This window comes from Chelon labrosus (assembly GCF_963514085.1).
Source record: "Chelon labrosus genome assembly, chromosome: 5".
In the NCBI taxonomy this organism is placed as follows: domain Eukaryota; kingdom Metazoa; phylum Chordata; class Actinopteri; order Mugiliformes; family Mugilidae; genus Chelon; species Chelon labrosus.
Window position 1 is genome coordinate 10,402,229 of NC_140341.1, and position 72,089 is coordinate 10,474,317.

The following is a 72,089-nucleotide window of genomic DNA, read 5'->3' on the forward strand; positions in this document are numbered from 1 at the left end:
CAACGTCTATTCCTCCGTTTGACTCACCTGTGCATTTATACTAAGTCCCAAACAAATCAACTTCACTTTGGCAGGTGTCTTCTCACAACTTTCGGCGCAGTTGTTGAACGAGCCTGAGACGTGTCAAAAAGCGGGGTCACACGCCAGATATGTGGGTCACATGTGATCTTCCTCATCCAGATGGTTTGCCAGATGCAGAGCTGCCAGTTGTCTGACAGAGCAACGCACCCCGCCTGCATACGAAAACAAACGCATTCAAAACGCAGAGCGGCATTCATCAAAAATTACCACTGAATAGTGCTGTAATAGAAACTATTTAACTGTGAACAAAGCAATCTGGGATGTTCAAGAGTTCAAACTCTTTGCACACAGTTGGCCAAGGGTTTTTTACTTAATGTTAAGTAATGGAGTTATATTGTATATGTGAGTTTTGGGACTGCACTGAGGTAATGGTCTTGCAGCGCCCTGAAGTGCCCTGAGTCCATCTAATAATGTAAAACAACACTAATTTGAGAGAGCTGCTTCATCTCTGCATGTTAATCAATAAACTCATTACCTCCGGTGCTTAGTGAAGGATTCCCTGATGCCTGCTCACTGATGTAGGCAGAAAAAAAAAAAAAGAAAGCGAGAGGAAGGGAGATGGAGATGAGGGAGAGAGGTGGAGAGAGAGGTTGATTATAATTACAGATTTTAGCAGCCTGTGCCTGAGCATAACCTGCTCATTACAGTGAGTGAGCGAGAGTATGTCTGCGTGTGCCGGCCTCACACTTTTAACACAGCCCTATGGCCACGGTGCTCCCCAGCTTCTCCTCCTGCAGAGAGCCAAGAACAGCCGACGCAAGTGGCCCATTTAGAATATAAACACACAAAAAACCTGTTATTTCAATTGACCTTCGTCACATCAAGCTGTCAATGATCTCAGCTCTGTACTCTCCGTCGTTTTCTCCTTCTTTTTCTCCGAGGCAGACTGCATGGTAATGAACATTTGGTTCGGAATAGGCGAGAGTGAGAAGGAGGGAAATGATATGCCAGGGCATTTAGCCTAGCAGTGTTTCTGGTGTAGGTGAGACAGCCAGCAGCGTTTATGGAAATGGACAGAGCTGAGGGAGGCACAGTGGCTGCTGCTATGTTTTCCCCCCCAAACTCCCAACAGAAGGGATTTGGAGAGTACTCTGACAGATTTGGTATTCCTTTGTTAAAGGTTTCAGCAAACTTTCATTTTACACCTGATTTGGGGTTCCTTTTGTCGTTAAATGCGGAAAATCTCCTCTATTTGCTTACTTCTAAAATCCGACGCGGGCACAGCTGCCGAGTTCTGTCACGTTTGTTGGATCTGAGATTGTGCGCTCTGGATGTGCGCGTGTTTGTTGCGGGTTCTCAGCGGTTGTTGATCATTATATTTGTCAGCGTTGTGCTGTGGTGTATCTAGCAGGCATCCCTGGCCTGCTTCTGGCTTGTGATTATGAGATGAGAGGTGTTTATGATTGACTGAGCCATCCGCTGTCACTGTACACATCCATTAGCATAACTCTCCAAGCCGTCACTGTTTATTCACACACTGTCGAGGCGCCATGTGTTATGTGGAAGACTGAAACCGATAATTATGAATAGAAAAACTCCTCTTCCTGCATTCTATCAGAACTTATGTCATTTATGCCGTAGCAGACTTGAGCTCCGGTGTCCAGCTTCATTTGGTGACGACACGTGTAACGCTGAGTCGTTTGGACGTGTGCCTTCACTCTAAATGATTTCCTCAGCCCAGGTATCGTCATTGAAGTGTTGCCAGCGGAGGTGGTCTTTGGCGAGATTAGGTGATTAGAAAATGTAACGTCACAATCAGTTTTTGCCGTGAGAAACGATGTTTTGCGTAGCTCGCGCGAGGAAGACGAGTCGTTCGTTTTAAACGCTTTGCTTTTTGTTTACCGCTGTCAGCGAACTGAATAAAAGGCGAGGTAAATGGAGGTAATGGAATTTATATCTGCGCGCTTTGAGGTTTAAACGGTGCTCGGTAGTCTTCATTCCCAATCCATTAAAATTCTGTTTAATACGGCTAAATGCCGCTAACTGTTCTTAACACTAGGAGACAGTCTCTGGGCTGTGTCTGTTTGTGCTGCCAGCGCATCCGCAACATCAAGTCGATGGATAGGGAGGCCATAAATGACTGTGACAGCCAGTTTACAGTCAGTTTGGATGCCTCTGCAGACGTAATGTAAGTTTATGGAAAAGCAAACGGCAGAATCCAGATTCATTCAGGCTAACAGCCGTGTTGAGTTTAGCCCAGTCTGGGGATGTCAATTAAGATTTCACAAACAAAAAATAAATAAGATTTGCCCAAAACTACACAAAACTAATGAAGCACCACCTCGATCAGTTAATATATCAATAATGAAGTATTCAAGAAGTGGCTATTCTTTATTGTGAACACTTTGATTGACTTTTCATGCGAACAGTGGCTCAGATGACCATGTGTAACGTAACAGAGATGGCTCATTGCGGTGGACCTACTGAGAATGATCATCCAACTTTCCATTTCTTTTCCAGAAGTGAAGAGCAAAAGGTGGCACAGTAGACTTATTTAACATGTTCAGCTTTATAAAGCCTAAAAATGTCTCACAAAGGCCTTGTTGTAAAGTTCTGCCCCCAGGTGGCCAAAAAAATGGATTAATGATCCTTTATACGCAAATTAAATTGACAGACTTTCACTCGGAATGAAGTATTTATTCATTTATTTTTCACATTTTTGCATTGTTAGTTTCAAAACTCCTCCAAAAGTCACATCATAGTTTAGTTCAGGTGAGACTCACTCCTGATTTATTACACAGCATTTACTGTCCGCCAATTTATTGGAGCGTCTGAATTTTGAGTGAGTAAATGTGTCCATTAAATATAAGAAATGAGTTGAAATGGTGCTAAGGAGCGAGTGTTGGAAATCTAAACTTGCTGCTTGTTACTGTCATTTACAGAGTAAACTGTTTAGTTTCTATTACATACAGAATAATGAATGAATGAATGACCAGCCGGCTTGTTTTGGACACAGCAGTTTCCAAAATAAGCCCACCATTGTCTTCTAGTCAATCCCGTTTTGATTATATACTTAATCAAATTATCAATATTACTTGTAAATTCATATTTTTCTGCTACCTAATCTAATTTACTATGAATTCACCATGGCAGACTTTTTAAATCCCCCAGCTCTGTTCACCTTATATCTAATATATTACAAACATTTTGACTGAAGGAATTTAACAGTTTTAAGGACGTTTTATAAAAAAAAAAGTAATTAAATTAATTAAAATAAATAGTAAGAGATTCAAACAAGGAGAAATATTCCAAAGAAAAAGCAAAGAGCACGCAGGAAAAACCTTTAAGACAGAAAGAAGAATGGAAATTAATTGATTTTATTATTTGAAGCAGTGTTGATGATTTCTTTAAAATTATTAAGCGCAGTCTCCTAGTTTTTAATTATTTTACCATCTATTGGTACCTGTGCATGTTGACCATAACAAGATTATTAAGATTTGGGAAAAATTGTAATTGCGGCTGCAAAATGCTGAAGTCTGCCCACACTGAAGTCTAATGCTGAAGCCAAAATTGCTCCAAAAAGCATGCGACTAACTCGCATGGCAGCTATACCGCCGTCTGTATGTGTGTAAAAGGGTGAATGAAAAACACTGTTGGCACTAACAACATTAAAGTAGGACACAATACAGCTGAATCGCTGGGCACCATGTTCTTCTTTTCTTTTCTCACTCCTAATATTTCAGTGTAATTTTGACTTTTCCATTCACTTCTACCCAAATTTGATCCATTGCGATTCAGTCCAAAGCGTCTGTTCCACTGTATTAAATTCCACTTTTTTTTATTTGACCCCACTTAGTCCAGCTCCCGTCGCCAGTATCCCTAGTGTCTTATGATACTGCTACTGGGAACCTTGTCACTGAAATAATTCATCTAAAACCTGCTGACCTCAACAAGCAAGGAGTTTATTAATGGGACGCTTTGCTGTGATGAAATTACAGTAAACAGGAAAACTAAAGCTGGAGTGGCAAGGAAAAAGCTTTGTCCTTGCCCGGTGTTTTATTTCCAGTCTGGGCCTTGTTCCGTGGTTTCTGGGCCGAGGATGCTGGCACTGTGGGGACATCTGGACACAAGAGGGGAGCGTCCACACAGGCAAACTACAGGGACAGCCGTGCCAGAGAAACAGGCCCCCAGATCTGACGCCAGTGTTATGTTAATTTGATTTGTTAATTCAGTGGCCCTGTTTGAGGGAAATCTGCCACCAACACCTGCCACAGTTTCCAAAGGCAAGGACGCAGATCCGCTGTGACACCGGCTTCATTAAATAAACAAACCAGGTCCCCCTTAACAGCATTTGGTGGAAGGCACCATCAATTCTTATACATTTAGATCACAGCGATTAGAGATGACACTGAGGAGCTACTTCCCACTGTTTCACAGACGCGCGGGGTGAAGCTGCATGCGAGTAAATGCATCTCTGTGTGCACGACTCTTCCTCTGTCTTCGGCTTTTGTGTGCGTGCGCCGTGTTGTTTGCGAACGAGAAAGGGTGTGTGTGCATGTGCCAAGTGTATTTTGATTCTGTCTCCCAGCTTCCCATCCAGAAAAGATGGCGACTGATGTATTTTTCAGACATAGTTCCACAATCAAAGAGGCTCTTGTGGCCTTTCTGATGCGTCATGTAAATTTTATAAAGTGTGGAGCGGAGGAGAGTCGGAGAGAGCAACTGCAGCTCTGGAAAGCCTAATGTCTGTTTGCCTTTAACTCTGACGGGCTGTCTTTGCTCCTGTCTATCTTACTTCCCCTCCACTTACTCTCTCCTCCGTGGATCAAGGCCGGTCAAGGAGCATCTCACCACAGGGCCCGATGTCAGAGAGACTGTGTGGACGTGTGTGGATGTCAAGGCTCAGCCGGCTCCCAGGAAGCGGTGGTGGTGGTGGTGGTAGTGGTGGTGGGGGATGTGGGGTGAGGTGAGTTGAGAAATCAAGAAAGGGAGCTGGCTACAACTGCCACACAACCTAACGTCGGATTTGCATAACGGAAGAATGTCATACCGCATGAGAAACGTGCGTTTTCGGGCGCGTCTGTGTTTTGCCTGTTTCATCTCGGTAACGGTCTTGGACAGGAAATCCAGGCCCCTCACATATTTTCCTCAGCTGCGGTTCTGGCAGGTCCTCGGCCTACTGTGTGCTTTTTCTAATGATTCAATTGGCTCAATGAGCATATGCTCTCCACTGCATCATAAACCTCAATTAGATGTGTAGTAATGTGATTTGAGTGTGTGTAAGGGAGCGAGAGGGAGGGAAAGGATGATGTTTAGTCACTTAACCGACAGCAGGTACTTCTGGCGAAGCAGATTTTAAAGCTAAAATCCAGATAAAACCATGAACCATGTGTGTATTTCCAGTATAGTGCTGTCTAGTGACTTTATAAAAGAACCTTAAAGGGGAACTACTGTTTTTTTTTCAATCTGGACCTTATTTCTGGCATAAAATACGGTCGTTTACTCACCCATATAACTTTTGTGTAATTCATATTCCTATGGGAGATATTTAGATCAGCGTATATCCATGTAGTGGGAGTGAATGGGGCACCGAAACGCAGCCTCTAAATAACGCATTATCTGCTGCGAAACTCGATCATTTCACCAATATTTTGTTATCGTACGCTAGTGCTATTCCCCGTTGAGCAGTAGCAAATTACAGGTAAACAAGCCAACCATTGCGGGTGCGCGCGGTGCTCAGAGACGACATAATAACAGGTAACTCCGGACTCAACGGGGAATAGCACTAGTGTATCATAACAAAATGCTGGTGAAATGAACAAGCCTCGCAGCAGATAATGTGTTATTTCGAGGCTGCGTTTCGGTGCCCCAGTCACTCCAACTATATGGATATACGCTGATCTAATAATATCCCGAAGGAATGCGAATTACACAAAAGTTATATGGGTGAGTAAATGACCGTATTTTATGGCAGAAATTAGATCCAGGTTGTTAAAAAACAGTAGTTCCCCTTTAAACTTAAAAGTAAACACAACTGTTGCACATGTTAATTACTTATTTTCAATGATCTGTAAAAAAAAAAAAAAAAAAAAAAGGAGTAAGGCGTCACATCTGGTGGTGGGGCTGTCGGCTTCAGAGGCTCTTTACTTCCCAGTTTAACCAGTTAAACCGAAAAACCAGCCGCTCGCAGCTTCTTCACCACCTCGCGCTCTCAGCTGTCACGTCTCCCCGCCTTGCCTGGCATGTTTACTGCTAAATATTGATAGACATCTGGAGGAGCCATCCATCCACCATCAAACTCCAGCGTCCCAGTGAAGTAGGCCCGGCCCAGACAGACGCGTGCGCGTAAAGAGCGGGCACCTGGAGCGACATCTTTGGCATCAGCGCAATGAGTAAATTGGCAGCACACAACCGTCAACGTGACTGGATGAATGTGCCTTTGTTTGACAGCTGTATTAATGCCGAGTCTACAAAATCACAAAATCTTCGTAAGCATATGTGGTAATAAACACTGTGTGGCTCCATGCGTAACTAGGCCAGGTCTGAGCTTCACAAATAACGTTCTGGGAACCAGCAATTCATTTTGGACTTCTGTCTCTTTGCTAGTTCCAACAAAACAAACTCAACGTCTGAGTCCTGCGCCATTGAAGTGGCGTTGTTTGTGTTTGTCATCCAGAGCAGTGGTAGAGGAGAAGACCTGACGTTGGCGGGAAAGGCAAATTTCGGCATAAACTGTCGGAACGCATCAGGAGGATTGACAAGAGTTTCAGCCGTTCTGTTTTCACTCCGAGCCTCTTCACGTTAGAGAGAGATACTTGTACAGGGTCAGATTGGAAACATGTGTTGTGTGAGCACCACGGAGAGAATGATCCTCCATCTTATTAGCGGAGAACTCAGAGTACACTACACTGGGGTTTACTAGACACACAAAAGAAGGAGATACAGGAGGAAAAAAAACAAGGCTCTTTTGTCTTTTCTTAATTATTCATGCCCGGGAGGGATGCTCTCTCTCCTTTGTTTCTGTCAGCTGACACATGTACAGGTACGATGGTGCAGGCAGTGTGTGTGTGTGTGTGTTTATATATCTGTGTTAGTCTCAGTTTGTGTTTTTGTATTTGTGCAGATGTGCCAGATGAATGTGCGGCTCTCTCTTTGTCTGCTTGTGTGTTGTTATCACACACAACGTGTCCGTCAGTGTGCACACGGGCGACACAGAGCCAGTCCAGCCGCGTTGGAAGCAGCAGCAGCAGCTTCTCTTTTTTTTTTTCCTCCACAGTCCAAATCAAAGTGAGGAAGGAAGCGCAATGATGAGCCCAGCAGTTTGAGCTGATGGGCTCTTTAAATCCACCACAGACAACAGCAGCTCGGCGACGACCCTGCCCCGCGCTCTAATCGCTTCAAATGAAGTCATGAAGGAAGCGCAGCACAGCCAGCCTGAGCTCTCCTGTTCCGCAAGGTGCAGCAGCACTTGTTTGTGCAGAATGTCTGGCAATTAAAAATAATTGGGAAGCAGGTTTGCTCGTGAATCTTCCAAGAGTGCCAGTTATGATCTAATGAAGCTTCATTAGGCATGCTGAAAGCTGAGAGCGCCGTATGACAACGGCAATTAGCCAGGATCATAGGCAAAAAATAATCATTAAAAAATACCTCGGCCAAGATTAGCTTTTCTCTTAATGACCAATTCATTAGCTAATTGATTTCTTATTAGTTACAGGCAGAGACGACTGTTTGGCGTACTGGTGCTGGTAATTAACAGCGTTTACGCCATTAGTCAATTGCCCAATTTTCCAGGAAAACAACTTTGGAGGGGAGCATAGCTGGAGGCTTGTGGCCATTTGCTTTTTTTGCTCCTCTCCCGTGTTATCTCTTTAATATGGAGAGGGGAATCATCTTTCAGCTTAGGGGGCTGTTAACACGCACTAATACCTTCTGATTTCTCAGTCATGTCATGTGACCGCGTGTTTTGGTGCCTGGATCCATCTGAGATGAGATGGATGGATGAGGGGATAGGAAGGAGGGATGCGAGGGGGTGATGTAATTAGACGGAGAAAAAAAAAATAAAAAGATCAGAAATTGCGCCGCAAATTTGTTAGACTTTACATTTAATATGACACTTCTCAGTAACGCATCTGTGCTGCCTGCACCTATAGAGGTGTGTCAAATGAATTGGGAGGGAATTAGATTAATTATTGCTCTCAGCCGCGGTCTTTTGAGGGTCCTCTTCCTTCCGTCAGTCCTGAGTTAAAGCAGAGGAGTGTTGGGTGGATGAGGAGTGACAGGTGCTCCCTGCCTACAGCAGATCACTGAGCTTTCAACTGGCAGCTTATAATGACTTTCTAGAGAGGATATATACGCCACTGCCTGCTTCACTAACATATAGAACAACATATTAGACTTAAAATATAAAAAAATGCATCTTCACACCAGGTTTATTACAGCCTGTTGCTACTGATGCCTCAGATTTTCTTATTACGGATCAATCGGGGGTCATCGTTATCATTCGTTTACAAAGTTATAATTGCACTCTTTCAACCGATGGCTGCCTGTATTCCTTGTAGTAACACACATGACATTTTGACTGCGTCTGCTGAGAAGAAATTGCAATTTTTTACCCCCGTCTGTCTCCGTCCTCCTTGTCCACCTGCGTCTGACTGCTCTTCATTTACTTTAGACTGCTCGCCTTCTTCCAGCGCTAAAAATTCCCGCTCCCTAACTACTGCTCGTCTGTGTGTCCGGCAGGTGCCCAAAATGTCAAAGCCGAGGCACACGGTGATAAGTCAAAAATACTGCATGCCAGTCTGAGCGGCACTCAGTGTCTAAGTGTCACCTGGAGACGTCAGACAGTGTTTGAGACCTACAAAAAGCGGATTCAAGTTTGACTGTAGTCACCGGAGCTCTGGCCTCTGTCTCTTTGGAGGGGAGATGAGGGATTCAAAGGGACGAGATGATAGACGTGTCTGATAGAAGAGAGGCAGTGATTTGGCCCATCAAAGCCTGCCTTCAGCCAACAGACACAGCCTGCGGCGCATGCCGGATCAGTCTAACGCTGAACACGCTTGTGCCCCTCTCCTAAACGGGCCACTTGACGTTGTGCTGCTAGTTATAGCGTTAGATTCTGGGTGTTTAAGTGGGGATTTGGGTTTTTTCACAGGCATAAAGTGAAAGGAGTACAAACAAATGAATCTGGACCGGCTCTCTCTTTATAGTCTGCAGAAGGCCGTCCACCTTGATCACCTCTAAACACACAAAACAATCTCCTTCTTCTTCTTCATGTGTCACTGCTCTCGTCCTAATCTCTGACATCTGTTCTCCATTCGCCCTTTCTCCCCCCTGCCCTTGCTCTCTGGGCAAGACCTCGGTTTTCCTCACCTTTCTGTTTTTAAACCTCTCAATCTCCCCCTCAAATCCACTCCAGTGTCTCCCCCTCTGTCTGTGTCAGGTCTTCAGTTCTGCTAATTAATTCTAATGAAGTCATCTATCAGGGACTCTTCTTTCTTCAGCACCACAACATAAATCACTGCTATGCCTTTTTCTCCTTCTCTTTTTGCTCCCTGCACTACGAGTAGGAAAGTCTCTCTCTCTCTTTCTCTTTCTCTCTCTCTCTCCCTCCAGACCCGGCTTTAATTGTGTGATTGAGAAAGTGTAGCATCACTCCATTAAAGCCAGACTGCCTCAAATGGCTGCTCTCCGGCTGACACCAGAGGGACCCCTTATAGCCTGCTGTGGTGAGACACGCACACACACACACACCCACACACACACACACACACACACACACACACACACACACAAAGCAAGTGACTTAAAACAGACACTTATTGTAAATGGGCCTCATTGGTCTCTGAAGACGTTGTTAACATGTCTGTGGGATGCTTTCCCTGCCAAGAGGGAACTTGATCCATCTCCACATTTACAAAATTAATTTTTATTACATGCTGTGAGTGACTAACACTGCCCAAATTGGGATTTATTTGCTCCCACAGCGCACGACAGTAATTTCAAATGGACAGCACTGAAAGCTGTAACTGAAATCAGGATCAAACTGACTGCGATGTTGGCAGTTGTTTTGCGTTATATTTCTCCTTCTCCTTTTTTTTGTTCCTTTTTTCGTTCCCGGTGCACGGACACTAAAGATTAGTTGCACAAGTGGCGTTTTTCTTCTCATTGTCTCGGGTCACCGTGTCCCCTCCGACGAGCATGATGCAAACCTGATGTAACGCGACGTACACAGAGAAAGCCCAGACGCGTCTAAATAATGTATAAATGATACGTCTTGTTAGCCTTGACTCACAGGTTCAGTTGTCTTCTTGTGCACCAAATGATCAATGTCCTCCTATTATCCTCATGCACTCTCTCCAGTTCCATTCCCAGTTCTCCCCCGCCTCTCCCCGGTTCTTTCATGTTGCCCTCTGGGAGCCAAACAAAACACGGTTTTCTACTGCAAATAAGGAGCTAAAACACCATGTGATCAGTCATGAATTATTTGAACGCTATTGATTTGTATAAATTGTTGCGTTTCCCCAGAGTCTTTGACCATACGAACAACTGTATCCGTATAGGGACTGGAGGAAAAAATGCTCTCGTTTTTCTATTTTTTTTTTGAAGATGCTAGTAATTAATGATTGGATTTAAGAGCTGGAGTAATATGTGTTGGGATTACTGTGTCTTCCTTACAAATCTGCCTTGCATTTAAGGGTATAACGTCAATTTCATGCCTCTTTTTTTTTTTTTTCCTCCAAACTAGAGGCCCAAGTGCCCTGTGGGTAGACAGCAGTTAGAGAATACACAGGGAATGATAACAATCCAAAAAGGAGAACCAACATATTCCCTGAACATCCCATCTGAGTGTGAGCTAATGTTCAGCACATTGTGGTATTTTCATGTTGAATTTTTGTTTTATTTATTTAATTTTTTTACGCCCCAAAAGCCTAATTTAGATGGCAGACAAGGCTTTTGAACACAGAAACAGCCTGTAGTCTCTGTGGACCGCCGCAGCACTGCAAAAAGGACCTAAATGAAGGCACCAGACAATGTAGCAAGCAACCACCAGATCCGAGCACCCGCAGAGAAGCCAGAGGACTCTAATAAACACACACACACACACACACACACACAATCACCGCCATTAACAAATCTTCCTCGCTCGCAGAATAGGTTGGAATTTTTATTTTTTTTCCCCCCTTTCTCTCTCCGTACCGGGGGAAGAATCCAATTTTCTGTTTCTGCACAGCACCACATCTGTACAGCATCCCTGCATTGCTGAATCAAATTCGAGTAAACCACTTTATTGCATTTTTTTTTTTTTTTCCTTCACCCCCTTTGCTATTCCACTGTCCCGGTAGAACGAGATGATGATATTTGGAGATAAGCTCAAAATAAAAAAGAAATATATATATATAAAAAAAAAAGGTTCATGGAAATTATATTAGAAGCTAAAGGTGCAGTAGCTGCTTTTTAAGTTAAAATTTTTCAAAAGTGTATCCTCCTGAGGCCGAGTACAACATTTGGACAATCCCATCTGTCATATATTATGATGTAACTGAAGCAGGCCTGGTGCAAAGAGAAGAGGACGTGTCCATGTAGAGACACTTCTTTTATTATCTTTCTGGTTTTTACTCGTGATTAGTAAACCACCTAATACTTAAGTCATCTTAATAGTTTGTTGCAGATTTTTTTTCTTCTACTTCCAGGAGGTGAGACCTGCGTTTAGCCTCATCTCTCCTGTCACACATGAGGGATTAGTGTAGCAGCGGGGACAGGTTCGAATCAAAGTGGCATTTGTTTGAGCGGGTGTCCAGGCAGCGTCCCTCCAATGTAGACACCGACGAACAAGACAAACTCAAGACGTTCACACGTGCTACACAGAGCTCCAGTTCTAATATTTAAAATGCTACCCAGATGTGTAAATCTGATGCACGATCAACAGGGGTCAACACAAGTCCTATTTGGCTCGGAGCTTTGCATTGCTGCAGTCCGCCCCCCCCCCCCCCCCCCCCCCCCCTCTCTATCTATCTCCCCCTACTTCTCTACACTGTCTCTTTGCAATCTCTCCCTCCCCCCTCTCTCTTCTCCTCCTCCCCTCTCTCTCTCTTTCTCTCTCTCTCTCTCTCTCGCTCTCTTTCTCTGTCTCTGCTCTCCAGCAGCCAGCACAGACTCATTTAAGTCTGCTGATGTCTTGAGTCTGCTGATGTCTTGATAATGTTCCAAAGCCTTCACAAGCAGGTACAGGAGGAATTCCTCAGCTCCCTGATTAGCAAGAAATGGGCAATCGGGTGCATGACTATAGGTTTATGGACAGTGGACAGCACCTGTCACCTCCTGCAGCTGAGTAAGGAGTGTTTATCTGTAGCTCTTAGAGGAACGTGTGAAGGTGTGTCACCTGCTGGATTTGTGGAAATTTTAACATGTGTATTATTTATAATCAAGTGGAAAGTTGCATTATTATCAGTACTTTCTAGGTTAGCTTTTTTTTTTTTGTGGTTTTGTTTCATTTTAGAAAATTAAAAAAAAAAAAAATCCCTGTAAAAGTGACCTATATATTTATATATAATTTTGTAAGATGAAAAAGTGATCATCAAAATTGGCTGGATTAAAAAAAAGGGAAAAAAATTAAATTAATTTTTGTCTTCATCGAAGTATACACACAGTTTTATAATTTTATTTTAATAATAAATATTTAATGAATAAATAGCCGCATTATATTCAAATAATAATAATAATATGTACTTTTTTTTTAACCTAATATCTGTAGTGCTAAATATCTTTATGGGACGGTTTCGTTGACGCACTGTGTAACACCCTATGTGTCCTGTGCTGGGACACACCGGCTAAAATAACCACAACAGTACCGGTTACAAATAAGTTACTGAATAATTAAAAATATAACACGCATTTTTTTTCCCTCTCTCTCTGCCTCTCTCTCTCATGGAGCAGGAAAGGCGGGGTGTCGGAATCGCGGGGAATGAACGTCGAAGTGAAAGCATGATTGAGGCCCCTTTAAGAGTTTTTGGCCACTAAACTGTAGCGACACCAGCGCTGGTGCGTAAAGAGCATCCCTCCTGGATCTCCTCTGATATTCCTCCAGGCTGCTGCTGATTGGACAACACACAGCCTCGCGTCTGCGAGATTACAGGCAGTAATTTCTATGCAATAAATATTTGGAGAAGGTGGAGCTGAGGAATCAGACTTAGCTGTAGTGTGGTGTGGACAATAAAATGAACTCAAATTAAACGCAGGAAACCTTAAAAGAAAAAAATATATATATACGGATGCACGGTGCTGCACATTATCTTATTTTAATTGGGCTCTGTGTTCGTCATTCATATTAAACAGGCGCTGCCTATAGGCCTCCTGGTTTGTCTTTATTATTCTGGGTTTTGTTGCAGAGAATAACGCGCTGGTGTTTGTTGCAGCCTTCAAAAATACATTCTTAAAAGCAATAAATTTACGTGCATGTGTTCTGATCATTTATTTCCACTATTGTGTGAAATAACACACTGCCTTTTTTTTTTTTTAGTTGCAGTACGTGCATTTACTCTCATGACCAACAGCAATATATTTTAAATTGCGCATTAAAATAATGACCACTGACCAAATTAAAATAGCGTCTGTCTTTCAAAGTTAAATGGGGCGCGCAGAAGTCGTGCGTTAAAGTTGATTTATTTTATTATTTTCTTTAATCTGATCCCCCCCACCCCCCACCCCCCAGTTGGTGGTGGTCACAAACGCGTGCGCCTTTTGTAAACGCCACTTTATTGTGGGGCTGATATAGGCACACGACTGAGATCGCAGATTTGCGTCTTAAAGAGGATTTAGGTCTATTAACAACAAAAGGCGCAGTTCATGGCACAGGGGAGAGACCTCGACTTGTGCGTCAGCCGCAGTGATGTGAAGCGGGCTGGCTGATAAATGGAGAGACATCAAACCGAGTCATTAGAGAGCTGAGATATGAGACTTTCACAGTGGCGGGCCGCTCAGGGCGGCGGACCCAGGGGATCACACTCCTCTCCCGGCCTTTTGTGTTTGCGTGCTGGACTGATGAACGACTTAGATAACGTTAAGCCATTATGGGCTCACTTATTCCCATGAAAATCCTGTAAATAGAGGGAACATTTTTTCACTGCTGATATCTATTGATTTCTGCCCCACATTTGTAACCGGAAACCGCAGAGGATTACAAGTGAATACTCAAAAGGGACCCGAGTTCATAACAGCCAAATATTAATTACAACATTGTCCCTTAATTATGTATCTGTTGCTGTTGAGTGTTGGCTGCTTTCCGTTGTGGTTTAGATTAATGTTAAAGCTGCTAGTCTGCAAGTGGGCAAGTGAAAATCTCTTTGAAACTAGGAATTTTAATTTCCCTGCACTGTGAGTAAAAAAATAAGATTGGAATCTGATTATTATTTTTTTCTGATATTAACTAGAGGTCTCCATTGTGACTTGATTGGATTTTACGCATATGTTAGGTTAATTATAACATATTTATTTGGAATTAAGTCCATATATTTTTAATTCATGAAAAACTTTCAAATACAGATTTGACATTGCTGATTCTCTCCACGTTTTGCCCTCAGTGTTGTGCTTTAACCCTGTTTTAGAGAAGTCCAATCAGCTGATACACTAGAGGCGATAGGTGGCTTATGGATACAGTCTTGCATATATATATATATATATATATATATATATATATAAGCTTTCTGATGCATTTGTCAACTCAACAAACAACAACAGCAAAAAAAAAAAAAAAAAAAAAAGCAAGGATAAATTCCCCCAAAACCCAGCATTTGTATCTCCTAATCGCGTTAATTAAATTTTCACCGAATTAATTAGACATAACAGCCATATACAGCCTCCTCGCTGGAGTGAGCCACCGTAGGCATTTTAATGATCCCGTAATTAAATTAACCGCCTCCATCAGCTCCATCATTGATTTGTGGAAGAGAAAGAAAAAAAAAAAAAAAAAAAAAGCTGCTGAAAGTTGAATTCTGCAAAGTCGAGCCGGCCTGTAATTGCTCAAGACACAGAGATCGGAGGGAAGAGAGGGTGGGGGGCTGGGCTGAGGTGGCCGTGTATAAATAGTGAGCTCTCAAATACACAGTCACAACAGCAGGAGTGATCTCACCTCCTCTCCACCCCTTCTATCTATCGCTGCTGCTGCCAGCCTCCAAAAAACAGCGTATCCGTGAGCAGTGCTGGTGTGCAGAGACGGTAAGGTATATTACTGACGATTCGCGGTGGATTTCCCTGACCAGGACCACTACTGAGCGACAGAGCCGACCATGGAAGAACTTACGGCATTCGTGTCGAAATCTTTCGATCAGAAGAGCAAGGAGAGCACCAAAGAGAGTATCACGTACAGGGAAGTTTTGGAGAGCGGCTTGACAAGGGCGAGGGAGCTGGGCAGCCCGGAGACAAACCTGCAGGACATAACGGAGAGCAACCACTGCCCGGTGCATCTGTTCAAGGACCACGTCGAGCTGGAAAAGGACAAACTGAAGGACTTTAATGTTTCGAGGGCGACCGAGGGTAAGGTTTTTTTTTGTTTTGTTTTTTAATTTTTCATTTGCAGAAATGCTCCGTATTGTGTCGAGAAAAATGTCTCAACTTCAGCTGTCTTGAAACCGGAGCGACGCGTTTTTTACTAATCGCCGCGAATCCGTGCGTAAAACGAGGTGATTTTTTACACACAGCGGTTTAGACGCTTTTAGTTATATTTAGTTATTGCTGTTCCACAAAGTCAACACATGATTCTGTTATTACAAAGATTATTTTACATAGCAGGAGGCGGGCCCTTCGTCTGACCGTCATTTTTTAACTATTTAATGAATGTTTTCAGACATTCAGCCTTTGGCCAACCCCCACAAAAAATACCATGTATAAAATATAGTATAATGATGTAATTGTGTTATATTTTTCCTGTTTAATCCTCACTTTAGCCTTATTTTAATGGAAATTAAAAACACTGGCGTATTTGATAACTATATTAATCCTAAGAGCATTCCCTTTATCTGTTTATATTTCATAATATAGTGTGTGCTCTAAGTGGACTTTTACACCACTAGAAACATCATTTAAAAGTTTAATTGTCACGTTATTGTGATGTAGTGTCCCCTTTAAAAAATCTATAGCCTGTAGGATTGCTACGCTCCTTACGCGCAGGCAGGAAAGTGGCACTATTTTCAGACGTCACATTTATAGTTGAAACATCTGCTGCAGAACAGGCTAAAAGAAAAAAAAAAAAAAAAAAACATAAAAAGACTTTTTAAATCCTGTAATTTATGAATTGTTTATAAAGTAGTGCCAAGCGGCAGGACAGGCCTCTTCTCAGTCTGCCAGCCACACAGTGTGCAGAGGGAACGATTGTAAACATTTAAAGTGTTTCTATATCCATCCTGTGACAGAAGGGCTCAGCATTATGATGTGCCATTCTGCTTTATTAAATCCAGAGATGAGGAATGGGGTCGTCTGCGGGGAATTAATTAGATCAGCATTTATATAAAATCGAATTTTTGTTTTTTTGGAGAGGGGGGACAGTTTCACGTCAGAAAACTACAAACGGTGAAATGCCACTGAACAGAGCAGTTACTGCAGCAGTTGTCAACTCTGTTACTAATAATAACACAGTGATAACACCCAATAGTAGAGTATAAGCATAATAAAAATAGAACCGCCTATGGGCTATACTGACAGCTTTGCAGGGGGATACCGTGAATTATAGACATTTTAAGATTTTAATGACCATTTTTATTTATAGCCTGAAATAACCTCGGTCTGCTCCACGGAGGCGAGTAATTAGAGCTAAAATCTTTTCCGTTTAGCCGAAGCTTAACTCTCTGCTCTTTAAATCGCTTGTAGCCTTATTAGACTTACACGCCATGTATTGACTGATTTACTTTCATAACGGCACTGACATTACTCGCTGACTTATGGAGGCTGGAAATGCAGCCACAGGCCTCTCTCTTGAAGAAATAGGCTGTGCACTGTGTGTGTGTGTGTATGTGTGTGTGCGCGTTGCTGTCAAATTGCCAGGCCTAAGGCCCCTGTCAGGGCCCTGTGTAGGCTATATGTGGGACCAGCTATGTGCATGTGTGATGTGTGTGAGTTTGTATGAATGAGAGTAAAAGGAGAGCGACTCTGTGTGTTTATTTACGCGAATTTAAACGCATCCTCTCCTCTTTTTTTTTTTTCCTCAACCGGGGGCCGTTTAACAGGGATATACGAGTGCAAGGAGAAAAAGGAGGATGTGAAGTCCGAGGACGAGGACGCACAGGGCAAACTGAAGCAGCGGAGGAGTCGCACCAACTTCACCTTGGAGCAGCTCAACGAGCTGGAGCGACTCTTCGACGAGACGCACTACCCGGACGCCTTCATGAGAGAGGAGCTGAGCCAGCGGCTGGGACTGTCCGAGGCCAGAGTGCAGGTGAGGATTTCACTCACACCCGTTTTTCCAAAATGCTTATACACATATATGTATGTATGTGTGTGTGTGTGTGTGTGTGTGTGTTACACCAACTCGCAATCACAGTGCTGTGCCAGCAACAGACGAGAAAAGACACAGTTAATATTTCTGCAGGGGCCGGTGCCGTCTCTGCGGGGTTTACAGCGCCATTGTCTGTTGGTGACAATATTTTTAGTCATGGGAAGCCAAATTAGGATTACTGAAAGACGTCGCAGCCTGTATACGGTATAAATATGTTTGAGGTGAATCATCGCTGCGGTTTTTTATAGCTGTAATGATCTTGAATTATGCTACAAACAATTATAATTAGAGCGAAAGAGGGAAAAAAAACCACCACCAACAGCCACCAAGAAGGAAAACCCGCTGGATTTATTTAGAAATGATCAGTTTATAATCAATGAAAGTATTAGAAAATATTATACAATTGTGTGCTGCATTTTTTAAATTGTATTTAATCTTATAATCTTAATTTCTTTCTCAAAAATGAGTCCAAACGACTGTCTGAGCCACATGCCATGTTTAAATCACAACAATAAGATCCTCTCTTGCTTCTCCAGTGACATAAAGAGGTCACAGAAACGTGTCCTGCAACATGCAATACATAAATAAATGAAATTAAAAAATAAAAAATAAAAGGGTTTAGAGATCATTAGTTTGCCACTTGGGAGATAATTTGTGCAGCCTCTGTAGTGAAAAACAAACAAAAAATACATAATCATATATAGCATGACGTCCTGCAATCTGCCTGTAATTTTATTTTATTTGTGGCGTTGTTATATTCACATTGAAGGTTTTACAAAGAGGAAAAAATTCATATTTACACTGAATATTTAGCCCAGTGAAAAATATTTAATCTGTTGTTTTAGCAACTTAAACGACAGACTGTCTGGTGCAACTAAGACGTGGTTAAAAATGACGATTTTGCTTCTTGGGAAGTGTGTTTCACAGTCAGTGGAGCGTGTCAGTGTCAAACAAGTGTAAACTGCTGTAAATCACCCGGGTTGTAACAGCCTACTGAAGTTGCAGCGGTAGGCCTGCAGAGCCTACAGCGATCCGAGCAGCCTTGAGGGGAGGAAAAAGAAAAGAAAAGAAAAAAAAAATCCCCAGCAATGATTAAAATGAATGAAGAGCCTGAATGGCTGCTCCGGGGGACGCGCTCTTATGTCAACTCGTATCCCTCCTCATTTTCTTTGTAATATCTGCCATCGGCTTGATGTAGTGTCCCCATAAAAACAGATTAGAAATAATTCAATTCTGGGCCAACTCTGCTGCTGTTCAGCTATATCTAATCGGATGAATAAGCCCCATCATGGAGCTTTATAAGCCCACAGACTACCATTTTGAGATGACTCGCTTGACAGTGTATGGTGATGCGGGGTAACACCGCAGTTATCGCTAATAAAGTGTGTTCATTAAAATAAGTTATGGCGTAAAAGGCGTGGTACAGATTTATGAGCGTACGCTCGTTTTCTCGAATAATCGTTTTACGCGCAGAAACAACCTGTTCTCCAAAAATACTACCCTATTTTTGCTTTCTTCTTCTTTTTCCTTTTCGTTTTTTTTAAAGGACATGTTTGTCTCCAGATTCAGTGAGAGTGAATTGCAGCAGGGCTGTTGCAGGGCTGCGAACCTGCGCTCCGAGCAGCTGTCAATGAATCTAATTGAAAGTTATGAGAGCTTGGTGAGGAGCAGGCAGTAATTCGGTTAGGACTAATATCTTTGGGTTTCTGGCGCGCTGCTAAATTAAATGTCATTATTCACTGTCTCTAATAAAAAATCAAAAAGGAAATGAGATTAGGGTATTTGTGAAGCGCATCATTGAGTGGCCCTTAATGAAGAAATAACTGTCTGAACCAGTGTAGTTCACTTTGCTTAACATACTGGCGCGTAATTGGAATTGATCCCGGGCCCGTCTAATATTAGCCTTGATTTATCTGAGGGGTTACTATGCAAAATCACCTGGGATTTTCATAAACACCTTTTTTTTTCTAGCGTCATTTACCGCTGCAGAGCTGATAACACGCAGTCTGTACAAAAACGACAATTTACAGTTTATTATAATAATACTAATGCATCTTATCTTAGTTTATATTTCTGAATCATTGCGTCTAAATGCTGCAACTTTTCCAAAAATACATTTCTAGTATAGTTTTCTCCACGCCACCTTTTCTATTGTCTCCGCTCCCCTCAGTCACTAATGGACAGTTTATCGACCGCCCCGTTGTTGCGTCCCCATCGACACGACGTTGAACGCAGCGTAAAACGCAGCGTCGTGGCACCCCCTCGGAGTCATCATCAGCCTGCGCCCTTTGTGGTCCCGCGACCGGTCGCTAATTTCGCATCTGTAAATGATAATCATTGCGGGGTCGAAGGGGAGGGGAGATAATGTTATTCAACGAGGCAAATTAAGTTGATGGTGATTAACAATAGGCCGTAGCCTGCAGCCTGCAGCTTCAAAGACACTCAGCAAATTGGGGGGTGGTTAACGATGTATTATTTTGTGTGTGTGTGTGTGTGTGTGTGTGTGTGTGTGAATCTTAACGAAATATCATCACAGTGTTTTTTATATTTTTTGTAATGCACGGTCTGTTGTATGACAGAGTTTGAAGCAATTTAATTGGATTATTTAAAACGGATTTTTTCTTATTATACCCCACAATATCTCGTTGTGATGGTTTACGTTAAGTTCATTATGTTTGATTTACAGTAGATTTTATTTTCAATTTTTTAAATAAAAATTTCTGACCCCATTATATCCCATATTTCTTTATTTTCTTGTACTACAATTTCTAGTTTATTTTTGTACACAAAGCTGAATAAGAACAGCTAACTATTTTCCCATCAATTTAGAAATCACAATAAATATAACATGAGTTCCTATTTTTTATTTTTATTTTTTTTTATTTTCAGCACGTCTAATGGATCATTTGCTCCTTCCATTCTTTGCAGGTTTGGTTTCAGAACAGAAGAGCGAAATGTCGAAAACAAGAAAACCAGATGCACAAAGGTACGTCTTCTAACCACTTCAGTAATCTTATTATTTAATTTATTTATTTGGGTTATTTCAGTTTTGCAATTTGACACAATTTGACCGTTATTTTTGACTGCATGTGGAAAAAAACAAAACAAACTATGACCTCCTCATCTCACATAACAACAACTGTCTGGCTGTCTGACAGACATCTTTCCCTTCTCTCCAGGTGTTATTCTGGGCAGCGGCAGTCACCTTGACGCCTGCAGGGTAGCGCCCTATGTCAATATGGGTGCCCTCCGGATGCCCTTCCAACAGGTAGGCCGCATTTTTATATTAGCCGGAGCTGACAAAGCTCGGAGAATGTATGAATTAGATGTGTGTAGAGCTGTGCACGTCGAAAGGCGGTGCAATCTTTGCAAAAAAAAAAAAAAAAAAAAAGGGGGTCAAGTGAGTGAGCGGTTTAAGCTATGAAGCTATGAAGCTATGCGTTTGCATGAGTGGCGGAGTCGGCATCAGAGTAGGCCTCCTATATTTGTACATTCACACGCATCTATAGGCTATTAGGAGCAAGTGATGAGAGACTGTGTGCACTGGAGGTGGGGGGAGGGAGCAGCTCAGACCTCGGTGCACCTTTCACCTCCTGGCTGTGTGGAGAGGGCTGGACTGTACAAGGAGAGGAGAGGTGGACAGACATTTGATCTGCCGCTATCTGCTCCTGCGTCCCGGCCGCCGTGTTGTCTGCTTGACCCTTGTGAAAAGCAGCGGCCTAATTAAGCCAACAGTGCGGCAGGCGTGAGCACATAAAAGAGATGATGAAAGTGGGGAATGGAGTAGGCTCTGATGGATATTGGCGTTGAGCTGCACTGGCAGGGGTGGAGGCTTGAGGCCTGCATACTGAGGGAGAGAGGGAGAGAGGCACGCTGCATGAGTATGAAGCGGTGGGCATGCATAGACTCGGATATTACAATGCAGCACATGAGACGGGCGTATGGCTAGCGGTCTGGTCGGGTAAGGTCATTGCTTGTGTCTGGACCATGTCCTTCTAAGCTGTCAAACTGAAAATAACTATCAAAACTATCTTTTAAAGGTGATTTTTTTATGCACACACGCCCTAACACACGCCGAACCCTCCTGTTTTTCTCAGGGATACATCAATTCCTGTCATTACGCCCCAAACAGGATTATGTCATATAATTAATCGACTCTCGGGCTTGATGGTTTGGTTTTCCTTCAGAGTTTCTGCATCTTAATCACATATCATCGACTGTACGTATATTTAGAAACAATCAGTCGTAGCTGCAGTTTGTCAGAGCGCGTGAGGAACGCGGGAAAAAAGTTTGCTGCTTGCGTTCGGTTTTCTTTGGATGCCATTGTTGTGCTTAGCAACCATAAATCTCTGGTCCTAATTAATTTTCCCTTTCATTTAGCAACTTAAGCTTGAGTCTTTTTCGGTGTTTTTTTGTGCCGGCATGAAAGCGAGCAAAGCAAAAAAAATAAAAATTAGTAAAACTTCTATTTTGGTTGGAGAAGAAAGCTCGAAATACTTCAGTTTTCTCACTCCTTCCTGTGGCGCTTGAAACACATGAGAAAAGGCAACAGGCTCAGCTCTCGCCCTCTGAAGTGAGCGGATGCTTAATTTTCACCTACTTCTTATAAAATAATTGCCAAGAATGTGAAAACTGATATCCTATGCTGCTTATGGTTTCTTTTTTTTTTTTTCCCCTTGACTCAGGAATATGTCTGGATAAATATTTATAACTCCAAATATGTGAATATCTTTTTAGTGCAAAATTGTTTATTTATGCAATTGAATACATAATCAGGATAACAAGACTGCATATTTCCAAGGGTATAAACCGAGTCCTCAGTCTGAATTAAACAAATCTGTACTGGGTCCTAGAAAGACTTTGATTCTGGACGATTAAATTGGATGTGGTGTCTGAGAGCAATGTATGATTCATTAACTTTTAGAATAGCTGACATGAAAAAAGTGCAGCCCTTAACTATTTTCTTAGAAAACACTCTGTAAGCAACAGCTTTGAGGGGGTGAAATCTATCTGAGGGGGAATTTAATAGTGTCAGACTGTGAAACCTAAATCCTGAACTCTCTTCACACACACATGCCCCGAGGCGCTGTTGCTGACTAACTTTACGCTTTGCTGTCCTGCAGGTCCAAGCACAGCTCCAGTTGGACGGGGTCACTCACTCTCACCCTCACCTGCACCCTCACCTGGCTGCTCATGCTCCTTACCTGATGTTCCCACCCCCTCCTTTCGGACTACCAATCGCTTCTCTCGCCGACTCGGCCTCCGCAGCGGCGGCGGTTGCGGCAGCTGCCAAAAGCAACAGCAAGAACTCGAGCATCGCCGACCTGCGACTCAAGGCAAGAAAACACACCGAAGCTCTGGGACTCTGACCCCACCGGGCTGCCCCTCCGCTCGCCTGATGCCCATAATCGCCTCTCACACAAGACTGAGCCTGTGAAAGGGCCGTGACACTCACAGCTAAAACTAAAATAAACAAAAACACTGAGTGAGAATGAAAGAGAGGAACACATACAGAGAGGGGGGAGAGGGAGTGTGTGTGAGAGAGAAAGGGGGAGAACAGTGGAGGAAGAAAATAAAAAAAAAAAAAGAAGGAGGGAGCGAGAAAATTGTCACAAAACCAGCTGCCAAAACAAACCACTTGTAGAGAACGGTAATTAAATACCAATGAAATCACCTTTTACTTTTCGCCCAACAGGCAGGACTTCTGCGGGGCCAGTGGCTCAGTCCACTCCAGGCACAGATCACATCCCAAGGACCGTACAAACACATGTGGATGTCTGTCTGAGGGCCAGGCCGGGGGCCCGTCAGACCAGAAGACGTTAGAACAAAGCAAACTGGCAGGCAGCAGCAGGGCCAAAAGCAGAGCCTTGCTGACGCTGGCTGCCGCCATGTTGACAATGCAGAGGGTTGAACTTTGGGGAAACAGACCCAGACAGCACCTCACCGAGTCATTGGAACGGCTCTCATCTTTACAACCCCCTCCTCCCTTACCCCACCTCTAAAAAAAAAATACATTAAAAAAGAAGAAAAAAAAAAAGCGTTTTAAAAAAAGGCCATATCCGTCTCCAACCACTGTGTTCCCTGCTGCTGCCAAGTGCATGAGCTCTAATGGAGGACCGTTCTGGGACTGGTCTCCATCCACACCTGACATAAACGCTCGACAACTGTTTTTAACACTGCCATTCAACACCTTCAGCGTCAAACCTCTCCATCGCGGTCTGATATCCCTCTTCTTATGGACTTGTGCTGTAACAAAAAGCAACAATCCCCGTTTCGTTCGCTGCGGAGGGGAGACTCCGCGTTGCTGGGGCATGTGTCGGGAGAGGCGTGCGTTCCTCCTCTCAGCGTGCGCTCCCTCTGTCTTTATTCCTTTCTGTTTATCGTGTCGTATCTTGGGTTAAGAAGTGAAGATAGCCTTTGCACTTCAGGTCTTGTATGTGGGTGTTTACAAATGGCACTACAAGCAGATACTACTTTACTAATTAAAGGGGGATTTGATATCGTCATGTGATCAGCAAAAAGGACATTATCTTGGACAAAGGGTATAAATGGGATTCTTTTTCCTTTGTTTTTGTTTTTTTTCCTTTTCTTCTTTTGTATTTCTGAAAATATGAAGAAAGCATCAGTCAAACTGAAATGCAATGGTGTGCAGTTTAAGTGCAATACTGTAAATAGCAAAAAAAGTAAAAAAAACAGCTAGCAGTTAATCCTCAACGATAAAGAGACCCAATGACTTTTTTATTGTTTTTCTTTCGGTTGTTTTTCATGCACTGTTGGGGTGTTGCATTTCTTTGCCAAACTGTTTTTTTTTTTTTCCTACGGCGGTGTGCAGTTCGTTCAGTTCGATGAAAGTCGCTCTAAAAACCAGGTGCCATACCCTCCACATAACCTCCTATGTATCCGAGCAGTTTTGCAGACATCAGGCACAGCTGTCACTTGTTGAGGAAGACATGAGCACATTTTTTTTTCTTTTGGATGCTGCAGAAATTAGGCATAAATAAATAAATTTAAAAAATAAAAACTCTAATAACATTTTGGGTTTTGGAACATATTTATTATGAAATCAACAAATCAGCACTGCAACCCAAAGAGTGGCAGTCGTCGTATTTTTCCGATATGATTAGCTTCATTTTTTTGCATGTTTTTATGTGACATTTTATAATTAATTTCCAGAGTGTATTTGAAATGCTGTTGCAGGCGAAACATTCGCGGTTAAATTCAAATGAACCTTTTTTTTTTTTTTTATTTTTATTAAACACTGCTGTCAGAGCTGCGCTACACATGTAGATCTGTTTCAGGCCTGCGTACCTCTAACAGTCTCCAAACAACAGTTTCTGTGTTTAACAGACCTCCATTTAGAAATGTTTATCTGTGTCTCCATTTTAAATTAAGCATATGGGTGTTTTATTTATTATTTTGTCTGAAAGTTTATGAAAGATGAAATAGCTGAACTACAAGTGTACATTTTTACACGGCTTTGCATTTATTTTTGTATGTTTTTTTTTTTTTTTTTTTAAGTGTTAAATTTTGAATTAGGAGGTGTGGCTGTAGTGCATTGTTTGCCTAAAATATATATTAAAAAAAAAAAAAATTAATAAAAAATAAAAAAAAATGTAGCGTGTCCGAGTTTACAGACATTTCAGGGATGGTTGAATTAAACGATACTCCATGGAATTTGTTGTACCCATTAAAATGATTACCATTTCATATGCAAGCATGCCTAAACATGACTCATCGTACGGTTTGTTTTTCCCCCCTTTTGATTCACAAAATATGAATGTACATCTTGTACAAGTAAACTATCAATAAAGTTATAAATATTTGTACTTGAGTTTCAAAATACTTGGAAATGCTGCACTAAACTAAACTAAACCGGGGTTTTCATACACAAATATGTTTCGTAACTGCAAGAGCACAAACAAGACGATAATCGATGCAGACGACTTGGAAAGACGACGCTAACCACGAGACAGTACCAGCAGAGCAGTCGGGGAGTAATCCTCCTCCCCTATAATGTCCTAGATATCTGCAGATTCATGCTCTGGCACCGCGTCGCGGCTGACGCTCGGCGACCGCCTCAACCTGTGGATCAATATCAATACGGGCCCTGAGTTGACATTCACGCAGGCTCCGTGTTAGCTGGCCCGCCTCATCACATCCAATCTGTGCCACACACCAGCAGGGAAAATTGAGCTGCTATAAAATCCAGATGCGGCCCCGCTTTCTGGAGCCTCCTGCACGGGCACATCCCTCTCCCCTCCGCCACCCACCAGTGTTTGTCAAAATGACACGGAGGGGATTGGTATGGAAAGTGGGGCTCTAATGTCGTCAAATAGGAGCAAGATGGCTGTAACCAGAGCTATGAGTGTGGAGGGCGAGCAAGGCACCCGGGGAGTACTGTATAAGTGACGTGTGATCTTCTTTGACCCGGATGCTCAAAGAGAATCTTTCAGTGATTAACTTTGAGAAGATGACACGAGAAGTTAGACGAACGCTACCTCCACTTGTTCTACCCACTACATTTTTCACATCTAAAATGGTCGGCCTCTTTTCTTTCTTTTTTTTTTTTTTAAAGTGTATTAGCTTCCTCTGGGAGCCTAATTCCAGATGTGTGTATGCAAAGTAATTACACCATGTGCTATAGTGGCTTATTGTCTGAACCCCGGCGCAGGAATTAGCCCAAATGGCGTCCCGTTGAGTGCGGTACCCCCCTAGAAGGTCGCCGCGCGTTTAATTTGTACCCCTTCGCTCGTACATCAAGATTGAGTGATATAGTCGCAGACTGATGGCTCCGTATTTACCCGGTGACCCCTCTGGCCGGGACCAGGTCTGGAAATAACAGCATCCTTTTATGTGTACTAATAATTAGCAGCGGCACACACGGCCATCCATCAACCGCCAATGAGCCGTGGCTGCTTTGTCAACATGTTCAAGCACATAAAGCTGTTTGTGTTGGCCGCGAGTAACAAATACACAATAATAGATTAACGGAGTGAGTGTGTAAGAGAGTGTGTGTGTGTGTGTGTGGAGGTGGGGATGTATTAAATGGACATCTGTGCTTGATGTTAAATCTTTTTCTGTTCTTTTTCGTGGATGAGAATCGTGCTCCGATTCACCGCAACTGTCTCAAAACAATTCACATTCTGGGACAAATCATATTCTTTCTTTTTGCATTTCTGTCCACGTTGGGAAAAACTGAGCTGCACACCACGCGGGTCCCAGGCGTCCCGGTGCTACGCCGCGCTAGCCCATCAGAGGTCAAGTGCTCGGGGGTCACGTGAAAATAGTTTTTATCACATTTCATTCTCATAATCCTCTTTGAAATGTCACACACAACTATGATCAGATGGAATGTGGGCTGTCGAAGCCTCAACAACGGAGCTCCCCGGGGCTCTTGTAATGGTGTGAAATGACAGAGCTTATGGGGCCTGAGAGGACAGCGTATATTTAGCTCAAAGACGTGAAGTCGGAGCTTTTGTCGCGCTATATCACAATAACTTGAGGGGCTACTCTGTTTGGGTTTTTTTTTTTTTTCTTCACGGACCAACTTTGTGGTTCTTAAATCCCGAGTAAATCCTGTTCCGGCAGTTTCAGTTGTAGCTTGAAGTGAAGCCACCCAGAGAAACCTCAGCTGAAAACAATCGAGCCGAAGTGCTGAAGTCACTACAGTCGGCCGCGGATCAAAGGCCGCCTTTCATGCCGGTTTGTTTGGGCTAGACTTTGGTTTGCTTTGCTGGCTAATGCTCATAAATGTATCTGGAGTCATCAACAGTGCAAAACTATATTAAAACTAACATTTTAAGTCTGGGTCAACTTTTTTTTTTTGCAGCCTCACTGGAAAGTGTCAAGAATTTAAACTTAGAAAATTGAGGGAAAGAAAAAAAAAAAGCATTAAGTTCACATTCCCTTCAGTTGTTTATGTTCCACTCATTGGCCGTTTATTTCCAGTTCAAGCGTTCAACCCGTGTTGCTGTAATCCAAGTACGTTATCTAATAAAAACACGGCATTTTCTGTCCTGTTGCAGCGCCCATTAGAAGCCATTACTAAAATGTATCTGCTCCATCTACAAACACAGAGGCTCTAAACCTTGTGTCAAAATAAAACACGGAATGAACGTGAGATTAATTTAGCTTTAAATGCTGACACTGCTCAGTCCACATTGCCTCTTCCATCACGCGGCGTCGTAACCCCTGCAATAATCGCAGAAACCCAAAACACTGATGTAGTAAGAGATAAAGATATATATTTCCACGATGGCCGTGTGAAGCTGGCGTGGTTTGGGGCTTCAACCCTCTGGTTAGCTCCGGTTACTCTGGGTTTTTCGGTGATGCCGGAGCGTCGGTGCAGCTCCATCCAGAGGGCTCCAAGCCACAGCTTTTCCATGTTCTCCTCTAGTTTCGCCCTCTCTCCCACCCGCCCCCATAAGGATCCATTTACAGCAGGATCAGACTAATGACAATGTCAAACGGTGGCCACGTTTGTTCTCAGTTTAATGCTACTAAAAATAATCAGGCAAGCTCGTGTAAGTAACATAATGACTTTATGTGTCTGGGATAAACATTCAACAAACAAATTTCAGATACGATTTGGCCCTTTTTACTTATAGACATGTCACGGTAGGAAAAGAGCTGGTGTTTATGTTTATATATATATATATATATATAAATAAAAAGAGCAACGGCTGAATTCCATTTAGCTGCTTTAGTGTAAGGGTCCTGACCAGTATAGCATCCAGCCACACATGAAGAGAACAGAGTCATTTAACTGAAACTCTGAGGTTTGTTTAAAAATTAAAAAGTAAATTTTGATCATAATTGCAATTACAAGATTTTATGACTTTGTAGCTGCTTAGCCCTATAGCATCTTACGTGGTTAGCATATTAGGACTATTTAACTGGCTGGCAAACTATAATTAAAGCCAGTGAAGTGGTCTGAGTCCATATTTCCCAGCAGGCATTGCAGTCCAACATGCTTATCTATGGTATTCTTTTGTAAATACATTAGCGGCATATTGCCAATTGTTTCTTACGTCACTACATTTATCTAACACATTTAGTTGCTGGTTTAGGGCGTCTATGGCTCAGTAGGAAGAGTGGATTATCCTTGAACCTGAGGGTTAGTGGTTCGATCCTCAGCACATGGAAGTTTCCTTGAACACAACATTGAACCCTGAGATACCCCCCGGTGCTTGGCGTTTGGTGTGTAAATGTGTAGACGTGCCATTATAACTCTAATAAGGCCGATTCCACATACACCGATCAGGCATAACATTATGACCACCTTCCTAATATTGTGTAAGTCTCCCTTGTGCCTCCAAAACAGCTGTGAGACATCTGAGAATGGACATGGACCTTCTGAGGGTGTCCTGTGGTGTCTGGCAACAGAATGTTGTTAGTGGGAGGCCTTTGGGTCCTATGAGTTGAGGGAGGGGCCTCTGTGGATCATCCCACAGATACTTGATCAGTTTGGGATCTAGTGAATTTGGAGGCCAGGTCAACACCTTGTGCTGTTCTTCATGTTTTTTTTTTTTAGTTGTTTCCGTGTACGTGCCTTTTGTCAGGCTGCATCTTGCCAGGGGGTGGGGGTGCATGGTCTGGTCTAGGTGGGTGGTTCATGAATGAATGCCAGGTCCAAAAGTTTCCCAGCAGAATGAACACTGAATTGTCACAAGATCGTCAATGTTATTCACGTCTCCTGTCGGTGGTCATAATGTTATGCTGGATCCGCGTACTTCTTCTTTAAGAAAACAATCCTCTATGCACCTAAAGAGCAGGAGAAGTTGCGCTAGAAATGCAACTCCAAGTTCAGATTCTTCCACATGAACTTAGAACTTTTGAAGTACGGTCTCTCGTCATAAATCCTAAAATGACATAAAACACTACAGTCAGTCAGCTAATGGACAAAACAGTCAGCAAATTACACACATGAACATTATTTGCCCAAGGCTCAAAATAGTATAATGAGTCTTTGCTGGTTAATTGGGTGGTGAATATTGAGCTGAATCTACAAAGCAATTGTTCAACTAGACTTTAAGAGTCTTGTCTGTTGTTCATAATCATAAGTCTTTGAACTGCCCAAAGCCACGGAGAACATATGAACTCTATTGTCAAGTAGCTTTTCTTTTTAAATAAAATAGTTTTATTTTTAAGACATCCATGATAAATCATGCACCGCTGTTTGTCTGTTTTTTCCCTTTTTCTTTTTTTTTTAAACTGCGAAATGGTGGATATGGTACAAATAAACATTCAGCAGCAGATTACAGCCATAATTCATTCTGAAACCTCCTCCATTTGAAGTGCTGAGTAACAAACACTTCAGTAGGGCACTTTTCAAGAATAACGTTGCTCAAAAAACGTCAAAAGTCTTTGCGGGGAATCTCCTTCAAAGCTGTTTTTAATTACGCATCTTCAAACTAAGTATTTAGACAACAAATTCACCCCGAGAAAGTAATCATCGCATATTAATGTGATCAATAATCCCCACCAAACAGCGGCTTCGTTTCCAGCCGGGCTGCTTGCTTGCTTTATCTGAGCGGCGCTGCAGCAATGCACACAGTCGATACCATTTGGCTCGTGTGCACAAACAGTTTAGGTTTATGCTCGTAGTTACAAGAAAAAAATAATCTAAATGGGAAAGCAAATATGATTAAGTCGAGGAATTGAAACAGATGTCAACGGTAAACGTTTGCGAACCATCCCAACAGACCATCAGAGTAAACTCCAAGACTATTAGCTTCAGTTTGCTCAGATTGCCAGGAGGTCTCGGATTCACATTCCTCATCTCAGTGAATGTTTGTCCAGTTATACAGCCGAGACGCAGGTGACGCTTTAAAGGCCATTTGTCATAGCGAGTGAGTCAAGCGAACTGGCGATGTTAGCCGTTAAACGCTTTTAATGAGAGAAAATGAAGGTAAAAATAAAAACGGAAAGATTTCACCAAACTTTTCTTTTTTTTTTTTTTTTACGACTGCACGACAGTACAAAATAAATCCCTTTGTCTTTATTTCGTGGCGCACTCTCTCGATCAGTCACCCTAAGTGATTTATGCTAATCTGGACTAAGGCGGAGCAAAGGTCACCGAAATGATTTCTCCTTTTCAACGCTTTGTTTCAAGCTCTCTCTGAAGCTCGGCGTTTTGATGTGGCGCAGCAAAACATCTGCCTGACAGACAATTAGCTCTGATACTTTCCCAAAGCCGGGCAAAGAGGCTTTTGCACCTTGTTAAAAAATTTCCACCGCTGACAGGAAGGCCGCTTAGGGCTCGGAGCACGTGTCTGGTGTGCATGATGCAACGAAATTAATGGATAACGCCACGCGCACTTTGATTCGGATCTGTTTGTCTGGACCAGCTCGGCCACATTTGAGCAACGCGGCAATCATCATTATATTTAAGTGGGTTGAGAAACAAGGACATTTGTGGAAACTATTTTTGGGGTTGGCGCTGATGATGTTGCATTAAAAGATGATTTGGGGTATTCTTTGTTCTAGGCTCAATGACTTTGGCTTTCATATTGTTTTCTATGTTTCTCTGTACATGTATGAGAATACAGTAAGTGCTGTTAATACTTTAAAAGCTGGCTTTATCGATGCTTTTTATTAATTATCAATCTCCCATGTGTTATGCTTCGCCCAATATCGCCCTTCTCTCCTGTCCCACCTACCTCTGTCTGTCTTTTTTCTGTTTCCATACCCGACCGGCCTCAACGTCCCATATGAGCTGGGTTCTGCTCAAGGTTTCTGTATTCCTGTTAAAAGGAACCGTCAGCTCAGTGCTTACTCTGGTGGTTTCAGGACCTGGCTCTGGCTTTTGTTAAAGAGGCTATTTGGTTTGTTATTGGCTGTATAGAAATAAAATTTAAACTGTATTCCTCATGGGATGCCTCATCGCCCATACTTACCTCCTCCTTTATATGTTACTACTAATCTACAACAATACATACATGTCAAGTGAAACAGTGCTGCAGAGATTACATTTTTATGAACATACACAGTTTTAATTAATGTACTTGGAAACATATTTGATTAGTTTTCTACTTAAATATCAGAAGCCAGCCCGAACTTCCCCAAATATTGGCCTGGGGTCACCCTGTTGGGAACCGATTTTGCCCAATCAAATAGTTTGACCCCTGCTCCAAGCGGTGAGTATCTTACAGTTACATGTGTTATATTGTTATATGTGTAAGTATATTCATTCATCCATTCATCTTCTGTAACCGCTGGACCTGTGAAGGGTTGCGGGGGACTGGAGTCCATCCCAGCTGTCTAACTATATATACTGTACGCAATACCTATACGTCTATATAATCTCCATATCCATATTTATTACATTTATAGATACTTGTATATATATTGCATGCTCTTTATACATTGTACCTCACTATAATTTTATTTTTTGACCCCTTTAGCTGGCTATAATTGTCTCTGTCTCTGTGTTATGATGCTACTAGATACTGAATTGCCCATGGGGTAAATAATCTATCTATCTATCTATCTGTCTATCTATCTATCTATCTATCTATCTATCTAAAATAAAATATCGATCATTTCAAATACAGTATTATAGCATTTCGTCATGTTTACGTTTAGTGCAGCGACTGAGTAAGGTTAAGGGAAGTTCAAGGTTTTATAACATGTTTGAATTACTGATATTTAACCAAAACAACAATCTGTCCCTGTCTTTTACCAAAGTGTTTTTAGGGTCTCAACCTAACCACATGCATGACTAAAGATGTGAACCCTGGTCACAGGTTTTAATATCCATCTCCACCACTTCCTAACAAGTCACAGAGTTTCATTCACTTAAAAAAAAAAGCTACTTGTGTCTAAAAACATTCAGCAGGTACGTGCGCCAGACTGTAATTGGGGAAAAAAAGTTAGTATCCTAATATATGAACAGAACTTCTACAATATGAGCGAGAGTTTTTTCATCTAAACTCATCTCGTCTCACCTTAAAGATTAAAAAACAAACCCGTGTTGCTGTGTGTCCTCTTGCAGTGTGCTGCGGGGGAAGATTTTAAAAGAAGGAGCCTCATAGATTCGGGGCAATCAGACAGAGGGTGAATGTTAATGAAAAAGCAAACAGCCCACCGCTGCAATTTGGGCTGGAAACCACGTTTGAGCAATCGCTGCGGGTCTGTACTCTGCTCGGTTCCCGCAGCAAACAAGGAGCACTTCAGGGAGAATAATTATCTATCATTTCCAGTCTGAGGGTCAAATGCATTTAGATGCAAATGAAAACAACTTCCGGTTTTTGGAACCTTACTAATGAAATGGAAAAATGCAAATACGGAGCAGAAAACATTCTTACTGTGATCAAAACTATCTGATCACTGAGAGCTTGTTTGGGAAGTTTTGGCTAAAAAAAAAGAAGGATCATGCACACAGGAAGGTTGAGTTTAAATCTGAGTCACCCACAGAACAAAATTAAATAGCAAGTAAGTGTTTGAAATAAAACTTAACTCCTGTTTTCCCACGATCAAGGAGACGTTCGCCGCTAAACGTCTAACTCCTCTGCTGCAAATCCACAAAGAGATTTAAGTGTGGATGAACAGATTAAGCTTTGAGTCTCCGGTCAAAACCCATACTTGCCAAGGCCAAAAGGTCAGACCTAACTGAATTAATTCAGACTTCTGTCCTCAGGGAACTTTTTTAAAAGTAGGAACAATGATTTACATAAAATATGATCACCGGCTCTCTGTGTGCAGTAAGAAGAAAAAAAACAAAAAACACTCAGGGCTGCACATGTGCCTGGTTTAAATCAGTATTAATATCTAATACTGTCTCTAAGACCTGAAAAAGACCTTGTTTTTAATACTCACCACCTACACCAGCAACTGCTCCAATGACAGAAAGTGCTGAAATTTAGAAAGCTATGTCAATAATCTGGTAGTTATAGTTGAAACTCTCAAAGGTAGACAAATATTGTCTGTGAAGAGGCCTCGCTGACAGAATCAAGTGTATCGCCTTACAGAATGTGGCCTTGTGAGTGGACGGCTAGAGCTGAGGCATTGTTTCTAATGTTTAGCTAATGTTCAGCCGCAACGTAACTCGAAACGTGGCGAGAGAGCATTTATTAAGGGACCGTAGAGAAATTACTTTGATGGAGGGGGAATGTGTGGTTTGTGTTTAAAAGGAAAAAGAGACGACCAATTGTGCAAGAGATGAGCATTATTTGCATGTTCACTGTTGCACAAAAACATTGAAGCAAACCTTCAGACGTTATAGGAACAACAATTTTCACATTATCAGGATCACTTTATACATTTAACATATTTCTGACATGTATAAATGTCATGCCTACAGGAAATCTGAGGTTCAGTCACAAATAGCTACCTCCACGTGTATTTGATTTCAAGAAACGTGATCCAGATTTTAATTAGGGGCATTTACACCTAACGGAAAGACACGGTTCTTGTTTTTTTATCCACATGACAGAAGGGCACCTTATTAAAGTGCAGTTTATGCCTCTGCGGGACCTGGACGCCACAACCTGTGCACGTAGCCTGCGCCGGTGCCAGCCATTTATACTTGTGCGCTTGTCAGTCTGGCTCGCTCTGCAAAAACGCCACCCAAACACTAGTCTGCGCTGTCAACTTAACGCAGAAGTCTAATAGGCGGTTTAGACTTCTGCGTTTAGTTGACGCAGAGACTACGGCGACAACGCAGACCCCTACGTAGAGCCTAGCTCCGTAACTTGACGTGCACCTCCCCAGAAATGTAACTTCATGCCGCAGTGACGCAGAGCACAAGACCTGTGATTGGTCCGCTTGTTTCCGCTTCAGTATTTCCGGCTGCTTCTCCATCTCCGCAATTTCCGATTGTTTTGGATCAGTAAAGATGGAACACATTGAGGAAAAGTTAGCTGAGGAGGTTCGGATATATATAAACGTTTGTATGAGTTGTCTTCGGTGAAATTTCGGTGAAAGTTTCAGTCGCCATCGTTGAAAGTGAAGCAGGAAGTAGAAACAAAAATGAACCCGACTGGCAAAAAAGACGCCGCTGACGAGTGCACAACTATAAATGGCATGCACCGGCACAGGCTACGTGCGTAGGTTACGGCGTCTATGTCCTGCAGAGTTATAAACGCTTCTGTTTTAAAGTACCTTCCCTTCACCAAAAAGGAAAAAAAAAAGTTTCAGTCCCTTATAATTTTCACACATTCCCTAAATTACACCAGATGAAAAAGTAGCATTTGCTGCTTTATAAATTAGCGTCTAAGATCCCCCCTTGCTTTTGTCACTTCAGCAGGAATTCATCACGATCAGCAACAAAATGAGGGCGAGTAATGCAGCTGGTACAATAAGCCAACACAACGTGTAGCAAATTAATCAGGCTCGGCCCAGGGCACGCTTTGGAAAAATGATCTCATTTGACCAGACGGGTCGGGGCTCTCTAATCACATCAACGTACCACGCCATGACTCCTCATCTTTGTTGTGGTCATTAAGAAAATAAAAACGGCAACTTCACTGTCAGATCCCAAACAAGTGTAAGCACAGCCAAATTCTTGGTAGAAGATAACTTCAGTGTTTGTTCAGCGATCAATTCATATGTTTAATGACTATGAATTATGCATGGTTTCTCTCTTCATAGAAAACAGATGGGTAGCAAAATTTACTTGGACAGTGCTCAGATAATGATTTTATGCAAATTACAGATGTATTGAATGTATATTTACCAACATGACAAGATTAGACTGATTGGGATCTAAATAACAAAACAGCTGATCATAGAAATAATCAATTGCTGGAGTGATCTTGCATAATTAAAAGTTAAATACGGACGCTGAGTTTTAAAATTAAAAATCAATGTATAAACATTTGAATTCATCAGTGCTGTTTGTGTATATGACGCCGCGTGCACAATCACGTGACCCCTCAGGTGAACTCAACTGCTGAATCTGGTGCATGTGGCGTCAGGAGATACATGCGAATACAAATCACACAAAATGCATTCAGGAAAACAAAACGATTCCCTTCGCAGCCCTGCTGTGGTTATCTCCAGCCATGTAAAATAACAATATGTCAAACACACACAACTGACCTCTAACCTTGCGTGGATTTTTTACTGGCGAAGAGCAGCGTCTTCAGGAGGCCCTCCAGACTTCCAGCACATGCTCTCTGCACAACGGGTAACTTATAGCTCTCCCTTAAGGTGAGGAATAGGAAAATATTTCACACAATAAAGGCAAATGGGTCTATAAATTGCCTGAGGGAAACCTAGCTTTCCTGATTGCTACTCATCTCACTGTTTCCCAAATGTTTTATGCTCTTCTGACTGGTAATCAATAGCTACACATGCAGCCTCTCAGCCAGCGCTGGTCTTTTATAGTATGCCTAAGGAGTAGTTGTCAGTCAATGGCAACCTTATAAATAGACTGAGGCTGCATGTGGACAGATGGATGCTTTCCCTGTCAATTGTGCAATGCCACAGTCCAAACAGTCAGCTTCTGTTTTTTTTGGTTTTGTTTTTTTCACAAGAGGATAGCGTGTTGTGGACGATGTAGAATTGTGATATGGAAGACACTCTTCAATTCACACTTTACTGCAAAAACAATGGTTGTAAAAGATGCTTTTGGCTTAATTAGAAATGTGAAACAATCAATTTTAAAGTTTTAAATGTTAACGTAATCCATTTTGGTTTGTGGACTGTTCAAATCTTCGACTGAACAAGGGCTTCCCTGATGACACATTTACAAATCTTCAATTTGTTTAGCATACTTGCAGTCATCGCAAGGCTTCAACAATCTGTGAGTTAGACGTTTGAAAAGAAATAACAAATAAAAATGAATGTCTGCCACAGTTACAGTCGTTAGCGTGCAAAAGTTCACCTGCAGTCTAGATACAGGCCTCATATTAATTTCAGGTAAATTTCTGAACACATTTCTCCTAAGAACAAAGACTCTACGGAGTGAAAACGCATTTTCGAGGAGATCTTTAAATGGTAAGGACGAGGATGAAAGGGCTGCAGCAAGCAAATCAATCTTATTGTTCATACTAACCACCTGACTGAAGGCAGAATTGAGAAATGGTGAACCTCTTCATTAATTATTTCTGCACATCTGTAAATGATTTCCAATAAATGAATTATTAAGCCACGCTTGTCAGCTTCGCAAAACTGTATTACACTGTACGTGGGAGATCGCAGACGTTCGCGCGCACGCCTTCAATTCCAGACACTGCAGCGATGAATATCTGCCAGTGAGAGAGACATCAGTAAATCCAGCAAGGCTTGTGTTTGCTTTGAAGAGAGAACAGAGTACCTAATTACCCTTATTTACAGGACGCTTCTGAGTAAAGCATCACATTACCTCGCTGTGACAGATTCACTTGCCTAATAAATATGATCATTAGGATTTTCACTTCTCTCAGCTACGCCTTGTGGATATTGCTGCTTTGCCAGCAATCGGATCCACGCAAAAAAAATACATCTTTGAAGTAAAGGGCAGCGAACCCCATCGTGAGTTATTATGGATGTGTTGGAGGAAATTATAGAGTGTTATTGACGCCTGCAAACCCACAGGGATACATCTCTCACACACACACACGGATTAACACACAATATAATACACACAGTATAATCACAATCAGAAAACTATTTTTATTTTTTCCTGTCTGAGTCTGATCGCTGTTTCTAGCTGCACAACACATAAATGTAGCAGGTAGATAATGTGGGACACACTGATGCAACAGAATCCTATTATATATATATATATCTTGTTAAGTCACTGTACTGTTGGTCCCTACAGGCATTCTTATGCTATATTGATGAGCAAATTAACAGGATGCGATTTGACGAGAGAGTTTTCCCATGAATTCAATTGTGATTTAAATAGATCAACCTACACTACACGGCTTTCAGTAAGAAGCAGAAGCAGGAAATTGGTTTGGGCTAAATTGAGTTGTGCTTGTTATGAGGCAGGCTCAGCAGCATATCAATTTGGACTGAATCTATCATCACAACCAGACTTCTACAGATACTGTAAGTTAATTTTGAAGGAACAAACACTTAAAGGCTCATTTGTAGTACTGTGGGACATAGTCGCCGTAACCTACGTACGTATCATACGCTGGCACGAGCCATTTATACTTGTGCGCTTGTTAGTCTGGCTCTGTAAAAATGCCACCCAGACGCTAGTCGGCGCTGTGTCTTTTTTTGCCAGTCGGGTTAATTTTTGTTTCTACTTCATTCTTTGCTATCACCGAAATTTTGTGGAAAGTTCGTGGAAAGTTCGCCAAAAACAAGTCATACCAGAGATTGCGCTAGACTTTTGTCGGTCATTTTGACTGACAGGGTCATAAAAATCCCGTCATAATCTATTTTTACCAGTCACTTTAATCTTTTTTAAAATGATAATAATGCAATTCAATAGCATTTATTAACTTCAGAAACTTTAAGTACTTTTTCAGTATCGACAATATTGACTTTAAATGGTAGAAAAAAAAAGTTTGGGCTGCCGACACGTCTGTACTCGGACCAGGACTGCTAGCGCTAACAGCTCTTAGGCGGCACCATAAGGTTGAAGTGCTTCGGTGGTATGCAAACTCTTTTATTTTGCACTATTTGCACAAAAACTCATCAGCCCTAGCAACGTACTTTCATCCGATTCCTCCATTTTGGTAGCCGTTAGCGCATAGACAGAGACTATGGCTGTCTATGGGTAGCCGAGCTCTGACGTGTGCATCAGTATAATCGGTGTACCAGGAAATCGTACACTGATAAAAGTTCTGCGATGTTTGAAACGCGAACTGCGTTGAGAGACAAGAGCCAATAAATAATGTCACTCGCCACCAAGTGGTCAGGGGTGTGAATTGCAATCTGTCAAAATGACGGATGGCCTTCAGATTTTTCCGTCACAGTTTTACAAAAACGGTCAATGACGGAAAATATTTGGTTAACGCGATCCCTGAGTCATACATATGTTTGTATCTCTGAACCTCCTCAGTGTCTTCTATATTTAATGATCCAATCAATTTGAAAATTGTGGAGATGGAGAAGCAGCTGTAAATACTAAAGCCCAAACATGCTACTATGAAGCGGATCAATCATAGCTCTTGCGGTCTGTGGTGGACGTCAGGCGTATGCTCTGCCTAGGGTCTGGGTGTCGCCGTAGCTATGGCTACGTCAAATTGACGCAGAAGCCTAAACCTTACTTAACTAACGTATCAGTCAGATGTGTCCCTAATCCTGCAATGAATCGCTGGACTCAACCTGTGCAGTTTGGATGCTAAACTTGATGAACCCTTCCTCCTCTCTGTTGTTATTCTGAGACCCAATTAGACACACGTATCCCACACAGCGCTGCGGTTGGAGGCCAGAGTGCGTCTTGTTTGTCCGAAGGGAAGAGGCGTGGGAGAAACACATAGTGGTTTTGCCCGCCAACACGCTGCACCGGGCACGGTGCATATCAATACAAGCAGCAGCTAATAACACTGGCTGCAGGTATGTCTCCGAACATCAGAGGGAGACGAGTGCAAAGGTTGTTTCATCTTTTATAGATCCTGCTTGAAACCAGCAATTGCCTCAAAGAAAGGCAGCGTGAGCAACCAAAGAGCGAGCACCAAAGTGTGTGTGTGTGTGTGTGTGAGAGAGTGCTCGTGTTTGTGTGTTTAAGTGTGTGTTAATCATGCATGTGTACATTTTTTTGTGTATAATGTGCCCCAGCAGTGTAACTGGTCTGTTTGCAGCAATCCTGCCTTGTCTTTGAAATTGTTTATGTGGGCCCAGATCCCTACGGTCGGATAAGCACGGGGCTGTAGAGTTCCCTGCGGAGGTCAGCCTTTCTGAAGGCCCCCCTCCCCTCATTTGCGATTGCCCTATGCGATAGCACCCAGCAGGCCTGAGAACATAGGCCTAATGTTCTGGATGGATGGTGCCATGAAAGAAGACAATTATCAGGCAGTGAGCGAGGTCTCCCAGGGTTATGGTTTTAGTCAGATTATTTATTTTATGTAGTTTTTGAAGCAGGAGCTTTAAAGTTTAACAGCCCTGGGGTTCTTTTTGCCTTCTTTCGCAGCCCTGGCTCTGTGTATTTGTGCGAGGGTGTATTGCTGGGAATAGGGTTTTTGATGATCTAATTGGCTATTATTGGATGTTTTCAGGCAATAACACTGTGCTTTTTTGTTTTGTTTTAAGGTGTAGCATGTGTGATATTGAATCGACTCCACGCAAGCCCTTTCTACACCCTACAGCATGTCGGCCATAGCAGCTGCTCTATACATACACCAGAGAGACGGAGATAGATAGAATTAGAAAGAAGGGCACACGATGCTCAGAATTACAGGTTTGGTTTCACGAGAAAGGGCTGTTTCTTTGTTGTTGTTGTGGAATTCCACTCATTAGCAAGAGCTATAACAAACACAAAATCTGATTCTGGTTATAAGATACATGTATTTGTAATATGAAATCATTCATCAATCAATAGGTAAGAAAGAGACAGACTGAAATCAAAACAGAAAGAGAGAAGAAGGGTCCTGCAAAACACTGTTGCCAGGCCCTTAATCACACATGATTTACTCCCGCTTAATCAATCAAGTGTTCATTAAGGAGCTTTAAATGTGCTGAGCAGAGTCGGGCTAGCTATTTCACCCAGCTTTCAGTCCTTATGCTAAGCTAAGCTAATCGTTTCCTTCTACAGCTTTGTACGTGATGCATTAATATGAAAGCGGTGTGAGTCCTTTCATTCATCTCTTGCAGAAAATTTAATGTATTCATGAAAACATTGCTTTTAAAATTGGCAATCATTTCAGGTTTATGTTAAGTTTATTAGATGTTTGTGGTTAAGAATCTGGGATACGTAAATGTCTGATGATCTCCCTTAAACCTTTTTTTTTTTTTTTTTTTACATAGTGTGGTTTTGGTGAAGTACTGAGGCACGGTTAGAGTCGAATTTCCCATGGTTTGAGGGGAGGGGCCTCTGTCATCCCACAGATACTTGATCAGTTTGGGATCTAGTGAATTTAGAGGCCAGGTCAACACCTTGTGCTGTTCTTCATGCTTTACTTGTTCCCTAAAGCGTTTTTGTGTGTGTGCCTGTGTCAGGGGTGGATTACTGCCGCCATCAAGGAGTGTCATTGCTATGGGGTTGGGGGTGGCTAGTCTGGTCTAGGTGGGTGCCACATAAATGAATGCCAGCTCCAAAAGTTTCCCAGCAGAATGGACACTGAATTGTCACAAGATGGTCAATGTTATTCACTTCTCCTGTCAGTGGTTTTAATGTTATGGCTGATCATGTGTACACTAACTGCCCCAACTGTGGGTTACACATGGGTTAATTCTTCTTCTTCTTACCTGATCACCAATGTGGTTAAGCTCTTCTTCCCGCTGTATCAGCAGCATGGCACTCTACTCTTCCTCTACTGTCTGTTGTCTAGCGTCTGACCTCTGACCTGCTCATGTTAGATGTGACCCCTGTTCCTTATGTCTGGCAGGGAGTCAATAACAATATGTGACACTGACAAAAGACTGCTGCTGATTGATTAGTGTGAAGAAGACAAGCAATCATGGTTGCTATTGTCACTTCTAGCCGTTATTAACAATATTTTGTTAATCAGGTAAGATTTATTTAGACAGACAGCATGTGCATCTTTATATACTGTATAAAAAAATGTATTTATGTACAGTGTATATAGTGTAGATGTGGTTAAGATTCTTTGGTTTCTCTTTTGGATTTTGCAGTACGACTTTCATGCGTGCAACTGATTACTTCAGAATTCATATATACAAAGTAGTACCCTTTAACAGCACTCTCTATGAATGCAAACCCCGATGGGTAAAATGTCCTATTTTGTAGTGTCAGTTAGTGCAAAATGCTTTTTGTAATAAAATGTTGTCTCTGCAGGGTATCTGTGTGTTTTGAGAATAAGCAAGCTGAGTGTGTGTTTATACGCCTTGTGGCGCGCTTCAGGCCATGAGCTAAGCTGCTGGGTGCCATAAAGTAGCATGAGTTGTACTCGGGTGCATGCGCCGCATTATTTGCAATGGTGTTACAGATCATAATTACACACGCTCAGATCAGTGCTTATAAATGAGCTTTTAGTCTGAGACGAAGGAAAAAAAAATCTTTGGTCACATCGACTCACTGGAGATTCATAGTTTGATTTCTGCAGAGCCCTCAGTTGTGCCACATTACAGCAGCTTCTTATGCACGGCCAATAATACTACTTCCTGTGCAATCAGCCTCACTGCTTTCCCAGCGAGTGGCCCCACGTCTCCTGCAATTACATCCTCCCTCTGTAATCTGCACTTCCACCCAAATGAGACCAGCCTGAGTAATTTGCGTGAAGATTCGCCAAATTAAGAAATATAATGGGCGAGAATCCGGTCTGTTCTCCTGGTTATTGAATACAGCGGCGCCGAAAGCTATGCTCTCTTTGTACCCTATTGTTTCTTGTGGGTAATCACATTCACGTCGCAACCCTGCGAGCCCGAGCCTCTCCCAAATGGAAAACAAAGGTGGTCATGACAATCTGTAATATTAATCTGATTGGGTTAACAGTGTCTCCGGGGCTCCTCCGGCTTGACTCCCCGACTACCTGTGGCCGTGCTCTAATCCGATTGCACTAATTGCATATTCAAAATCAAGACCTTGCCACCTTCCCCCACTTCTCCACATAACTTCTAATGGAACACCCTGTATTTCACGTGAACACTCACAAATTTGTAAATAATTACTATCACATGGGGGGGAAAATAATAGGCGGCCCCAATTCAAATTCACTAGCTCGAGGCAGTGTGGTAATCATGGAGGAGAGCGGGACAGGGAGAATAAGGGATATGGGGAAAGGAGAGGGAGAGAGAGAGGAAGGTAATCACACTGTATAACAACCACAGAGTCTGACAGTTTGAAAAGAGAAAGAGTTCAGAGTGAATAATGAGCATCTTTGTACATAGCACTTATGACTATATGTGCTACATCATTTGTCAGTAACAACTGTGTGTTGTTGCTTTAAAACGCCTGTTACACATAGTTAAAACAAGCTCGGCACAATCTAATGGATTCATTGTTCGTTTATGGATGGCTCCTTACAAATAGCCCCGGTATATTTCAGCGGCTACGGGGCTATATTTGTTACTTAAAAGCAAACAACACACGCGTTCTGGGAAGTTGGTGATGGATTGGATGTGTTATCTGCCTATTAGCACAACAGCCCATTATCAATGTACCCAGGTTACTGCGCTAGCTGTAAAGCAATAAAGACAGCCTGATTCTAGCCACCGCTGAGTAGGAGTTCAGTGGCTGCCTGCGTCCTATCACTTTCAAATGAGCACCACAAATCACTTCAGCGGGATGCCTGCACCAGTAATGTGACCATCAGCATATGAAAATATGTATGGGAGACCATCCAATTTGCTGCCAGCAGATAGAAGGAAGGAACCCGCAGTGTGCTGAGTGATTGTTAGATGGCTGCTTTGCTGTTGCATGCACACGGACCCTGTGTGTGCATGTCGCGTTCTGGGGTTGTTAATAACGGCAGAACACGACATGTTATTGCATGTGGCCCCCGTGTAAACAGAGCATTTTTTAAAATCATCAGATAACGGACAGCATTCGTCGCATTAACAAGCAAATCCATTTCTTTCCGGGAAGGATCTCGGGCGTAACAAGGGGGAAAGTTGGGCTTGCTCGGTGTCTGCGTTCATGTACGATTTGTTTTTGTGTGTGTACGTCTCTCTGAAAACATGCCTGTCGTCTGCTTGTGATGATGATATTTGTGTGTGTGTGTGCGTGTGTGAGGCACTTATTTTGTACAAACCAGTCCGATCGTCACATGGGTGTTTTGTGCTGCACTTTGTTCTCCACGCTGATCCTGTCCCCGGCAGAAAATAATTACAGTCTGTTTGTGAGCGGAGGAAGGACAACACAGAAACCAGCCTCATTTCACTGCTTCAGAGGACGTCACGTCACCCGGGAAGAAGGAGAGGTGGGGGGGGGAGGACGGGGGAGAGACAATAGCAAGAGAGAGGGAGATAAGACCATTAGACGAGAATGCTAATTACTCCACCTTATGTCGGACGTCTGTCAAACCACCTCCTTCACATAATACTGTATGTTTAACGCTCATGCGGGCACGCAGAGATAAATTACACCTCAAACTGCTGGAATAATATAGTTCGTCCAAACTGATAAGAAAAGAAAAAGACACGATAATCACATGCAAAGCATTCACTGAATTCAAGATAAATCAGACAACACAGCGGTGGAGACAATGCTGCTTCTTTTATAAGGATTTATTACACACACACACACGCACCACAGACAGTGTCGACCCCCCCTCCCCTCTAGAAACACTCAACCCGGGGATTTACATATTGTACACTCAGACATGCACACACACTCATTAGGAGAGGGGGCTGCGTGCGTGCTATATGCTAGATGACGGTAGATGATACCCACCCACTTGACAGGAGATCTGAGAGAGATCCCTGCGTAAGAGAAAACAGCGTTGAAGGCTCCTAATATCTTTGATAGCGTCGTTATGGTAATGATCGGGCGCGATGCAAAATTCATGAAGTGTACCTAGCATTTGAGGATTGCCAATACTTGTTCTGCTGGCAAGAAGGAGGATACGGTGGAGAAAAAAAAGAAGCATGTTACAGGAGTCGCGCATGCAGATGTTGTTATGCTTTGCCCTAATTGTTTTTCGACAGTTAAGTGCAGCTAAATGACTTTCATGTGTTGGCATGTATACACAGGGAGGGAATCGCTTGTTACCTTTTCTTTCAGCTGTTTGGCAGCGCGCTTGTTGGAACAAAACACTGCCTTCCTAATTATTGCTGCCATTAGACCTGTTAATTTGCCCAGTCAAACAATCCAGACAGACGTCGTATATAAAAATACCAACAAAAGAAATATTGTGATTTCCCGGCGAACATCTAAGCTCAGCCAAACAGACAAAATAAAAAACAATCAGAAAAGGGGTCTGCGGCGGAAAACCTGGACCATTCTGTCACTTAAAAAAAAAAAGTCTCTGAATCAACCTGTCCATCATTGACATTTATGAGTTTGGACTCTCTCTCCTTCTGATAGTCGGTGTGTATTCTGTGTATGTGTGTTTTTTGTGTGTTTGTGCGCCTGAGATCTCCAAGGAGTGTCTTTCAAACAAATTCCCATTCAGCACTCATCAGTAGGAGGTCCGGGTCCATTGGAGACGGCGTACTCACTCTGAAATCACGCAGCTAACCGGGGCTGTCAGCCAATCAGGATGTTTTTGATTTTTCTTGAAATCGGCGCTCAGCTCAGATTAACCTGGACTCCGACACAGACATCAGAATGGAGTGTGATTAGATGGCTATGGATGTTCACATCTGGGGAACAATTAGCCCGGATGCACAGCCACGCTGGAGTGAACAGAAGTGACAGTACTGTCAGAATTGACAGGCGACTTCAGCTGTTCCAAATTTAGAGCCATTGAAGTTACATGAGGGTGAAATCGGGTCAAAGACACGTAAAGTGAAAAGGGGGTCACTTTGCCTTGGGAAGCAGTGTTCACCCCACAGGAGCGCTTAAAAGAACTGTAGTAGATGTAATGTTAAATTTGTTGTGGTTAGGACATGATGACAATATCACAACACAATTATACAGATAAATGTGAGAAAGATATTCTTCTAATCACCCGAGAGGAGTCCAGTGCATTTACTGGAGTCACGGCGTCTAATCAAAGCAGCAGAGACAGCTGACAGTTACCAGTTTGTCCCCACGTACGCCGCTACCTTGCAGCTAAAGGGCCCCACAGAAATTACATTCCTTCTGTTTTTGAAGATTAGCTGCTTGTTATCAAAGCCGAATTTCTGAAAACAAAGGGAAATGATCTCCTTTCAGTAACTGGACACCGGTGAATTACCGATGATGAAATGACAAGGATGTCTCTCAGCTGGATGTTTGATGCGGCTCGGAAAGAATGAGAGCGGGCCGAGAGCGGGGAGAGAGAACAGCCTTTGAAGTTCATCGTTTCAGGACACGCTGTCTTCGTAGGCGGATGTGGTTTGGTGAAAATAATGGAAGAATGTCAGTATGTTTTAGTTTTTTTTCAAGAAAACCTCTAACATAAGAATTAACATTTGTGACCCTTGAACTGTGACTCAGTGTACTCATGGTGGTGGGCCGTCAGGGCCAGCAAAGCCTTCTCTGCTGGCCTAAACTTTATCAAAAGCACTGACTTACATTTTAATATTTTCCCATTCATCTTATTAAATGATTCCCAATAGCCTATTCTTTTCATTTTATGGCTTGTCTGTGTCTCAGCTGTGGTGCTTCTGGCAGTGTAACTTTGCATTAGAGCATTTACCCAATCATATTTAAGCCACATGTGTTGACGGAGTCAAAGAAATCTGTCTGGTCTTTCACAATTAAAACTGCAGATGTCTGAAGCTTGGAACACATTGTAATGACGCTGTTGCTTTTACCAGTAACATTTCATGTTTGTACTCTTAGGCCTTCTCTGTGGCCTTTTCGCGTCCTCTGATTGGAGGGTCAGAGAGCCGCTCCGTTTAAGCCAAGCTAGCGGTTCAAGTTCATCTGTTGCGAGCTGCACGTCCCCGTTAACGTTTTGATAACTATTTTTTGAATCCACGATGGCAGAAGGAGGAGAGGCTGACGATTTGGTTGCAGATCTTTTTAGAAATCCATTTTCACAGCGGACGTTCGAGGAAAAGCTGCATATTGTGAGGAAAGGCTGCCCAATCCTGGAGCTAGCTAGCCTGACCCAGCCGATCAAAGGGTGCGTCTGCCACCCTTTTTGTTTCTTAAGCTCTGGTGACTAAAATTAATTATATTTACATCTTTTGAGTATATTTATGCCATTTTACTGGGTCGACCTTGATGCTTTTGCTAAATTTGACATATGCTGCAGCAAAACTGTGGCTGCAATATGTGAGAGGAGACTTTTTGAAATATTTCAAGTGAGTTTCTTGCTTTAGTAATGGCATTCATCTTGCTATATGAGATACCAGTCTATGATGCAACGTCCTGTTTTATAGTGTATCCATATGATGTTGATGGTTTCTACAGCATTGGCATCATAACGATCATATTAAGAGGTGTCTTGAATAAGGATGGAGGTCATTGAAGGCCTAGGTGGAAAATGCACGGCCCGCCACTGGTTGTCAGCAACACTTGATGCACAAATAAAGCTGATAGATTTAGTCATAAAGTGTTAGATATGGTAGTTTCTCATATTAAATCTTCAATTCCAGTCACTGATAGATGTTTTTACGACCCTGGAAAATCCTGTTATTGCTAACAGAGACACAGCGATAATTCATCTCAGCTTCATTTTACTAAGTGAATCCACTCAAACGTACAAATAGTAATGTCACATGGGTCCCTCGTACTGATAAACATACGGATTATCACCGGACCCTATAGTCTCTGTATGTTTTGCGAAGCGTTTTAGCGTCTTTCTGCTAAATGTTTTGGTTTTACAGCCTGCAACTCCTTTTAAAAAACAGATTCCAGATGCAGGACAGTGCTTTCTTCCAAAAGACATATAAACTCTACTTGCACACAGTTTGCTCAGGATACTAATTTAGCAAAAAGCTAGTCAAACAAACAACAAACAAACCAAAAACAATTATCCAGCCATGTACATATAATACGCACCATTTCTAAACTTTTATCTTTGAACATCACATATTCAGCCATTGCAAACTTTTTTGTCTTTCTCTGAGGTAAAGTACAGAATGCTCATTAAGACATAACATTGCCCTTGGGGTAGGAATATAATTATTACTTCTATTACTAGAGTTCAGGGGATAAAATTTTGCAGCGCAGAATAGTTCACAGTGAACAGAATATAAAGTAATAGCTTGACATTTTAAGAAATGTGCTTATTTACTTTCTTGCTAAGAGTCAGATGAGAAACTGTCACCCTGCGTTTGTGCTTGCACAACACGGAAGCTGCCGAAAACGGGAAATTTCTGGCGTACGTGTATTTTTCCGAAACTTCCACATCGAGATGGCACAAGTTCATGCGCTATGTTTGGAAAATTAGTTGCGAAGAAACATTAAAACTAGTATCAGCGAAATCCAGCTTAGTTCAGGTTGTGTAGATTTGGAAACAGCTTTTCTGGCTCTGTCCAAAGGTAAAAAAATAAAAAATAATAAAGGAAATCCACCTGCCAGGATCTATAAAGCTCAAAATTGACCATTGTTGCCAGATTTTTTAGCAGTGCTAGCTGTTCTCTCTGCGTTAAAGTTAAACTAACCTCAGACATAGTGTGAGGAACAGCTGATGCTAAGGTGCTCCATGGTTGTCCATGAACGAGGCATTCAGGGACAGTAATGAGCTGTAGGTCACCTGTGTTCTGGAAGCACTTAAAGGTAAATTCACAAAGAGTTAAGAGCATAGGACACAGAGCAATATACTTAATGCTTAAAAATATACTTTGGATTTTGTTTTTGGGTGTGTAGGACAAATAAAATGTGTAAAGACAATGAATAAAAAATATGAGATTAGGGGAATATTTGAAGTTTCTGACATAATCGTTGTGTTTATTCTGTGGGTTTAAATTTAGTTGTCTCATATTCTTTAGCTTCTCTTCTCATCACGTCTGGTTCTCACCATAACTGCCCCCCGCCCCCCCTCGACCCCTCCTCTCCTCTGTATCAGTTTGACCTGGTGGGGTCCAGCTGTGTCTGCCCTCCAACACCTGTACACCATTTTGCCCTGGTAGTTCCCACTATGGAAACACAGTGATTGACAGCTGCACTTCAAAGATCTGCTCCGTCTTTCATGGTTATCATCTGTTGTTGGGAGAGATGGAGAGAGAGAGAGAGAGAGAGAGAGAGAGAGAGTCTCTCAGGCAGCCGGTTGTGTTGTGGGGCCAATTTAGATGATTGGCCTTGAAATGCAAGCTGAAACGGGCTTCCCTGTGTTCCTTTAAAGTGACCCGTGCCCGGCAGTGTAATGTAAAATTATCCCTGCCGTGTTTGTGTTGTGTCAGATGTGGTGACTGGCAGAAACTGTTAGTAATTGTCTAAGTGCTCCGGTGTGTCAAAGCTGTCCGTCACTCATCCCGGCCCCCTCCTCCTTAGTTCTGCTTCTTCGGCTTCTCATAATATTTTCACTGAACTGCAGAGGACAAACTACTTTCAGTGATGGAGTTGTCACATTGGTGCTTTTGCTAGGAAAAATATTTTACCTTGGGAAGAACACACAACCGACTGACATGTGTTCCCGCTTTTTTTTTTTTTTTGGAAGGGGAAGAAAAATGAGAGAGGCGTACTTGTTCTTTCTTTTGTTCTTTGATACTTTTACAAATTCAAGACTATGAGCTTCTCTTGTCACAACTCATTGAAGTCGAATCTCGCCTGAATGTGACGTTATGAAAATACATTCCTGACTACATCAGCTCTAAAAGAACGGACACGCGTACATACTCTCTCATGTGTGCACTTAAAATGAAAACTATCGACTGAACGGCAGAGAAGACAGAGGAGTTCGGTTTCTCCGCTCGGAAATTATTTAAAGACGTTTAAACGCGACATCATGTACGACACAGTGTTCGCACACGGTACACTGAACACATACTGTAGAAGTGCTGCGGTGTAGGAGCCTAAAATTCAGGTGTTATTTATTAAGTCCATGAAGTGTAAATTGCTGTGGTCATAAAGGTTCCTGTTAATCAGAGGTTTATTTAAAGAATGATTCAGTTTATTTTGCCGTTTCAAACATGTTAAGCAAGCACAGTTTTACTTTAAATAAAGTGTTCAAGTTATTATTTTAATACAGTTCACTGTAAGTCTGCTGATTTTAGATTTTATTTACACTTTGGCGATGGACCACTTTTCCAATTCAAATCAGAGACGTAGTATGATTTCTCTGAGCACGCTACTAACTAGCTTATTTTACTATGGTCTTCTGCAATGATACTCACAGTCTAACAGTCATTATATGCAGTAAAACATAAACTGGTGTTAGCAAAATAGTATCTCCTCTGTGTCATGGTAGCAAGCGGCGCAAATAAAAACTTCCAGGGCTGCAAATAAAATTAAAAATACACAAAATTCAATTAATTTGTTTGTATGAAAGCACATTAAAGGGGAATTACCATTTTTTACAACCTGGACCTTATTTCTGGCATAAAATATGATCGTTTACTCACCCATATACCTTTGGTGTCATTTGGAGTCGTTCGGACGAAATTTAGATCCAGCGGACCGCCGCGTATATCCATATAGTGGGACTGAATGGGGCACCGAAACGCAGCCTCTAAATAACGCATTATCTGCCGCGAAACTTGTTAATTTCACCAATATTTTGTTATAATACGCGAGTGCTATTCCCTGTTGAGTCCAGAGTTACCTGTTATCATCATCCAGGGTCTGTACATCTGACCTACTAACCTCTGACCTGGATCATGTCATCTCTGGGCACCACGCACCCCGCGCAGCTTGTTTACCTGTAATTTGCTACTGCTAGTTTTTTGCAACATGGCTGAATATTTTTCAGATTCTGAGGTTGTGGACGACGACTTTGTTTATGATGGACGTCCTTACCGTTTTGAGCCAGAGTATACGGATGAGGAGCATGTTGAGGATGTGGAGGCAGAGAGAGGAACAGCTGGCCAAAGAACAACAAACCGCTGCACGTCCGTGAATAGATAACAGGTAACTCCGGACTCAACGGGGAATAGCACTAGCGTATCATAACAAAATATTGGTGAAATGAACGAGTTTCACGGGAGATAATGCGTTATTTAGAGGCTGTGTTTCGGCGCTCCACTAGATCTAAATATCGTCCGAACGACTCCAAATGACACCAAAGTTATGTGGGTGAGTAAACGATCGTATTTTATGCCAGAAATAAGGTCCAGGTTGTGAAAAACGGTAATTCCCCTCTAAGTACTTATCTGTGTTAGATTTTAGACCTTGGCTTGTTCGCTGTCTTAGAGATACGACCAAGAATTAAAGCGACACTACACTCACTAACTTTTGCTGAACGAAGACAACAGTGACCTCTGTGGCCACAAGTGGTAATTACAGGATTCTCGAGGGTGACGTGAAAAGATTTGGATTCAGATTCAGAAAATTTTATTTGTCCCCTGGGAAACAATTTGAGGCACATCTGAGCAGCGTGACGTGCAAGAACAAGACACTTTTAAGAACAAAAAAAAAAATAAAAAATAGAACAATATGCATAAAACTCCAATAAATGTTTGAAACTTTCCAAACCGCCTGTGAGAACGTAAACATGACTGTATGAAGTTAAAAGTCATATCAGAGTTGTTTTGAAGCATTTATTTTAGGGCATGTTGTTTTTAATACCGCTATTTCTTGTCTGAGTGCTCCGACACGTAGCGGGAAGGGGAACATTTACTAAAAGTAAACTAGTTGACGGTCCACAATGCCACGGTTTTTCATTTTTTCACGTAAACTCAGAAGCTAATTTGAGTGGTTGTCCCAAAGATACTTTCAATGGGAATGGGTTGAGTCGTGACAGTAGTTTGAGCGACAAACTTACCCTGTGGTAGGTTTAAAAAGACGTGTAACGTAAGAGTCGAGTAGAGATTTTAAATGTTTCAACTGTTCCAACACAGTTTAATCGCGTCTGGTTTGTTGCTTCCCAATAATGAAAATATTTTCTGTATTTTGGGTGAGTCGGGGTATTTAGCTCTGTGCTAATGGGGAGCCATTGGACTCAGGATGCAGGACTGCCGTGAAGTCACAGTGAGTTAACCCCCCCCCCCCCCCCCCACATACACCTTCCTGTCTAAACACACCTTCTCTGCCTTCCTCTGGGGAGGAGAAAAATCATTCGTTATTTTAATGGGTGTCAAATATGTTTTCCAAATTTACTAAAAGGTTATCGTTGTTACACGCGGACAAGTGCTTATATCTGAATCAATGTTAACTTTGTTACTCGGGAAATTTACTGCCTTCCCCGTCCGACCACGGTGCACAAACTTAATCGGCATGTTTTCACAAAGTGCAGCTCCGGGGTGATTTATACGGCCGAGGTGACTGACTGCTCTTTGATAGAGCGGGAGAAAAACACGTATCCGAGAGGTGCGATGAAGGCATAAATAACCTTCTCTGTGTTTTCATTTGAATGTCTGACATGTGAAGATTATGTATTGTTGGTGTTTGGGGCGGCGGGGGCAGGACGGGGTGGGAAATGAGGGGTGGGTGGGGGCAAACGTGGTAATATGAATGAATGACATGTGACTCCGCAGACAACCTCTGGTGGTTTACACAGCTAGAAACTTATTTAGGCCACCTCAGACCACATCCTACTCTCTGGTTCTCTCCTCACCTGACACTGCGGTGGTCTTGTCCTTCACACCGGGACCACTGTACGATGAAATTATGGGTTCAAAATTTGTCTTTTTATATATAAAAAAAACACCTAAAAGAAAGAAAAAGAAGCAGAGAAAGGCAAAGAGAGAACGAGAGTGCTGCTGCTCCTCCAGTGCCTGAGCGTCACTATTTGTCTTGGGTGAGTTAGCTTTATCTAATAAAGTGTCTTTGTATTAAGATGGATACTTCAAACGCTCTTTTGTCTCTATAATCACAGAGGAGGGAGGCAGAACTCACACATTCCTCGCTCAATTTATTATTAATAAGTACATCAGTGGGAGAAAGATATCCTGGGGACCAAAACACCCGCAGAGCGTAACATTCATCAAACGTAAACGAATATCACAATACACAGGATACAGAGGCTCCAATAACAGATAATTGATGAGAAAGGTCTTTGGGTGCACTGGATCACTGTTGATGGTTATCATTATATAACATCATTTCATAGCTTACAACAAATGATGAACTGTTTGTTGAAGGGAAACATTTTTCTTTTCTTTTTTTTTTTTTTTCTTTTCGCTGCCTTCTGTATGCAATTAAGTGGTCTGTTTGCGGGAGTGGGGTCAGTCTGCGCTCCCGTGATTAAACTGTGGTTAGAGGCATAACTGCGTCCTCTCACTACTTATGTTTTCTCACAAGACCTTAATCCGTTGCAACCGCGGCAATTACCCTTCTGACAGGATAACAAAACACAAACACAAACAACAAGATCACATCTAAGGCTTTATTTATTTTCTATTTATTTTTTATTTTTTTATGAAAAATTACCTCTTACATCTTCTGCGGGGTACGACTTTGAATTTTTGTTTTCTTTTTATGATGCTAAATAAAATCTCAGTTGTAATTTGATGAAAGATGCAAAAATAAATTTCAAAAAGACGCACAAAAGATAATTTAGGCCAGTGTTTTTGCTAATGCACCCGGTAACATTTGTATGGGATAATGAGGCTCTGACAACAGGGAGGCACCATTTCAAATGACAGATGGGACCGACTGAACGATAAGCCACTCCCTCACCCCACCACCACCCCACTCCCCTGCTGCACAACCTGTGCTCCGGTGTTGGGTTTCCAGCAGCCAGTAGCAGAACTGACACATGCAGCTATAGGTCTCATGTCTGAGGGCAGGAATTCAATCAATAAAACTCAGCCCTCGACAAGATGTACCATGTTACAGGAGAGACGCTGAGTGAGAGGGTGAACCATCTGTTCCTTTCTTTACCGCGCTCCCCCTGTCACGTGTCAATCTGCGCTGCTAATGCCCAATACATCGGGTCATCACTCATATACTTTAAACCACCTTCGGCCGGCTTTATGTAATGAAGCCGTAACTCAATTGGCGTTGGTTTACCGTGCTCTCCAATCAGCTTGCATCTGTCTCCGTCAGCCTCGGGGACCCCAGCCGTCGCTCTGGAGCCGTTTTCACATTTCAGGTGATGCAAAATACAGATGCACTTCATTAACAATGTAAATAAATAAATAAATAAAGCACAAGATTTGTATTCTTTAATCTTGCCACTTTTAATATCGTGGCACCCTCTGAGTCTAATTTCAGGTTTTACAGCCAAGAAGCTGCATTTGCTAATTGGAAGCAGGTGGAGGATTAAAGCAGCAACAACAGAAAAAGACAATTTAAGGCCAAATTTGATGATTTGACCTTTAGGACCTCTTGAAGAACCACTACACAATCAGAACAGCTTTTGAGGTGAATGCGGTAATCACTCGCTTGACAACCTTCGAGCGCCTTGCAAATTAACCGCCCACATAATAAGAGCATCATTAGTCGCATCCGCGCACGATTCGCAGAAGAACTCAGGAGGTGTCGGGGACTCTTTTCCTCGTCCTATTTTTGACTAAAATGATGTATTACGTCGCGCGAGTTCACAAGAGGAATGTCACTCCTTTTATTAGGAGCTGTAGTAGTTTTTTGACATATCTAAAGATGAGAGATTCAGAGGAGGAAAATGCTGAAAATGAGCAAGTCCCGGTTCACGATTCTCCAGTTCTCCCGTAACGCTGAGCTTGAAGGGTGTTTGCGAAACACAATCTGTCCTGGAGCACGCAGCTAAAACAAGAGCAGAGCACTATAACCTGAGTTAAGTGGTCTTTCATCCCCGCTTGGTCCACGCAACCTTGGTGCCTCAGTTCAGCGGGACAATTTATCATTCGGGGCATGATAAGGTTCCTATTGTTTCAGTGGTCTGCATAATTCTGCTCTCATAAGAATATGAATACTTCCCCATCTGTTTGGTATTAGCTTTCAAACCGCACTTAGCTGCAAACCCACAGCCATGCGAGACATCCACTGTTTAATTAAAAAAAAAAAAAAGAAAGGAAAGAGTCGGAATAAAATTATACCGCTATAAAAGAGTCTTGCCAACAATAACATTATCGTTTGACACGCAGCATGTCAAAAAAAAAAAAAAAAACCAGCCTCATATCACAGTAAAGAGAACCGACCTTTGAAGAATGTGTGTGTGTGAACTGCTGATTTTAAAGCTTCAAAGATCGCTTTTAGGATACCACAAAAGAATAACCTCTGACACCCAAACAAACAAACATGAGCCACATTTAAATAGCACAAGTTGGGGAGAAAAAAAAAAAATGTCTGAAAGCTTGCTTCTTTGGTGCATGTGCTGTACTGTACGCGTGTGTCATAAAGAGCAGGGACATGTCTATTATGTGCAGTTTGATTAAAGCACGATGGCGGGTGTCCAATCTGCTTTCCAGGGGAGCGCAGTGTATGAGGGGCCGTTAGGGACATTATTCAGAATTAGCCTCTCACATACACACGTCAAACGCAAAACTCTTACACACACACGTCAAACGCTCTCACATGCACACGTCAAACGCTCTCACATACACACGTCAAATGCAAAACACTCACATACACACGTCAAATGCTCTCACATTAACACGTCAAACGCCCTCACATTTATATGTCAAATGCTCTCGCATATACACGTCAAAATGCTCTCACATATACATGTCAAAATGCTCTCACATTAACACGTCAAATGCTCTCACATTAACACGTCAAACGCCCTCACATTTATATGTCAAATGCTCTCACATATACACGTCAAAATGCTCTCACATATACATGTCAAAATGCTCTCACATTAACACGTCAAATGCTCTCACATTAACACGTCAAAATGCTCTCACATATACATGTCAAAATGCTCTCACATTAACACGTCAAATGCTCTCACATTAACACGTCAAAATGCTCTCACATTTATATGTCAAATGCTCTCACATTAACATGTCAAAATGCTCTCACATTAACATGTCAAAATGCTCTCACATATACACGTCAAAATGCTCTCACATTAACATGTCAAAATTGAATAAAAACGGAAGGCGTTTGAGTAGAAAAGGAAGGCGTTTGAGTAGAAAAGGAAGGTGTTCGAGTAAACTGAAACTGTATTGGTGGTTTGCAGTCACGTGATTCCAATGACGCGCAAATTTCAGATGGGGGGGCAGGAAGTGTCTTGCAGGCAGGATACCGGCAGGACAACGGCAGGAAAATGTTCAAGTTTTGTGTAGTATATGGCTGTACTAACCGGGGAAAACAAAAAAAGTGTCTTTAGAATTCCCAAAGTGGTAACCCACAAAGGGGATCAATTTAAAAAAAATGACCAAAAACGGCGACGGACGTGACTGAAAAACTTCTTCGGTCCACGTCTTCGGTCAGAGAGAGCGGAGTCCGACAACGCCTGTGTCTGCAGTGACCACTTCGTGAAAGGTAAGGCTACAGTGATTAAGCTACTTACAGAGCTGGCTAAAACTGTCAAAAATACAGAGCAGGGTATTATAATATTACAACATAGCTATACATTTCTGATAACCCTCTGGAGTTCTAACGTTAAGCTATGTGGCGATCTCCAGTGTCTTTGTTTTTAGCATTTCTAGCTAACGTTAGCTATCGCAACCAGTTGTTCTCAAATTGATGACATTGTCTATCTCTGTACAGTGTACAGAGATAGATTGAGATTGAGATGGCCCTATAGACTTAATATGAAAACGGTGGAGAATTATTTCATAGACTAATAACATGATGTAAACTGCAGTTCTCCCTCCTTACTCTCAGTGCATGGTGTTAATCACATTTATTTTATCTAGGCTGCCCAAGTGCTGTCACAGATGTACGGTTCATCCTGGCTACCAGAGAGGTAAACCAGTGACAGAGGCATCACGTCAACATGAAAGATTGAGGGCCAGAAAAGCTGATCTGACCAACACTGATGCAGAAGCGACGTGCACCGACACCACAGATGCATTGCTCCACATCCGTGAAATACAGAATAATGCATGGAGGTTGCATGTAGCCATGTTACATTAACTGTTTTGATAACTATGTATCATACCCATGTATTTGTTTACCTCAGAATTCATCCTAAACAATTACCACCACCTTGATGAATACAATTTGTAAATTATACAACTAACCTATCTTACTCCCTCTCATCCTCTTGCCAAATATATTCTATATATGAAACTCCTAAAATGTTTTAATGCTATTGCTTGAGTAAATTAATTTGAATCAATTGAGTTACCTTTGTGAGGCTGTTTTTACACAAGTATCTGTTCTTCCAATTGAGTAAAGATGTGTACTTTGGGCTCCTCTGTATATTTAACGTGTTTTTATATTTGTTTTCTTACAGATAGGTATTAAAAATATTTCATACTTTGTCTAGAAACTGTGTCATAATATCCCAAAATCATCCTGATGTACTTACTTCCAGCTAAAGATGATAGACAATATTGAGTTATCACCCTGCCATACTTAATTCATAAAAGTCATTTAAATTGACATCACAAAGTGGCCTTGGCATATTTCGGAAACTCATTTATTTTTTTAGTGATAGATAAGATTTTGACCCATTATGGTCACATTCTATGAAAACCTATGGACATACATGTATAGACATGAGAACATATAAACATTTGATTCATTTTGACAGTGTTGGAGAGTGGGTGATAATAGTTAGATATCCACTTGCACTTTTCCATAGTACAAGATTCACTCTTTCATTTTAACACCAGCTTCAATGGCACATAGAACTGCTCCAACATGTGAGCAGGATTCTGACAATCTGTTGGTAAAAGGGACAGAGAAAAGGAATTATGCATTTACAGATCAAATCTGTTTTTCACAGTGACATGCACAGTGATACTATTAAGTAACAAACAACTAACAGACTGCTTTGTTTACGTTGCTGAGAACCTAATTTAGTTGTGCTTCTCTGCTTTCTGAACTTACTCTTAAACACCAGACAGTCCTCTATGATATGATGCTGTCACATTGTCATGTTCAAACAACTGGACAAATTACTAAAGCAGGAATAAAGGTGGTCTAATTTTGACTGTTTACATGTTGATTTGGTGTTCATTTATTATGACGTACCCAACCACTACAATTGCAATGTGCTGTAACAACTTCTCCGTTGTCCTTAGCCACGACCCACGTTTTCAACGGTGTCTCAGTAGACCTCTGACAATGGTTGACCTAGAAACATTAGGTAGAAACCAGTTAGCTACAGGTAGCCAGTTAGCTTGTAGCCTGGTGCCAGTGGTGCATTCATGTAACGTTACATTAAAGTTGAAACAGCAATGTAAAGAGAGTGAATTACATTTACTCACCCGGGCAAAAATATGACAGGAGTCATTCAGTGCTGCTTTGGATCCGAGGCCGCTGACCCAATCACTTGTATGCCTTCATTTGGCTAGCGGTGTAGGAGGTCGGGAGGATGAATAATTTGTGATGTCGATGGCCTCCAAACGAGGCAAGTCCGACAACAGGTACGAAAAATCACCTTTACTTAGTGTGTATGGGTCATATCCTACATATTTTTCTACTTCTTAATAATACCTGCTACGTGCAGGCTCACCCTACTCGAGTTTCCATCATTTCTAATTACCGTTCTCCACTTCCTGCCCCCATCATTTCCGCGTCATTGGAATCACGTGACTGCAAACCACCAGTACAGTTTCAGTTAGTTAAGCCGTTTTGCGCATGCGTCTGTTCTTTTTTCGCCTCTTTCAACAACTTCCTTTCCTACTCAAATGCCTTCCGTTTTTATTCAATTTTGACATGTTAATGTGAGAGCATTTTGACATGTTAATGTGAGAGCATTTTGACATGTTAATGTGAGAGCATTTTGACGTATATATGTGAGAGCATTTTGACATGTTAATGTGAGAGCATTTTGACATGTTAATGTGAGAGCATTTTGACGTGTATATGTGAGAGCATTTTGACGTGTATATGTGAGAGCATTTGACGTATAAATGTGAGAGCATTTGACATGTTAATGTGAGAGCGTTTGACGTGTATATGTGAGAGCATTTGACGTATGTGAGAGCATTTGACATGTTAATGTGAGAGCGTTTGACGTGTTAATGTGAGAGCATTTTGACATGTATATGTGAGAGCATTTTGACATGTATATGTGAGAGCATTTGACGTATAAATGTGAGAGCGTTTGACATGTTAATGTGAGAGCATTTGACGTGTTAATGTGAGAGCATTTTGACATGTATATGTGAGAGCATTTTGACGTGTATATGTGAGAGCATTTGACATATAAATGTGAGGGCGTTTGACGTGTTAATGTGAGAGCATTTGACGTGTGTATGTGAGTGTTTTGCATTTGACGTGTATATGTGAGAGCGTTTGACGTGTGCATGTGAGAGCGTTTGACGTGTGTGTGTAAGAGTTTTGCGTTTGACGTGTGTATGTGAGAGGCTAATTCTGAATAATGTCCCTAACGGCCCCTCATAGCAGTGACAGCCAGCAGCGCGTCTACCTGCTGCCTCCTCTGCGTGTTAGGTGATTTACGGCTGACTCCCTCCGTTTATGTGCTGCCTTATTTTCATTTCTACCCCGCTGAGTGCCAGGTTCAGAACTCCTGAAGAAATATTATGCTTTGCTGACAAAATACAGTGACAGCCATCTCCCAGTCTTAAAAGAGTGCCAGAGTGTTTAACAGTACGAGAGCCTGGGAGACAAGGCGAGGTTGAAGGCATCTGTAAGCGCGCGGCCCATTGAAACAGCCATTTGATCTAAACCAGCTCTGATTGGGTGGAATGATGTTTATAGCCGAGTTAGAATCCACTTTCAATTAAAAAAATGACACAGGGGGGGAAAGGGGAGGTCTGTAAAACAGACGGTAAAATTTATTGAACAACTTTTACTAGGGTCTTGCCTGAGAAACATGTGGCGCACAAATGAAATGTTTGTTTCGACAGACGGGTTCGCCTGCAGACGAGCAGGTAACTCGACGCCAGGGACTTTTTCATTAACCCCGAGTTCAAACCCCCGCTGCCGTTTCAGGCTTTTGTAAGGAGAGCAACAATTTGATGTAAACGGATGAATATAAATACCGCTGTTGTTCAAGCGCCGCCATGTTTCCTATTCATTCCAGCCTGTTTTCTCCTTTACAAGAACTACTCTGAGCCGTAATGAGGTGTTGTAGCGTCCCGAGGCGTTATCATTTGCCGCATTATTATTTCAAAAGCCTCGACAACAGCACAGTCTCTGATGTAATTCTCATGCATATGGAAGGTGTTCAGTGACTTGATATCCTGGTTTTGAGGAGAAGGCGACCCCGCGCTAAATGAAATGAGTGATCACAAACCTAATGAGGCGAACGAGTGTTCAGAGCAGTTGGGGCCAGGCTCAGGTGGACATGCTGTTGTCTGAAATTAGCCTCTAGCTACAGGAGCTCTGCTTGTTTTTATTTAGATTCCAGCCATGAAGCCGGTTACTATGAATTGGACGCCAAAACAAAAAAAAAAAGAGAAAAGAATACACCTGCCTTCCTGCATCTGAGGCCGACTATAAATAAAAATTGTCATCGTAACCTAATCAAATTACGAGACGTATTTTGGTTACGCTGTCAGTTGTCTCTGTCGCTCCCTCTCTCTCTCCCTCTCTCCCTCTCTCTTCCTCAGCAGACGACGAGGCAAAGCAAAGTGAATCCCCCTGAGGTCCTCTCATCTCTCTTCAGGAGCTGCCGACTCTCTTCTCTTTATGGCACACCCAGAAGGATTAAGCGCAAATGGCATTCACATGATTTCAATAAGCTCAGGGAGACAAGAACCAGCCTTTCAGCACATTAGCTTTTTCGCTGCAGAGGACACAAAGCAGACGCCGAGCAACTGCAGGGGGAAGAAAGTAAAAAAAGAAAAGAACACACAGTTAATAATGATCATAATAATAGACCGGTCTGGCGGTGAACGCTGAAATGGAATTCCACTGGTCTCTCAGTGGTGATGTCATCATTAATGGCCTGGATTGGGTTAGACGTGAACCTGAGGTGATGCGGTTGTAAAAGGTGACCCCCTCGTGGCAAAGCCGAAGCCTCGGCCTTTCAAGGAAAGCAATCAAAAGAGTTTTCTGGAAACGGTCAACACATGTGACAGGTCACTTTAAAGCACAATCCAGGATCCAGGGCCTCACTTCACTACCAAAATACAAACACAAGATTGTCTTTGTGTCGATGAAGCTACGATTACTAAAGACGATATTACAAGTCATTTTTCATAATACCAAAGGCTCAAATGTCAAAGTGTATTTGAAATGGGTCACCGGTTGAGACCTGACTTAGCAGTTCCCCACAGCTCCAGCCCTCTTTATCACCTTTCAGCTCGTTGTTTTGTTTTTTTTCGGCTCAGCTTTACGTAGTAGTAGCTCTCATAAACACAGTTCTCAGCCACATGAAGACACAGGTTCTGATGAACCCTCTCAAATCGTTCCCTGCCCGGCGCCACGTGAAAGACAGGCAGAGTTACCAAGCAGCTGATGAGCACAGCGGGGCATCTGGCAGCTTAAAGAGACAGAGACCCCTTTTCGGGAGTCAGCAGAGATCAAAACAGAGCTGTAAAAATGTAGAGGCTCTTTAGGTGAGTGGTTAGAAATGAACATTAACACTGATTCATATCTGGTGAAGGGGCAAAATGACAAAACGCAAGACGTTTGGGCCACAAGATATTTGTCCTTACCACTTCAACCTTCAGTTAAGTTTTCGGTTAGCTACTTAAACCTGATGCATTTTTTTTTTCTTTTATATAGTTTCTTTTGTCTTACCTTTATTCGATTTTTTTTGTATTTTGCACTGTTGTTCCCTACTGCTGTAACACCTTAATATCCCAACGGATAAATAAAGTCCTTATTATCTTATCTTATTTTGTTTTAAGGTGACCATTTGTCAGTTTAGTGTTTACGGCTTGTTTCCATGCCCTCAAGATGCCCTACCCCCCCAAAAAATTATGTAATTATAATAACTCAAGTTAAACTCAATACCCATTAACTGCTTCATGAAATTTATTGACAAATTTAAAGATGCAACTGATCATTTACTCAAAACAATTACAGACTTTAAGATAAGATAAGATAGGACTTTATTGATCCCCGTGGGGAATTAAGGTGTTGCAGCGGCAGGGAAAGTAAATATGTTAAAGTAACTAACCAACTACTACTACTAATACTAATAACTACCGTTGGTGAAAAACCAACCAATGTTAATGGAAGGTTGATGTATTAGAAGTTTAAGTCTGTGTCCATAAACTAATGGCCACTTTCTTCTGTTTCATAAATGAGCAACAGTTGCACTCAGAGGAAACACATCCTTGTCACCTCATTAAAGCAATTCCAACTGTTAACTTGTCAGTCTGGCTTCCTCCACTTTTCCACCTCCTTCCTTTCTTCTGCTTATTCTACTCTTTTTCCTATTTCAGTTTTCATTACTGGCCGGTGTCCTTTCTCACTGTCTCGTTCTCCTTGTCTGCCTCTTTCTTTCCACTCTCCCTCGTGAATGTGACTAATCGTTGAGCTCGGCGAAGGTGGAATGGCACTTGGTCTCCTCCTTCCTTCCTTTCCTCCCTCCCTCCACTCGCTCCACTCCTGCACTGTCAGTGATTTTTCATCGCCCTTGTTGGGGCCGTTTTATGCATTGTTTCCCTGATGCAGTGATTGATGTCAGGGCCCGGTAATCTGGGGGAATGAGAGGCTGGATGGTGGCCGCCGAGTCCCCTCTGTCTCTGACACGTGTCGGCTGAGCGGCGGTGCGCTGTGCTGCGCTGGGGCCCCTGTTTGGCCGCGGCCACTGCTGAGGCTGCTCACTCCGCTCACTCAGCCAGCCCTCATTTCCATTTCAATCTCAACCTCATGAATGCAAAAACTCTGGCCGAAAATTAATAACACCACGCAGGGGAAAAGTGGGCGCAAGGGAGAGGAAAGGAAAGACAGAGAGATGGAGAGGGGAGAGAAGAAGAGAATGGGGAGCTGGGGGTCTTTTTCACCCCTTTTGTTCCTCCAAAAGTGCCCCTTATTTTATTTCCCTCTCTCTTTCACCAGGATTCTCCAATGAATGGCATTACAGACAATGCCATATCCAGAGTGACACAAATTTATTTCGGTTGCAGCACCATAGTGTATTTCCACAGAACCAGGGGCGATTTGTCTGGGGACAATTTGGTTTCCATAAAGGATTTAAATGGTTTCTGTGGAGATAGTGGGGTGAAATTTAATTTGTTTCTCATTTACTACAGCAGGTATGAAAAGGAGAAAAATTGGACGGCTGATGGGCTAAAAATTGGTGCTGTCCCTCTGCTGTATCCCCAAAGGACCAAGGCCCTGCATCATATAGATTGAGTTCGACCCCCCCCCCCAGCCCTCCCAACCACAAGCCAAGCCAACACACACGCAAACACACACACTCGCAGCCTGCCTCCAGCCTGGAGAGAGCCGTAACCTTAAACCAACTTAAACAGTAACCTTTGGGGAGGCTGCCAATCACTCCTAAAACAACGTTTCCATCGATCGGCCTGTCTGCGTGATTTATGGGCTCATTTTACACTAATTGAGAATTAGAGGGCGGATTAGTGGGCCTCAACACTTCGGCCTGATATGCACTCTGAGCAGTGTAATCTGTCACGCCGGGATGTCCGACACTCTCTTACTCACAAAGGAGGGGAGGAGGGAGCAGAGTGAGGAGGGGGGCGGAGAGGAGGAGGGTAAGGGGGGGTCCGTTCTAATTGAATTTCCAGATAACACGGAAATTAATTTGACACCGGTGAAATTTGACTACAGCTCTGGTGCTGTGCTCTCCTGCTCCCCCATTGTGAAATGTGTGTGTTTCTTCTCTTCCCTTCCTTCCTTCCTTCTCTCTCTTTCATTTGTTCCTTCCCTCTTTGTTTCTGCTGTGCCTTGCAAACACTATTGATCCATATCACTTTGAGTTGAGGCCTCTCTGAAGCATGGAATTCCTAAATCATATTTGTGCTCATATTAGGGCAGTTCATCTGCTGCTATCTTCAGCCAGATAAAGAATATTACCTTTCATTTTGTTTGACTGTGTTCAGATTATCTTTTTCTTCTCCTTCTTTTTTTTATGGAGAGGAATCTCCTTTCCCAAGGCTAGCGAATGCATGCAGGCGAATGCCCAGAGTCAACAGTTGGAATTGAATTAGGGTCCCGGCTCGCCAGGTCCATTGTCTGGGTAATTTGTCCCATAAGTGGCAAAATGAAAGCACTCTCCACGGTTCTCTGAGCACCTGCTGTTGTGTCACTCATCGCTGCAGACGCAGAAAGCGAGAAAGAGGCACAGAGAGGGAACAAGTGTTTCAAAGATCACATGTTAAATTGCTCAAATCAACTCAGATATCACTGCAGACGTTTCTTTTTTTTTTTGTTTTTGTCGCGGACGTATAATGACATCAAAATAATCAACAGCTGCAAAAGGGGGCTGCTTCGGTGTAACGTGCAAGTGTGCACATTAAAGCTTTGCACTGCCCTCAAAACCTTGTTTGCAATTTGTTGTATAAAAAAAGACTGCTTATTGCGTAAATCGGAAAAAAAGTCACCGTGACACTATGTGGGTTATTTTTATTGCTTAATTAAAAGCTCACATCTACAAATGATTGGAAAGCTGCAGCCGGCTGAGGTTGAGCGAGATAAAATATTAACCTGCAACCGTCGAACACATTAAACGAAGCATTTCTCTTCTGAAATGCAGAGAAGTGCAGTATATTCACGGAAAGTACCACCTTCTTACTTTGCTACTTTTGAAGAAGCGCTAACTAACAAATATAATTATCCAAACCGCTTAACTGCATCGGAAAGCTTTTTCGGTAGCTCGCATTGTGAGCGAGTTAGGTTTGCGCGAGGGCTCTTTAGCAAGCTAAGAGATGCATTTATCTGCGTAATGAACTTTGGACGGTTGCTAACTTAATCCCAGTAATGCCTGCGAGAGTCAATTAGCGCAACTAGATTCAGTGTGGTATTTATCTGATAGAGCAGACCCGGCAACTATACACACCAGAACACAGGCACCATATTGACCATCTTCATCTTATCTTTCAGCTAATGGGACCATAGGGCCCATCATCAACTCCGCTCTAAAATACAGTGTTAGGTTTTTTGAAAAGCCTGTGGGGAGTTTTGAAATTGAGTAGCTGTTGATTTGCAGCGCTAACAAGTCTTTTAAGAGTTGATTTTATTCGCCGCTGATTGCTCCGGTTTATAATCCTACCAGTGTGTTAACCTGGATTCCCCCTCAATCAGAGCTTGTGGGATATTATCAGTGTGGCACACAGGTGACAGCATATTACAAGACCTGAAAAGATACCTCTGGGATCTTCATCTCCCCTATGACAGGGTCTACTATCTGGAGCGGGAGCGTGTGTATAGAGAATAATAAATGACAGGATGTGATAAGTCTGGGCCGTTAGCAGGCGCGGTCATGGTCTACATTGCCCTTCTTGTCTCTCAAGGGACAAGTGCACTGTGTGTGTGTGTAGTTGCGGATTTCGTGAATGTGTGTGTGCGCCACGGCTGTGCTCTCGCGAAGACCCTGCTTGACTTTTGTAACAGCGTCAGTGGTGGCCATTGTCTTGTAGCAGGCGGAACACCACGGGTTACAAAGGTCTCTATCAGCCTGCTTCCTCATTTCTTATTCAGACCCACAGGGACGGAGAAGGGTGGAGGGGAGAAGAGAGGGGGGGTAGGAGGGGATAACTGAGAGGCTGATGGAGACTAGGTGACAGGTTGGAATGGGCCATCAATAGATCCATCAGGCGGGTAATTTGGAGCGCGCTTAACATACATCAGTGGAGTCGTAGGAGCTGGTATCTGTCTTGTCGTGGAATCACAGTAAATAACAGTTAAAGATGGTGTCAGGTCTGACCTGGCTGACCCCCCCAACACACACACACACACTCACACACACCCCACCGACAGCACTGGAGCAGCAGAGCAGGATGCAACACACAGAAGGGAACGGATTAACACATAGATTAACAGCATTTACATTCACTTGCGTTCTCAGATAGGAGAATTTAGACTTCCGCGCACACACCGTCATGTTAAACTTTCAGTACTATCACGGATGAAGAAATGCCAGTGAAACAACTCTTGTCTCAGGAGATTTTCTGCTTGTCTCTGTATTTAAAAACAAGGCAAAATAGAATAGAATAGACTTTATTTCCATTTGCACAGGTGCAAGAACGTGCAAGTGCCTTGTTCTAATTCCTGCGCAAAGTTCCCTGAGTGAAAACGAACATTAGTAGCAGCAGAAAAGAGCAAGAAGGAGAAATGAAGACTAAATACACACACTATTCTTACTGGAATATACCCACTTTATAAAACTATAAATGTATAAAGATACACAGTAGGTTATTGCACTGAAAATACTGCACATGTACAAAAGAATAGGTCTCTTTATAACAGAGGCTCATAGAGAGCAGGGTGGGTTGAGGTAGTTGTGGGAGAGACAGAACAAAGCAGAGCTGCACAAAAATATGTATCTTTAATAAATTCACTTTCCGAAACAAACCGATGAGATAATCTCAAGGTATTGGTTGCTATTTTGGCAATTTTCCGATAAAGTTTAATTTAGAGAATTGACAATCGCACGTTCATCTTCTCGAGAAAGAATCTTTTTGCTTTCGTGTCAGGAAGTTGTATGACATGAGGGGAAAAAAAAAAAATCTTAACCAGAGAAACAAACCGACTCAGGTTGGAGCATCTTTCATTTGAGTGAGTCGGCAAACAAATGCTCCGGGTGCTTTGAAGACAGCGTGTAGCACCAGAGGGCAGGCAGATGAGCCTCTTCCCTGCGGAAGATGTGTGCCTCTCTTTGTGCAAAAGGTGAGCGTGTGTGTGAGTGTGTGTGTGTGTGCTTACAGCAGAGCATGTGACTATAAAAGTGAAGCACCTTAGGCTAACCGCTGTTCCTGCCAGTCACACTCCACGCTAACCTTTCGAACACACACCATCCAGTCTTCGAGGTGTCACCTCACATTTGGGGGCAATTCAGTGGGATAATGGAGTGAAGCTTGGTGACACTAAGAGGCCATACTTCTGATGTACAGACATTTAATGGTTTATTCCAGTTACATTCACCACTGCTGGGCTTTAAACTAGTTTTGCTGTGCATCCATGACTTTAAATTTGAAGTGAGGTGAAGGGTAGAAAGTTGAAACCAGAATCTCTCGTGCAGCATATTGCATGAGTAGTAGTAGTAGTAGACATAATACTGTATTTTAACAAGTGCAAGGTTATTACTAGAAGAACATTTCCAGAAATAAGTCATAAATCAATCCTCTTTTAAGTGAGGGTTTATGTTATAGGGGCAGTTTTGAAGGCAACGTCAGAAAATGAATATTCGCTTTGTTTAAATCTTTTCCAGAGTCAGTGATATAAGACATGTGAACAGCAGGTACCCATTTATTTAACTGAAGAGCGAATCTCCCTCCACATCAAATGTTCCGTTAGCTTCACAACGAAATATTCAATAAAATCTAATGTAGTTTTCAAAACCACACACCTTTCTCTGTCACGTTTTTCATTTTTCGTCTTGTTTGGTGAGGTCTCCAGTATTTGCTATAATAAGAAAACAATGTATTATGTCCAGCACCACTGCTAAAACACCCCACACACAACCAACACAGCATGGTTGATCTATAGTAAAGTGCTTCACAGCAGAGAAACATACATACATAAGTCCAAGACTGTATTTTTTATTTATGCCATGGTACCATTTTTTTGTGTGGACTATGAAATATTCAGCCAGGATAAAAAAAATGCAAGATTACTTATTAAATATTTTGTCCTCTTTTATAAATAGAGAGGCCAGAGTTTGAGAGATAAAACTGAAATGGTTAGTATGCACTCTAACTCGTTGTGTATTATCCCACCTGAGGTCAAACACACACGGCCCAGTCCCTGTTAACTCCACCATATTTTTGTCACCAACTTGCCCGACTAGACGTTCTCCTTCCTTTGCCTGTTGCCGGACGGCTCAGCTCACAGTCATCGTGGAAATGAGTTTTGCATGTGGCTTCAAACACAGTCATGACTGTAAACCAACACAGCGAGGCAGACTTCCAGGACACATTCATCTGAGGTCATCTGAGCACATACAACAAACCCGCAAAACAATACTTGCAGAGCTGCAGTGAGGTGACTGTATTAAGCAGCAGCCGTAATCATGTTCTCTGGCCTGCGGCTGAACACAAATGTGTATTTTTTCAGTTTAGCTGCGGTCATAGTTTCCCTACAGAACAAACTAAATTAGCAGGAAGGAAAATGTGATCATAAAGGCTCATTTGAGGCACATTTGAGATGCATTCAGAATTGAGAACAGAGTTGTGTCTCTATTGGATCTGGGCAAAACCCCGTAGAGATCGTAATTTAGGATTTCTGCTGTGAGTAAGCAAGAGAAATAGGAGTTTGTATTCGTCAGGTGCACCTACTGATCTGATGTGTGGCCTCTGAGGGGATATGTTAGTAGCCAGTTACATTATATAACATATTGTACATACAGTATGCTCATATGGGTGCATTGTATCTCATTTAAACTGATGTTTTGCCTTGAATGCACAATCTAAAACATTGAAACTATTAAGAAATCAAACAGCATCAGAAACATTAATACGCGGTTTAGACTTCTGCATTATAGGTGGTAGAACGCAAGAGCTGTGATTGGTCCGCTTGGTAGTAGCGTGTTTCCCCTTTAGTATTTCCGGAGATACAGACATTTGTATGTCTCTTCTTCGATGAAAGGTTTGAGTCGCCATTGTAGAAAGTGAAGCAGAAAGTGGAAAGTGAAGCAGGAAGTAGAAACAAAAAAGTACAGCAAAAAAACACAGCACAAGTATAAATGGCTCGCACTGGTGTTGGCTACATGCGTAGGTTACGGCGTCTATGTCCCGCAGAGGTATAAACTCCGCAGACCCCTATGCAGACAGTGCGTAGACCCTTGCGACGTAGCTGACGTGCACCTCCCCAGAAATGTACGCTGCGTCGAAGCAGACCGCAAGAGCTGTGATTGGTCCACTTGGTAGTAGCGTGTTTCCGCTTTAATATTTCCGGCTGCTTCTCCATCTCTGCAATTTTCGAAGTGATTGTTTTGGATCAATGAAGATGGAACACATCGAGGAAAGGTTAACTGAGGAGGTTCGGAGATACAAACATTGGTATGACTCGTCTTAGGTTTCAGTCGCCATTGTTGAAAAGTGAAGCAGGAAGTAGAAACAAAAAAGACACAGCACCGACTAGTGTTTGGGTGGCATTGTTGCAGAGTGAGCCAAACAGACGAGGCTACGTACGTAGGTTACGGCGTCTATGTCCCGCAGCACTCTAAAAGAGCCTTTAGTTGTGTATCTGTTGAAAAGATGTAAATATATTAAAGAAACTGTATTTTAAATGATAACTATTTATTTTAGCTAATACTTCACAGCTAATGTTTAAGATTGATCTTAGTTGCCAGATATGGGCAAAGAATTAAAGTAAGAGAACAAACAGTGCTGTTAACTTTATGTACTGTAATGCAGATTTTCACCCTGATGTGTCGACGAACACAAACAACAAGCACACACACAGCATCCCAAACCAGAAGCCACGACTCTGTCCTGTTCCCCTCATATCCGTGAACTTGTTCCAGTCCTCTTGGCCCTGCTTTAATTAAACCCCATTAGCTAGTCAAGGTTCCCTGTACACTAATACTGTTACTCTGATACAATTTGGCCTCCGCTTTTAGCTTTAAGTGTGTGTAGCTACCTTAATCAAAATTGTCAGTTAAAATGAAACTACAGCTCGAGTAATTAAATTTAATTGGATCTTGTCACTTCTTGTGCTGGCGGTGTTTTGATCCTTGTTGAGTGTTTGCTGCCGCGGCTTCGCACCGAGCTTTATTAACAGCCTGTGTCCTCGACCTTGGCCGAGACCAAATACAAGTGCAGCTAGAGGTGGTCGAAGCTGAAAGCGCTTTGAACCCTGCACATCGGATGAGTGAGGGAGGAAAGTGCCCTAATTCGGCATAAGATCGTCAAGATATCTGGATAAAATGTGGAAATACTGATGCCTGATCTTGCACTGGGCTTCAGTTGAAAACAAGTTGAAATAAATATGTTAACAAACACTTAAAAGACACAGATCTGCTGATTTATAGGAACAAAAGTACACTTTCAGTTGGGCATATAGATAATAGTATGTTTTGCCAGCTGACTCTCAGTATGTGTGGGCAGTTAAAACCTTTAGTAAAATTGCACCGAACAAATCTCCCTTTTGGTATCTTCTCAGGGATGCACTTCCGCTGGGCTGTTTTCTCACAAAACCCAATGATTTGATGGGTCATGAAGGAGATAGCGATGACTGCCACCGTCTCCATACGTTGTGCTGTTAAATCGGAGATAGCCCGCGGAGAGCCAAAGGTGGAATAGCTTTCCTGGAGCGCTGGTTTTCGCGGCCAGGTATTTGTGTTGCCAGAGGAATGAAAAATCTAAACGGAGTGGTCAGGATGGGCTTGGCAGCGTCGGAGTGACCCCTCAACCTCCACACTTGGGAGAATATGGAGGAATTGAACATGCAGCTATTCTACCTAAGGCGGCGGCGGCGGCAAATCTTTATTCACTGGGAGCTGCTTGCTGCTAAAGCACATTCCCTTTCAATCCATTAGAGCTCACCGTCCCCTTCCCCTTCATCACACAGTGCAGCCCTTAATTTGACAATGACAAAGAGCCACTTGCAGATTTTAAATTTCATAATTTTAATCTGTCAAGTCTGACATTTAATTAGTGGCTTCCTAACCTGTGTCTGCCTCGCTCTCTGAAGGGCACCGTTTGTTCTGAGAGCGCGGCGCAATCTCTCGGCAGACGAGAAGAGAGAGTGGATTAATATATATGTACATTACCAGCTGCTGCAAAGACAATACACAGAGAGGGAGGCCATTAGGGCCTAATACAGACAGATGAGGTTAATAATATTTGGGAAGTGTTGCTCTATTAAGCAGAGCACTGATTAAGACCTGAGTGGGATCCCCCTTCACGAGCCACTGATTGGGAGCCGGGCTGCCTTTTGTTCTCCAGCTCCCTGAAAGCGGAGAGAGGGAAAGAGTAGCAGAGGAAGAAAGGGCCGGAAACAATGTTGGCTGACTTTGTGTTCCAGCTGACAATGAGGAAAGGCTTAATGAGAATCTTTACAGACCTGGATGGAGGTTTATAGAAGTCCAGCTCCCACTGATAACTTCATTACGACCGCAGAGCAAACAGATGGAGGCCAGCTTTGGGAATCTTTCGGGTCTTCCTCTGGAGGAAGGGCCTCATGATTGCTTTTATTTCTTTTCGATAGTCAATGGAGATAATGTTGCCAGGCCGACCTCATTAATTCATTTCCATCATTACGTAGTTTGGGGTCTCTTGTTGAAGTTTGAAATCCTTTCCTGCAAAAAAAAGAGAAACAGGTTCTGTCCGGCGCTATTTCACACAGACAGCTCACGCGGAGCCGCTATTGATTTGAAAATCGATAGAAAGTGAAGGGAGATGGGGTGGAAATGGCTTGGAATTGGGCTACCAGGGAAAATGTCAGGCTCTCCAGGTACGTGCGTGTCAGACGTTAGTGTCTATAACTTTTATCATATGAATGACTTTCATTTCGCCCGCTTCTGAAAACACAACATTCTCCCTTTCTTCCTCAGATCTATTCATTCTGAGCTTGTGAACAAACCCTTTGGCTTCCACGCTAACGAATAAACCTTAAGTCTCTCTAGTTAAAGGGGCCCCTCATTGAGTTGTCTCTTGCAACAGGCTCTTCTGCATCCTCCTGCATCAAGAGAGAGTTGTGGAGACGGTGGGAAAGAGACAAAGGGGGAGAAGGAGGGTGGCGGTGAGGTAGCGGATACTCACAGGAGTGAGGACGTCTTCCTGGGGCCCACTAGTGGTTGCTCTTCGCCTCTTCAGCCTTCTTCGCCTGAGGAATAAAGCAGATGACAACCACGTGGAGAAAAGAAAGATTAAAGGCTCAGAGAGAGACAGGCAGAGAGAGAGAGAGAGAGAGTAGCTGACCTCACTCCTTCTCTCACTCTGGACAACACTCACGCCACGGGGAGGAGAGATAATAGTGAGAAAGACAGACCCACCTGTTTAAGTGCTATAAATCACCAGCGTGCGAGTGGATTTTCGCGTGCATCCGCATCTGTTTCTATGTACCTCTGCATGCATGCGGGCTCTGTGGAGTGTGTAAATCACCCCTTTCGGCCTAATTGGTGTCTGTTAATGCTCTCCTGTGGTGGAGGTCTGGAGCACAAGGCACTGGGCGCATACAGTGTCCATCTGGGTCTTTGAATATCTCTCTCTCTAGAAAAAAAAAACTGAAACAAAACAGCGACTAATCTATACTCTTTGTGATTTCTGTCACTTTGGCGAGTCTCGCAATTTATGTGCAACTTCGTGTGTGCGCAGCTAAGTGTGTGTTTGTTTCACTTGATCACTTGCCTTCCCCTGACAGTGCTCACAGAGAGAATTAGAGAGCCGGTGGTGAGATAATCACATGAATAAAATGCAGCCGGTAGCTCATTACAAACCCTATTATTCATTAATTAACATTATTAAAACGTCTAATAGACCCCGGCACTCCTCCCGAGCCCCCCCTGCCTCTTTTCAACTAGGTCCCTGCTCCTCGGGTCCCTCCCGTTTCTCGACATGAAAAGAATAGCACATCAAACGAGGCCTGGTTTCAATGTGTCGGGGATTTGCAGGTGTAGAATCACACTGCGCTGGGGACCTGCTTGCCGGTCGCGCCACGCTCTATACTCTTCCACTCCGGCCTCGCCGTGACACACGCCGCTCGCCCGTGCCATAACAAACTCCTCATTAGGAGTAGGGAGAGAACTGGGCTGTGTGCTCCCTAATTAGGTCCCCATCTGAAACTTTCTGTCTTCCCCTCATCCCCGCTCCCTCCCTCCTCTCCCTCCCTCCTCCATGTCCCTTCATCACAGGG

The 72,089-nt window shown here is 42.6% G+C and overlaps 1 protein-coding gene across 1 annotated transcript; it reads left to right on the forward strand.

The window, feature by feature from the left end:
* Window positions 1-15,302: 15,302 nt before the first annotated feature.
* Window positions 15,303-24,170, forward strand: shox (shox homeobox; the record flags this gene model as incomplete). The annotated part of the gene is made up of 6 exons (XM_084544094.1): window positions 15,303-15,549; window positions 17,235-17,443; window positions 20,432-20,489; window positions 20,683-20,771; window positions 22,627-22,839; window positions 23,199-24,170. 6 exons carry the CDS (start codon window positions 15,303-15,305, stop codon window positions 23,286-23,288), a joined length of 906 nt encoding a protein of 301 aa, XP_084400220.1. The 3' UTR covers window positions 23,289-24,170.
* Window positions 24,171-72,089: the final 47,919 nt, after the last annotated feature.